This window comes from Dromaius novaehollandiae, chromosome 5 (assembly GCF_036370855.1).
Source record: "Dromaius novaehollandiae isolate bDroNov1 chromosome 5, bDroNov1.hap1, whole genome shotgun sequence".
Lineage (NCBI taxonomy): Eukaryota > Metazoa > Chordata > Aves > Casuariiformes > Dromaiidae > Dromaius > Dromaius novaehollandiae.
This window is the reverse complement of record NC_088102.1, coordinates 17,849,870-17,921,958: the sequence shown is the minus strand read 5'-3', so window position 1 is coordinate 17,921,958 and position 72,089 is coordinate 17,849,870. Positions and strand designations below refer to the sequence as shown.

Sequence of the window (72,089 nt, the reverse complement as noted above, 5' to 3'; positions counted from 1 at the left end):
CTGTGAATTCAAATGAAGTCTACCTGCTACCGTGTCCAATTCCAGGACACAAAGCTTCAAGCACAGGCGCAGCCCCAAACTGATGCATAAGGGAGTGCAGCATCCCTGCCAGGCCGTCCTCCGTGGCTCGTCTCAGATAAACAGGCTAGGGACACTGCCAGAGTCATAACCTCTCTGTCAGGGTTTTAAACATGGTAAGCCGCCTTCTGATTTATAAGGCTGTCCTACCTTACCATATTTCACAATTAGGTCCTTTGACACCATGTGTCAAAGGTGTTGGGTTTTATTTTAGGGGGCACAGATTGTATTTCATTGGTGAATGGTTTCCAGGTTTCTCTAGTGAATATCAGCAACCGAAAACGTGGCATTAGCACCATAAGGAGACAATTTCCAGCCAATACAGCTATTGACTCGTTACTGTGGGCCACCACCTGTGAGTAGGTATTTTCAGAGTTGGTGAAGTCTTCCTATAGCCGTGGGGGGAGGAAAGCCCAGCAAGACAGCAAAAGCTTAGGGAGAAGAAAAGTGTGGAAGGAAAAGGGACTTGGCAGAAAGTTCACTTCTGCCAGTGCTAGTCTGCAAAAGGCATGGGATAGCTGGATCTGTAACACCAGGAAATACTCTGGAACCTGGCCAGCAAATTGATACTAAATTATCTGGGCCAACAAACTGTGAATTTCATCCTGAAACACAGACATGTTTAAAGAAGCACTTGATGGATAAGAATGTACATACAGCAATACACACAGGACACCCTGTGGAGAACTACAGCTACTTAAGCCACATTCCTACAAGAACCTGTCGGAAATGAAATTCCAGATGAATTTGAGTAAGAACTCACGGTTTTAACTTATTAGGAGGAAGCTGTAAAGGAACTTAGAGGAACTTAGGAAGGGGGGGGGGGGGAAAACCCTTATTGAAATTGTAAAAAAACCCTTATTGAAATTGTAAAATATGTAGTAAAAGAGATCCAGGTGAACTGAGTAAGCCATCTCTTTGGGGAGAGGCTGGAACAGATTAACACATACCTTCTTTGGGTTGGTATTAATATAGGTTAAAATGTTAATACAGTTTTTAGCCCATCATGGGAATAAGCTAATTCTCAGTGCTAATGTTACAACACATGGTGGAGCTGATAATTATTTCTCATTTGTATCTGTGATGCTGCTGCAAGTCATTTGATCAATAATCTCAATCAGAATCAGCTTGGTGAATTTCAGCTTACCTCAAAAAATCACTCTTAAAATCTGAGACAAAAGTCTCAAATGATTTCTTATGTCCATTAGCACAACCTCATGTGCAACCTACAAGCAAAGAAATGTTAGGTTTTTGGAAAACCACAATGATCAACATCCAGGGACAAATATTCTTAAAGTAATATTCTTTAGATAGTAGATTGGTTACAAAAGAGCATAGCAAGAACAGGTATAGCAGAAAATGAATTACAGTGATTTTAATTCTGCACTCCCAAAACTCTAAAGAATTGGGACAGGAGTATTAACTGAAGCAACAGATTCAGATCCAGCAACATTATTGGACATAACTGGTTCCTTATGCATTCCTTACACATGCATTGAGGAAAGGCTGTAGGTTGATATATTCAGCACAGTGAAATAAGCAGACAAAAAGAAGGAAAGTGCCATAGGTATTATGCTGTATCTGGGGAACTCTCACAATAAAATGCTGTAGTATATCTTACCTTTGAAGAAAATAAGGGTAGCCATAACCTTTGCTGAGAATCAATGTTTTTTCTACTTTGCTCCTTATTCCTTGTTATTTCCTTCACCGTATAATGAAAGTTGTATTTATCAGCCTCAGAGATTCTAGAAGTTATATCTGTTTCAAGCTATCTTCTGATACTATCTAAAAATGGAGCAGGGAAAGAAGGTTTTTGTCATTGCAGTAGCAGAAAAACATTCAGTGCGATTTATAGCTCGGAGATCATCATGACTATCGACTGCGTCAGGGAATAAGAATTCAGTGATGCCATGATGCCTAGCAAGTAACTAATGCAGCCATTTTCCTGGTTCCACTATGCCAAAAAGCTAGATATATCAAAGATAATGCACATAATCCCTTCCTTAACTTCCAGGACAGCTGACACTTGTTCTTTTCTGGTTTCAGGACTTTTCCACTTTTATAGTGCCACATTTCACTTCATTTCATGTAAGTATTGACACGAAAGGGAGATATCAGAGGGCGAGACCTTTTTCCCCACTAGTTAAAAATTTCAGTGTTCTGTAAAACACAGAGCACATTTTCTCAGAGATGTTAAACTCTGGGTTATTAATACTGACAATCTCTTATACAGTTTCCTAGAATGGCACTAATTGGTCCTGTTCACAGTGAGTTCTCCTAAAGGACCAAGCTAAAAGCTGCTTCTCATTTTCCATTGAGTCTAGCCTGCATTTTAATGTGAATTTCTCCAACAGGGAACCCACATGTGCCCATTCCTTCCTGCAGGTTTTGCTTCCTCCGTCTCCAAGAAATTCATTCTTCATATTGATAATTGAATATAAAAATACAAAATTTCAGGAAAACGTAACACATATGGTATTAAAATGCAAAAGGATCTTGTCATGTGGATGTGGCCTGCTCATGTATTTGCTTAGTTAATTATTGCTAAACCGCCTGAGGAGAATGTCATCTTGCAGGTGTTCTTATCAAATAAAATACTTCAAAAGGAGTACAGTGTAAATAATGAAGATAATTATTCATTCTGGTGTATCTGTGAAGGATTTCACCATCTAATTGAGAGCATTAGCACAGAAGACAAGCTGTTTTTGGAGAGGGAACCGCTGCACCACGCAGAGGAAAGCAGCGGCAGGCCAGCGCAGAAGCCTGGGTCTCCCTGGGCTCCGGAGCACCCAGCTCCTGGAGTAGCTACATCCGGTGTCCAAACGCTGCATGTGAGGTGTCAGATGCCTCTCAATGGGAGGGAGCGTGCTGAAGGGGGAGCTGCCTGCACCGTCTGTAGGAAACACCAAAAAGGGGACTACTAGCCTAGTCACTGGAGCATTTGATGCAGATACGAGACTTACAGGTCTTGCACACTCCTCAACCTGGTAGAATCAGACCATCCAGAATCACCCAATTTGCAGGAGAATATCAACTCTTCAGGCTGCAAAAGGCTGATGAGAAAGGGAAGGAAACACATTTTCCCACCTTCCGTGGATGTTCTGCTTAAAAAAGAATTAAAAAAAATAAAAAAGAGATGTTTATATAAGTGTGTGCCTTTTTATCTACTTATGAAACACATGTACAATATTTGTGTATATAAACACACACATACCTATATATATTCATTGGACTGGAGAAAGATCAACTAGTAGGGAGCATGACATTTTAGCCTAATGATACAGACACAAGCCTGGGAGACAGGAAACTTAGCTTTCACTTCAAGAACCATTCAAGTATGTGGTTTAATGTATACAAGAAGAAACACAGGCCCTAGGAATTGTTTCTGATTGCACAAGACATGCAGGTGTTACTAATTCCAGACATACGAGTAGTGTATGAATAGTCCCACTAAAGATAAACAATATCTTTGCTAAATTGGAACCTGTGGCTATAAGTTATGAATTATGGTTTGAATAGAACAAAATATGAAGAAATGCTATCTCAAATTAACTGTGAGGTTTCATTAACATAATAGCTTCAAAATACTTTTCTTTTTCTTTGAGAGCATTGAAAAAGTCCTCCTGTACACCTTACAGGAGGAAATTCCCACCGTTTTTTAAATCAACTTTTGCTAAAAGCTAAAAAAAGAGATTTTTTCCCCCATCCTGATGTGAAGTAATGTAAAAATATTTTATTTTCCTAGATTTTGTTGAAAACCCTGAAAATCAATTTCAAGTGTAAATGGAAGAAAAAAAGCTAGTACATTAAAAGTAAGACCAGGAGACAGTTGCCTATACAGTAAGCACCCAGTCTGAGAGACTAACTCAGAACAGAATATACCATTAAATATCACTGTTTCAAGCTTAAGGTAAATGTAGACTCCTCCTAGCAGTGATGTGGTGATGTAGAAACTCCTGTCCTTACCTGCTCTGCAAGTACTGTGATGGTTTAGTATCCATCTCCTCATCTGAGACAAACTATTCTATTTTCATTGACTTCAGTAGAGTCTGCTAATAAACTGGCCCTAATAAATTCATGAGATGATTGAAAACCTGAATTTTTGCCTTTGTTCTGGTCTAACGCAGGTAAAGAGCGTAATGTCAGTGTGTGGCATTGATTCACATCATGTGAGATTTTCACAACACAAACATTCACATGCTTTTTTAACTGCACTCTTAGAAAAAAACTCAGAAGAAATGCACTACACTATGATAGAGACAACACAAATTAGCATATTTAAACTATTTTGCGAGTGGTGGAATTGATAAAGCCCGGTTTCCTAAGGATCCTTCCCCACCGCAATAGCCCCAGCTTTCCTCCACAGCCCCTCGGTGGCTCCCGAGGGGCAGGTGGGCGAGCAGAGCTGCAGCTGAGGCTGCCGCTCCCTGCCCCGTGCTCATTAGCCAGATGAGGCCAAGGCACTGGTTGCTTGCTGCTACCAAGCAGCATTTCAAACGGTGGAGTCCTCCTGCCTTTCCTTCAGCAGGGTACAAACTTGGATCTCTTGCCTGTACAGTCACTGATTTTCAAGTAGTAACGTAATGGTTTTCCAGTCTTCTACCTCTCTTAAACTGACTGAAATTTGCCAGCAAGCTCAAACGTTATGGAAGGAGGCTAAGAGAAGGCAGGAGGCTACAAACATGAAAACACAAGCCTGCTTCCTTTGGAAACCAAGCTGGTTGTTTTATTTTCTTTGCGTTTGAGGTTATGAGTCACACTTTCTCAGGTTTCACAATTCATGCGACTCCATTTCTCATTAGCTGTCATGAATGTTTTCATCATCTTTACATTTAGTTATGAAAAAAGCTCAGGATATATATTACCTTCCAACAATGATGTGTCTCCATTTTTAGCACCATTAGCTTTCCTTTTATGTCCTCTCTGGGAAGAGCTTGTAGACAGTGCAATGCTTGCTGGAGTGATTTAGCAATATAAAAAACAGTTAATGTGTTTTTATAACATTTTACAGACAGACTGAATGTTCCAGATCACCATTCATTTTAATTAAGTTCCTGTAACACTGATAGCTAGAATTGGAAGGAGACAATTTGAAAAAATCAATGTATAAAAGCCTGCACTCCTGAAACTCAGCTTTTCTCTAGTTACCTGATAAAACCTATTGAAGAACTGTGATAGAATTGCTTTGAGGGAATATTCAGCTAGCACATCCAGCAAGTCTAGGTAAAAGCATGGGACAGGAAAGAAATTTGCCCAGGTGAAGTGACTGGTAAATATTGTTATCTACAACCCATCTTGGTAAAACAGACATGGTATAGCTCCTGGAGCAGAGCTCCATGGTTTAGTCTGGAGCAGAGTGGACCAGTGGTCCTTCCAACCTAGGTTATTGTACGATTCGAAGTGAGAGTCTTTGAGTCTTAAATTAGACTTCTGCAGAAGCACTTTGGCAAGGTGTTTTTTCAGACATGGACAGTGAATTACAGAACCAGAAAATGATGAACTTATACACATTTAAACTGTTGTTCATTGTATGCTCTGGACTGAAAGTTGTTTGCCTACCAAAGAAAGGCAGCAGACCTAATTTTCTACTGTTTTATGCTTGGTATGAAAAGCTGCATTTATAATTAGATTTCACTAAGTATTCACTTTGGCCATGCAGAAATATGTTTCCAAGATGGAAGGCACCTGTTTATAGGTTAGATTTATCTAGGACCAGTACATATGTAACAGGTGAAGGACACCACATGTTGTTTTCTACAGCACGTAATAGGTAGTCTGTGCCTCATACCTGGGTAAACAGAGATCTATTCTGAATTTTCCTAGCCTATTTGATTAGTCCTTCTTCAATAATGAAAGCCTGAGGTTGGCAGTTCAAGAGACAATTTAAGAGCTTTGATCCAGTCACCCTGGGCTGGGGCTGAATGCCCTCCTCCAAAAGCACTCTCAGCACAGGTCTGTCATGCAGTGGAGCACAGCAAGGAGGCTCGTAAGATAGCACTAACCAGGCTGGTACGGCCTCATGGCTGCAGGGCCACTCCATCAGGGGCCACACCACATCTACTGTCCACGGTGTGCAGAACCATCGCTGTCTGCTGGTTTTGAGCCTGGCTCTTACATGCTTGATGTGATGGTAAACATTCAGTCTCTATCCACCTTCTCTGTGTCACAAATAATTTTGTAGGCACCTTTCATATCTACTCTGAGTTGTATCTTTTCCAGGCTGAAGACCTCTCGCCTCATACAGGAGCTATTCCAGACAGACACAGGGTGGTCATCCTTAATGCCCTTCTCTAAACATTTTCTAGTTCTCATACATCCCCCCCGCCTTTATATTAGGGACCAGAACTGCATGCTGTAATGAGGGTGTGGGTAAGCCACGGATTTACACAGTGGCACAATGTTCTTATCAGATTTGCTCTTTATTTTTTCTAATGATTTCTAACATTTCATTTGCCTCTTTCCCCACTACTGAGCTGATCTATATATTACCTACCATAACACCAAACCCTTACTCCTGAGTGGTGGTGGTCAGTTCAAATATATTATTTCATTAATCCTGCACCCGAAACTTAACAAGAAAACCAAAACACCTGCTGACACAGCAGCAGCAAATCAGAAAGCTACTCTTTCTGGCTTGCAAAATGAGACAGAATCCATCATGTCCATTCCTTGATTTTACCAGGAGATGGTGGCACAGGGCTCCTTTTCCTATAATGCCCAGAACTCAAAGCTCTATACTTACGGTTCTACCTGCAGGAAGCAGTGTAGCAGAATTACACTAAAATCTTGACCCTGTGCAGAGCTCTTACCACTCAGGACTGTTTCATTACACTGGTATACTAAAATGATAACTTTTTAACAGCAGAATTTGCCATATAGACCTTCTTGTCTTGGTTTATAGTAACCTTTCTTATTTAAATAACTTTCAGAGTGATAAATTGTCCAGGGAGAAAAGTTCTCCTACTGGAATGAAGTTGTCTGCACAGAGAAACATCTTGATATTATTATTTAAGTCTAAACTGACACTTTAGATTAGCTTTCTATTGCAGACTCGTCTTTAAACAAGCACTGACTAAATCCCTCATGTAGATATTTTGGAATTACACTTCAAGTTCGTTGCTCTCAAAGCTAGAAAGAAAATGTTTGGGCCAAACTTTGCAAAGTGTTATCATCTGCTATTATTTAAAGGATTAATATTGTTGGCCACAGTGAAGAAGACATCAGCTAGCTGAATAAATATATTCAATAATATAAAGTATTATTTATATGATGTGATTCCATTGCTCATACACATTTTCTTAAACAAGTCTTTCACACTGTAAGCATTTGGGATATTGAGGATTCTGAAAGAAGGTCACTGAGATGGTTTAATGTAATTATTGTCTTCTTTCCCTGTTTCAGTGTAGGCAGAAGAGAAGAATATGTGTTTGCCCTTTAGCCTCTGCAGTTCACATTCTGGCAGATTAGCACAGTCTCATTTCCATCAGTGGTTTACATTAACATGGCACTGCAAGACTCTGGCATCTAGGCTGTCCCTGCTTTCTTTCTGTCACCTTTGCTGTCACATCTTTCCCACCCTGCCTGGAGCAAATTTGCCTCTATTTGATGCCTCTTCTCAATCACCCCTGCTACAACTCTGAATATGTCAAGATTATGAAATGGTCCAGCACAATGGCAGGCATTGGCACAAGGCAGTAACCTCTGGCCAGGGCAGCTGGGGCTCGTGATATCTTACAACTTCTTCCATAAGATTTGCCAGAGAGAAAGAGCTCGGACCTGGAAAACATAAAGATATGGCTCTTCTCTCAAAAAGGAACAGAAAATAGATTCAAACTGTACATTCCATTATTTGTCCCTTGAATATGTGAGATAAGATAATGCTTTTTTGATGGTTGAAGAATCTCTTTGCATCTGTGTGAACAGTATAGCTAAATGAGGACTAGGCACCAAGACAGGTAATTATTATCCATAACTAGATGCTCCCTTTTACACTCATATGCATTTTAAGACCTTGTTTTCAATACGTATTTCATCTTCTCTCTGCACAGATGTTTTTTCTTGCTCTGAGATTCTTTCCTGGCTGCAACCAAAGTTATGGCTGCAACACTTAACAAATTAGCTTTTCCTAAATTGCTTTTTCCTTTCACACACTTTCCTTCTGCAAAGTATCTTCCACCTGGTTCATATTTCCTACATGAGACAGAATAAGCAATATAGAAACTTTTCCTTAGTAAGATATTTGCACAAGTCAGGCAAAACCCCTTGCTCAGCAAACTTTCCATAAGAGCATCATCTTGATGTTAACAGAAGTTTTCCAACCACAGAGAGTAACTTCTTGTTTAGTAAAGTAATTACTAATGAGTATTTTATTTCTAGATGGATTATGGAAAAGAAACTGAATGCAATCAAATGTGAGGGAAATAAATAAGGCTCATTTGTATAAATAGGGTTAATTCACTTGTGATAAATTCATCTGTTGTGGTAGGACTGAACTGAAAAGCTATTTTCATCACAGAAATTCTCTTTTGCAAGAAGCCACAGCTGTTTGCAACAACATCTGTGCTGAACTGAGTTTGTGTAATTAGGATATTAATCATGGTCAAAGACATCTACATGAAATAAATGAATTATATTGTTTTCTTTAAAACTGTTAGTCTGAGGAAAGCACAATTATCATGATATTTAAAAATAAATTCTCTGTTAAACTTGGAACTGGCAATGTACAAAGGGTATTTCCAGATAAGTCATTGATGGCTGACAGGAAATAGATGACTTCACCGTTCTCTATGTGTGATCAGTTTAAACCTAATCAAAGCAGTCTAGTGTGGGGTAATGGCAGAGGTGTGCTTCCCAACAAGGAACATTTGATGGATGAGTAGGATTTGGAGCCTCAGCGTCACAGGACACTGAGTTATACTGCTCATGTTGATCTTCTTGATCCCTTTTGAGAATTTGCGCACAGTCTAACTCCCACTATAGTGAATATTTAGAGTTTTCAGTGAAATATTCACATTAAAAAATGCTCATGTTTCTCTTGCAGGATTTTTATGGAGAAACTCTGAATTCTCTATGCTTTGGAGACAGGACTTGAATTGACTGGGGAGAGGGGGGCAGCAGAGAGAGGAAGTAACACAGGTGTGTCCTTTTTTATACTTCTAAAAGATACCTAGACTCCTGTCACAGGTGAGCTGTGCTGTGAGCCACTGAGACTGCTCTGGAGCTGGCATACAACTATACTTGGCTCTCAGACTCTGCAAGCAAAAGCACCCTGTGCAGGAACTATCATAAGTAACAGATTTTTAAGAGCTTAGTGATTCTCTGCTTGAAATGAGTGTGAGTATAGGGAAAAGCCTGCTGCTTTTGTTGTCCTGAATTTACTGAAACAATTAGAACGGGGTTGGCTCATGTCTGGGTGAATTCCCATTTCCTCAAAATAGTTACAGCAATCAAGGGCTGAACTGATGTCCTAGCTGCAGGGAGAGGCCTAGTCTGCCGAGAACAGGGTTGAGGCTCAAATAGCATAACTGGGAATAAGAAAGGAAAATCCAGAGTACTTGTAGCATCTGCACATCAGGGTTTACATAAGCAAATGGTGCTTCTGTGATGCCTGATTGCTGTGCCTTTCGGCTTTGTACTAGCTCTTCTCCTTACTGAAAGGTAGCATGCACTGGATACATATCACATTAGCTCTAAAACCACACTATTTCATGGTTTGTGACAACATACTAAAAGGACTCTGCCAGAGGGCAAAGCAAACAGAGATTTACTGACAGAAACTGCCCCATCAGCAAACAGAGTCACGGCTGACCATAAACAAGGTCAGACAGAACAAACTTACTCTCTCACACGTGGCTCAGAGGCTGCCAGGAAAAGTCCGGCACTCAGTTCTCCTTAGGCACTGCTAGACTTCCTTTCAGGGACCCAGTGCACTAGGTCCACCTTCTCTCACAGGCAACCATCAGCTGAGATACACTATCTTCAGTTAAGCCTTTTTCCTCAGAGTTTCTTGTCAGTACAGAACGTCAGGGTTAATGGACCCACTGCAGTTCAGTTAGCTTGGATGGTTACAGCAGAGGGTTATGTATTCCTCTGTAAGCTGTATCATCCCCATTTGCCAGCTGTCCCTGTAGCAAGTCCAGTAGACAGCACTTGACAGGGTATAAAGAAGCTCTAGGTTTCACTAAGAGCTTCATTTGGATCCGTCTATCCCAGAGACTGTGTATGTATGATTAAGCTGTCCTAATCAGGTCTGGTTTTGCTATAGTGGAAGACTGAAGGCTGTTAATACCTGCAGATGAATGAAAGACATAGAAATACATGTGCTTTACACATAAGATGAATACACAGTCCCTGACAGAAATTTCTATCTTATGTCCATCTGAATCACTCTTTTCCTCTCCTGCCATTAATGCGACTAGATAGCATGAAGTAGAAGGTTCTCTATCAAATATAAAGAAGGATGAGGGCAAATGATGCAGGACAGACCAATATGATTAGGTTTTGCTGGAATTAGGACCAAATAGCCTCTCTCTTCATAAAAATATACAGAATTGGGCCAGTTCTTAAAGAAAATCATCAGGAACATGCTGACAGTAGCACCAGCCATGTAGCTTTGGCACTCTGGCCCTATGGATTTCCATACCTCTCTTCCCACTCCATTTCCATTCTCCCTTCCTACTCCAAGATCCTGTCACATCTCAGGTTAACCTGCTGGGGCTGGAGTGGGAAGTTCCTGAACTAGAGGACAACTGTGGTGATGCCCCTCAGCCTGGTTTGTACCTCCTAACCACATCCAGCATTCAAAGGAGCCCTGTAGGAAGACATAGTGCCCTAGCCCTCATGACGTAGCACCACAGCCATGTATATGTGACACATGCCCACTGCCCTTGTCAGGTGATGTTATCCACTGGGTTCCATTTGTTGAAAGAGAAGGGAGAGGGGACTGCCCACAAGTGAGAACCCTACAGAAATGAGGGATTTTCTGAACACATCCATGTTTCTTCTTTGAGCTGGTCCACCTGAAGGCACTCCAGTATGAAAACTCCCAGTGCAGCTCTCCTCCTGCAGTTCCTTGCCTTCATTCTCCTTCCCACTCTCAAAAGCAATGGCTTGGGAGGTAGAGAAGGCAGGAAGTTGCTCTATTTGTTATTTCCCCAAACCTTTACTCTGTCCTAGCAGCCATGAGATTTTTCCTAGCCTCTTTAGCAGCAAGCCTAGAACCTGTTTTTTCTGCCACCCCACTCTGATAAACATCTCACCATCCTACCTTCTAATCAGTGCTGGTGCATTGGTTTATCAGGGTGGGATCTCACTCTAGCAGCTCCCAGCTCTTGTTGAGTTCGTACAGTCACCTCAGAGCAGACTACCTCACACCACAGCAAGTTATCACTGATCTCAACTCTGTAAGAGCTGCTGCTTTGCACAAAGGCATGGTATCTCCCAGTCCCGGTGATGGTATCTTGCCTCAGCACAAGCAATAGCTCAGGGCTTCCACTGCGTTCTTGTCACATAGGAGATGCTGTTTGGTGCAAAGTGACTCTTGTTTCTCAGCAAGGCAGCAGTCTCCAGTTCACCGAGTCAGAATCATAGGCCCACTAAACCCAAACTATAAGCATTCAATAAAGCACCTTTGTGCAGGACAGACCTAAGGTGGGAGAACAGGTCAGAGGGTCAGCGAGATGTCAGTCCAGAGGTGGAGTTTATTTGTTGATTTGGGGCACGCATTGGCTTCTCAGTGCTTACAGCCCACTGCCAGAACAACAGTAGAAATGAACAATGGATGTTCAGGAGCACTGTCTTCCCTGGAACAGGGACCAAGTTCCAGTTGTGGAAAAAAATCCATCCACTGTTAATATGCAATGGCATGAAACAAAGTGTGGAGAGCAACTGGCAAAGCAGGAGCCAGCCTTTACTTGAGACAGGGGCTGGGCAATAAAGGGTTTGCTATAGAGTTTAGCAAAGCTGAGCATTGAGCCCAGTGCTTATCTGTAGTAAAAGTGTGTGATCTCCAGACCTGCATGCAACAAGACTGTTAATGTATTTCTTGAAAAGAGGTTTTAGTCTAGTAGGCACACAAGGAGAGAGAGCAAAGAACCTCCACCTCCATCTGAGAACAGCTGGACTCACTTAACTGCCTTTTAGAACATATTTTATAGACATTCTGCTATGTTAATAAGTGATTGAAAGCTTTTGCTGATTTTAAAAGATTTATAGCATGATGGCAAGAAACTGGAGACACTGAGAATCAGTCCTTAAGTGATGGATTTAAATCATAATGCTTAGTTTATTCATTAGCCATAGAAATAATTCATGGATGACATTGTAGCAGGAGAATTCCTTGACAATTAATGTCACTGTCTTTTGTTTTTTGCTGACCTGTGAACTGCAAAGGGACATTTACAGTGCTACAGCAGAATAATCTCTCAGCTCAGAGCTTTTCTATTTTTTGTTGCTTTTTTCTTTTTTTTTTTTTTAATGTCCTAGGAAAAGTGTTGGTACCTGTGAGAAAGAAGACCAAACTGCCTGAGAGGAAATCACAACTGACTAAATAGCAAAGCGATATGTGAGGAAGAAGGGATTCTGTAGGGACTGGTTCAGGAGAATAGTAACCATCAGCAAGTGCTTGAGTAAACATAATACAATTATAATAGAATTGTTTCCTGTTGGGATAGAGCTTTTGGTGAGTAACTCAGAACTAAAAGGGGCCTGGAGAAAGCCACACAGCAGAGAGAATTCTCTTATAAAAATAACAGAAGAATTTGCAAGAAAATATTTTTCCTCCAAAACTTGGGAAGTGTATTAATAACTTGAATTACTCAGCTGGGGAAAACATTGCATATTTAAACTGTTGTGTTTTTTTTTGTTTTTTGTTTTTTACAATTTTTGTCTGTTCATTTGATACAGAAATTGATCATTTACTTGAGAATACCCCTCAGTCAGAGAGTAGTTAGTAGCACTAACTAGTTCAGATATGCAAACACTGTAGCCCATTATAACTCATGCCCAGCATGCCCAATAACTCATCAATTACTTCTCAGTAGGATTGACAACTTTCCCCATGAAAAGTGTGGTGCTGGTTGCTTTATCAGAAATCAGAATAATGAAAGGCCTGTTGAATTTGATGGTAATAGAAGGATGAAAAACTTTGCTAATGATTATGGCTGTGGCTCCTGCAGCCTCAGTTCCAGCCTCATTTACTTCCAGCAGGGCCTTGTGAATTGCCTGCAGGGAAAAGAAGCAAAAATTATGGTGTATATATGGGACAGCAAGCAGGAGGGAAAGATAAATTCTCTTCTTAAGGAATATTTAGTAGAAGAAATGAGCAATAAAATCCAGTGGACCCAATTGTATAGTAAATTTCCAACAGCCTGTAACAGGAGTGTCTTCCATGCCAGGACTGAACTGGGGAGCCCACAAATGGACACACTGCAGATGCAGCCTCACCAGCGTTGAGTAGAGGGGGACAAAAACAGTCCATGCACTAGCTAGTTTCTTTTCTTAGATGGCTTGCACTTCCACTTACAACGCTTTCTCTATTGTTCAAAGATTAACGGAACACTGCTATGTAAATGGTAATTTAGGGGCAGTATTTGGACATCTTTGCCATATTAAATAGTAGCTTTAGCTGACATTGTGAAATTCTGCCACTGAAAACTGGAAGTTTCCAGGAAACGTTGAGAATATTAAAAAATGAGGTACTAATCAACACAAGTATCGACATATCCTTCACTTATGGTTTACTTGACACAACTGCATGTAAACAATTGTATTCCAGTGCCAAGAAATCATAGAAATACTTGTCCCCTTTTCCCATGTACTTAATATCCAGCCTTTTAATAGTGATGTTAAAATAATTCAAAAGTGGAACAGTAGAACCTCTCTGTAGAAAAGCACAATTACTAAGCAAGCCCATAGATGTCAGTGAGTTTTGTTTATAACTTCAGTAGGACAAGGATGGAAAACAAGTCTTTAAAAGTCCCACATATAACTGATCACAAGTACCAACAAACCTCACTAGCATCATCTCTCTCTAGTAACTTACTTGTGAAACCTGGAGACCACGGTTGCCAGTAATTCCAGACAGATCAGCATTACTAGAGAATACATCAGTAATGCCCATTTCCTCAAACAGTGTTTTAACATCGTAAGACCCACTGATAGAAATCCTTGGTAAGTGCAGATTTACTCTTCTGTTGAACAGAGAAAACAAAACAGAAGTGAAGCACAGCAATCTTATTTCAGCCAGCAGGCTGAATAGTATGCAATGCAGTGACACTTGAAAGTATTCTTTTGATTTCTAATGTGTTTGATGGTGGCATTTGTATTCCCTGAGCAATTTGGGCATGCAGAGAGAGATGCATCATTTTCTTGTACCTAGATTCTCTCTTTGATTTTAGTTACTCTTGAAAAAGACCGATTTCTTCATTGTCACTGTTTTATTCCAGTGCCAGGACACACACACCTAGGAGATGTTTGTGGGAATAGCAGGATGCAGAGACTGTAAGCAGATGGACTGAGCACAGAGACTGGAGGTATAACAAAGAGTGGAAAGGCTAAAATGGAAAAGCAGGATAAAATCCAAGACACAGTGAAGAAAATCAGCTACATTAGCAGCATGAAAGAAGAGGCAGGATAACCAAAAGGCAGACAGGCAAGTCTTGAGGTAATTGTTGGACTGCTATGTCCACTTCTGTCAGGTCAGAGAGTCTGCAGTGGCAAATCAGTTATGCTCTAGTCTGACTAATCGGGAATCATTTAAAGCCCTGCTTCATAAAATCATTGTATTAAATCCAGGAGGAGATCTGAAATGAAGGCTTTCTCTCAAAAATAAGATTATTTCCTAAAGTACAATAATCAATCTACCAAGAGTTACCTGGTTGCAAGTTTGTTATCCCATTTACAAATAGTTTCTTTTGAGAGAGCATCTTCCACGTGTTTCATCTTTCCATCATCAGGCAGAATGAGCAATGCTCGTGCAGTGCCTTGGTAAGGCAGTTCTACCACCTCACAAGAGAGATCCTGGTCATAGTAACTGTTACAGCTAGTTTCACGGTGCATCATTTTGACACTAACAGATGCATTTACGTTCACAAAGAAATCATCCTCATAGGTATACTCAGGACCAAAAGGTTCTTCCCAGGCAGCTGATGGGGGAAAAGAGAAGATGTTGCACTTGAACATGCGAAGATCATAAAAATGGCTGATATAAATCAGACCAATTTGAATGTTAGGGTGTTGAAGAGCTGTGTATAGGAGAAGGGGATCACCAGATCACTTCAACCTTCTGCATAACACACAGCGAAGCATTTCAGCTGTGCAGTGAGCTCAGCAGTTTGAGTTTGACTCAGTCCTATCTTGCTGAAAAACAACTAAAGGTTGATGAAGAGCAATCAAGACTCCTGCTTCTATTGGAACTCTCTTGTGCCTTGTATCTCATTTAAATTCACAGGCTTAAGCACATGGCCACAGGATCTCATTATGGCTTTTCTGCCTTTCCATATCCCCCAGTTAGGCCATGACAGATACAAGCTGACTGCACTCAGTCTGGTTAGGAATTCACCAGTAGAATAAAGAACCCTAAAATTCAAGCGGGGCTTCAAAAGCACAGGGCCTCAAAATGCTAGGTCACAAATTTTCAGGCAGGGTACCTCATAGGTCTGACATAATACTGGGGACCCTGGAAATGCAAAGATGTCAGTCCCCTAAAGGTCTGACTGGCATGTATGCTCAGTATGGAGATCTTAGAAACATCCTTGGTTATGACACCCCGGACCAGAGAGACTGCTCGCAGCAGATCTGTGGCTGTGAGGCAGTCCACTGCAGTGGGGCTACACTGTCCACAGCCTTCAGGAAAACTGGAAAAAAATCAAGGAATCAATATTTCTCAATAATCAGACATACTGCTTTTGGCCAGGCCTAACCCTTACGTTGAATGTTTTACACAATTTAGCTCTTTCCCATATAGTCACTCTGTTAATAAATCACTAAGAGTTTCTTACAACTTCTCTTTTTTGCATCAAAATTATCCATTGGAATATTATGCTCAATTTCTTACCTTTAAAATAAATGTAGTTGACAATAACCATTATAGTATTACTACCAAGATGATCAATTAATTTAGGGATTTTCTCCTTGGTTTTCTCCTTTACGTAATAATTTATTTGCCTCTTGGCTTCTTCTTCCTTATGGAAATTGCTAGAAAAAAAATCTGCGTCATAGAATTGTTTGGTATTTTTTAAAAATGCTTCCTGTGGTTCATACCCAATAGCTGTAAAAAGGGCATTTCCTATATTTAATGTGATGTTAACATCTGTACAATTCAGTATTGCTAAAACTTTATGAAAACTTTCATGTATATCTTGTATGTGAGCCTCAGAAACATTGTCAAAGCCCAGTCCTTCAAAAATCTGAGACAGAGTGGTTGACTTAGCACCAAGAGCCAGCAGTGCAAAGGCAGTGGAGATGCTCATGGGAGAAAAGAAAACATTTTTGTCAGCTTCTTTTGATATAGCCTGCTTGTAAAATCTAAATACAAAATCTGCATAGTTAGAGCCTTGTTTGTGACAGTCATGCTTTAATAAATTTTCTGCTCCATCCTGCAGATTCGTATTATTGACTTCATGGCAAACGTCTCCTTGGTGGCAATGGGTTACAGCACAAAGACCAGCAAGGAACAAACACAGGCACAGCAGATGCTTCATCTTCTTTTCAGATTATTCTGTCACAAAATAAACAGTCATTAGATGAGCAGAAGGTAATGATCACCTTTGTAGTAAATAATAATGAATAGTCTGTTATCCTAAATATACAAAGCAACTATAAAGATCTAATATACATACAGTATTTGAAGCGGCTGTGTACACAATTTCAAGTGACATTAATAAATTCAACCAAATTACTAATTAAAATGTCAGCTGTAATAAAACCACAATTCTCCACTGTAACTACTTAGAAAAGACTGTTCTTTGTTGGCTGCAAAAGTATAGCACCAAAGAGCATAATAATCTCTATTAACAGTGATATTATCTTTGCTGTATCATTGTCTCCTATAGGATACAGCTAAACAAACAAGTTACCATGAGGTAAGACAGGGTGTGGGTTTCAGAGACATCAACTGCTCTGCGGTACCTGCCCATATGCACTGTGGTAAATGTGAGGTAACTCAAGGCAGCTCACTTTTCACTGAAAGTGGGCTAAACACCCACACTTTCATTGGGGTAGAAACACACAGGCAGACAACTATCAGGGGCTATCTAGTACACCTTAAATGCACATCCTTGTTTACTTCATGGTTACTTATTCATGTGGCCAGTCATTGGCCACAACTGATAATTTAGGGATGAAAGTCATTTACACAAACTTCAGGCAAAATTCAAGGCATAAGCCTGGAGCAGGTTGTAGCATGTCAGCAGTGTACTCAAAAGTGGGCATAAAGGCACGTGGGAAGTGGCAGGTTTACACCTGGTGATGAGGGGCATGTCTGGAACACAGGGACCCCTGTCCGGGGGCTGCAGCAGACGTTTGTGACTGGTTAAATGGGGCCATCCCCCTCACCACTGGTTAACCCGGTAACATGGCCACAGCCGCATGGGATGTGTGGGTCCCTCTAGGCTGGAGGAAGGACTGGTTCCAGCACAGGCCCCAGCTCATATGTCCGTATGCCATGTTCTGGCTGCCCAGGCAGAAAATGACGGACTCCTTATCTGCAGGGAATATGGTGTACATACATCAGAAATTCCACAAAATGGCATATCAATGCAACCTAGAGCTTCCCCAGGTTCCCAAATGTGTATTCTGTTATAAACAGCTTATGACAAATGGGAGAACAACCATGGAGACAACTGGGCCTTGCTGGCAATGCATGCAATGTGCCACATCATTAGCTGAGTCCGAGAAGAAAAAAGGAACACAGTTCCTGTTTGGACACTCTAGAGTACTTCTGTTGAAGATGACGGGTTTCTACACTATGCTCTTTCTCTTAATGCTGGTATGAGATGCTTCACACAAGCCTCCTGCGCGTCATAAGAGCTAGAACAAGTCTCTAGTTTATTGAACTCAGTTCCCTGCTATTTGGGGGAGGCACAGCATATAAAAGCTTTTTCAAAACTTAACAAGCTATCTATTAAAACAAGCTTTTTGCTGTCAAGTCTTCTACATGAAAACTTTTCTAGAACTTTTCTACTTTTATGCTTACTCCTTCTTCCAGTTTCCAGTTGGTGTGCATTTATAGCCTGTTTGAACTCATTCCTTCTCTTCCTGGAATGTATTTCCCCAGGCCGCTTAGAGCAAGCACAAGTATTATCCCACAACTTTTGTCTGGCTAAGGTGTTGTTCTTATTCATTCCCAGATGTGAGAGACCACTGTGTCTACTATAAACAAGATCTAGGTAGAGTTTCTGATGGCAGCCCAAGTTCTAGTATTCTTGGTGATTAACCAACTGCTTCTTTTCTTTAATGATATGGTGATCTTCCTTGTTTGTATAGCCAATATATATACTACCCGTGTACTCTCATATTTTCTGGGAACTGAGTATGCCTGCATGAGCCCAGGTAGTGATCACTGCACTGACCTGCAGTGAGAGGGGGTGATGCTAAATTTTAATCTTCTTAAACCAAAAGATGTAGGATGGCCCGGGATGGTAATATGAATCAACTACTTGCATCTATTTTAAGCAGAAGTCTCCCCCTTCTTCCCAGTAAAAAAATCCTTATGTAACACAGTAAATCAAGCAACCACATATACAAAGACTGCTTCACAAGTATTTTTATAGAGTATTTTTCTCTAGTTGAGATATCACATACTTGATTTTTATGTCTGAGACAAACCCTGATCCATGATCATTTCCTATGTCCAAACAGAGCTTAATCTAAATTTCAAAGAATTTCTGAAGTACAGAGTATGATTTGACTACAGCTTGTTCATATTAGGCATGGCTCAGAACTCCACTCTTAACTTCTGCCAGTAATAGATCAGTTCAAAAACTTCTCTTAGTACTACAGCCCTCTACTAGAAATACGAGAGAAGTACTTCTACCAGAAGCTGGAAAACACTGAAAAGTTATCAAGTTTCCCCCACATGCTTTTTTTTCTTTAGAGATATTAATTAAATTAATTTCAACATTTTGAAATTTGAAAATTCTAGACACCAAAATTTTATGATTACCCTGTCAAAGATGAAGACATTGGAAAGGCTTTATTAAATAGGGGATGTGGTTTTTTTTTTTAATAACCCAATAAGAAATTCAGAAATTACATCTCTGCCAAACCCACATATTGGACTGTCTATGAAAATAAAAGGGGTACTTACATTCAGAGATTGTGGCCTTCCATCCTTCCCCTGCACTCACCCCAATCCTAATTAAAGACCCTGGCCTTGGCAATGGTTCCATTGTTATTTTATATATTAAGTCACCAGGAGAGTTTATAAATTGGACCTTGTGGCCAGTCGCTAGGGGGATTATGCTAATTCTGAGTCACAGCAAAGGCTGTATCCAACCTAAAAGGTGATTTCATCAACATTCTGCTTTACTAACTGCTTAAAAAATCCCCACAACTTCAAAGGTTATTTTATTCTAATTTCAGGCTAAGAATACTTCCCCTAGAACAGCAAGTTCCATTGGTCCCTTGCATGTTTGTTTATGTACTATTTCATGGCAACAGCTGCACAGAACAAAGTCACAAATATGCAAATGATATAAAACGAACATGAGAATTCCTCAGCCCGCAGAAACCATCAGGTTCAAGTCTCTGTGGAAAATGAATGCACTACTTACAAAACCAGAAGTATCCCGCTGGGTTCAACTGACCAAGCTGTTCTCCGCACTGTTACTTATATTGCTAAATTGTCTTCTGCTTAGTTTCCACTGTTAAACATTAAACAGAAAAGATAAAAATTAGAGTCCTAAAAAAAAAGAATGAAAAAAGGATGAAACAGCAAATATTGATGAAACAGGGCTTCCAAGGTCACAGTTCAACCAATGGAGCTAACTACCATGTGCCATTTAAACAGTAGCTGTGACTTTCTGTTTGTTGCCCCTGACCATGTGGAGGATCTTAGCACAAACACTGTGCAATCAGGACCCTACTGGAAATTAGGAGTGTCTGGAACGACCGGAAACAGATGTTGACACTTGGTACCGAAAGTCAGACTTTCTATGCTGAGCTGAGCCAAACACACAGAGCTGATTGCCATACAACATGGAAGCTCGGCTCTCTTCCAAATTCCAGACCACAGCCAAGACCTCCTCCTGATCCTCGACCTGAATATGCACCCCAAGTTATTGCCTGTACCTTTTGAATCTGACAGTAATCCCGTGCCACTGAGAGGATATATGGTAGCTATGCTTCCTTGATGGATTTCCCACTGTATGCCTTAGTAAGGAGGCCGACGTGGGCCCCTCCTATGTCTGCTCCGTGTGTACCTGAGTTAGCCGCAGGCAAGTGGTGGGAACAGAAGTAGCAAGCTGTTCCCATTACTCCCACACATGCAGTCATACGCACACCTACTTCTCCTTCTCCTGGCTCCTCTCCCTAGAAACTGAAATTGTTAGAGTAAAAAAAAGTGCTGCTTGTTCCTATTAACTTTTCCCACTAGGAACAAAATGCTAGAGGATTATGCTGATCAAATTGATCCATTAGCAACTAAGAGCATAATTGAGTGACATGATATCTGTTTCCCCAGTTTTGACCACTGCTTTGTTCCTATATTTGTCTACCCATATGAGTAATTTTGTCATTACAAACATAAACAGAGAGAGAGAACATAGATAAACCTTGTCTTGACATCCCGACTTTTTGCCTTCCTCTTTCCGTCTTTTTCCCCTTTCCTTTGTAGTTGTTCCTTCCAATTCTAGCTGCAAAATGTCACAAAAACAGTATGAAGACTATTTTATGCATCAAATCTTAAGTGAGTGAAAGGTCATGGTGGTCAAGGACAAGCTGGTTATATGCCTCTTGTTTTCTTTTTCATTTGCCAGGCCACGTAATTACTGTTTTGTTTTTAACAACATCAAGCTACACTTTAACAAGGCATTTCCCTGACATTTCATTATAGTTGCAGCAATAAGGTGCTACACCAACTTTTATTTAAACTAAACCAAGGAACACCTACACACGTGCCAGGTATACCATGCACTGCCATGAGCCAGTGAGAGTCCCACTTTTTCACTGACCATAATTTTCAACCACACCATGACACTGCATTAACCAGATTCATACTGGTCATTCATTTAGTGACTAGATCTTGCTTCTCTATTAATTATTTTTAATAGGAATAAAAGTCCAGAATACCAAAATAACCAAACTCATGTGGTTTGTTACTTCTGATAATTAAGACCACACTCAACCAGTGACAAAGTCTACATTACTCGTCTAAGTTACTGCTGTGTTGCTGGCTTGAACTGTACAACATGGAGATCAGTATTTATTCCACTCCCCAACCTATATTTGACTTCTTTATAAGAAATAGATCCATAGAGTATTTCATGCATTTACCAACATCTTGCAAACAACTTCCTGCCAGTTTCTTTTGTTTTGAGCAAACCATTCCAAACAGTCAGCAGTTTTAAAGATATCCTAATTAACTGATGGCTCAAATCAACGCTTACTGGACAACAACAGAATCACTCATCTTGTCCAGTGTTTTTCTACACCTAAAGTCAGAAAATTATATTTTTGGTGCCAATTTAGCAACCATAATAACTATTCTGGGATTATGTCTCACAGACATACAAGCTACTTTAAATATCAAAAACTCTTTATCCCTATGGATTTATTATATCATATTATTAGACAATACAAAAATTTGGAAGTATGAAGTACCAAGACCACAAGTATATTGTCACAGCAGCAACATGAGGGAAATGAGTGCAGAGTCAGGAAGGGAAATGGACTACTTCTCTCCTTCTCAGGTAGTTTCTAGTTATATTAACAGATTTTGGGAAGGATCACACAGTAAGTGTGCAGGGAGAACTGTTAAGACTAAAGATGTATGTCTGTTTGGTGAACTATGCTTCTTCTAGCCTGGATGAGATGTATGAAGAAAAAAATGCCTTATTTGCAAGTGTCTAATCCATACTCTCAATACTTCCTTGAGACTCTCTCCGCTGTGCTGCCAGGAAGGCAAAATTCCTTGGTTTAGAAAGAAAATATGAAACAGGGATGAAATACTGTCTGTATATAGGGATGAGAACACTCACTGGGAAAGAGAAATTCTGCTCCCAGAGCTGCTCTTCATTTGAATTACTGTCACTAATAACATGCACAAACTATGTAGGGAGCAGGGACAAGAATTTATAAAACCATTTTATACCGATGGCAATGATGAACAATACTAATCATCAGTTTTCAGTTGCAAGAACAATTACAAGCTACCAGATAAATGTAGCATGTGCCTTACATGTATGGTGTAGCAACAAAAACAACTAAACCTCCTACTGCTGTTTCAGAAGAGTGCAGGTTGGCAGATATAGGACAGGACTTAGAGCAGACCTGAGCCCTTCTGAAGAAGCAGCAGAAGAGTACGCAGGATTGTCTAACATCAGAAAACTTTATTTAGCCCTTCAAGTGACTCCCAAAATCTTTCAAAGAGGACCTGTTTCTCACCATTTGTGTGTAAGTGTGCACCATGGAGCTTCATTTCAGGACTGAGTGTTTCTGTAACACAAATGTTACACGAATGTAATAAAACAGTCTTCTGAGATTTTTGTATGAGAATAACTTCCAAGAGACGGTTCTGTGTAAAAGTAGTAAACATATTGTTTCCTTTTGCTTTTATCAGTCAGAAATAGCTGATGAAATAACCATGTTGCAATCTTACTGAATAAAGATCTCCAGGAACCTTTTCCATTGACCAGATAATGTTCAGTATTGCGTGGCTTCAGGATGGGATGGACAACCTTATAATTGAACCAACGGGTGAAGAATTTGAGATCTATTGCCAGCTCTGTTGAGCAGCTCAGTTCTGACTTTAGGAACATTACTAACACTCTCTCTTGAGCTTCATTTTTCTCATCTGTAAGATAAAAATAACATGTTTACCTTGCTCTTTTATACAAGGTGAAATATATTGTGAAAATACAAAGTTACTTTCAATCGCCTTGAGCCATTTAACTTCTGTATTAAATTTAATGAAGACAGGATTGATTTTTATCAGGTTGATACCATGGCCCCTCCCTTGGTGTCTGTGATGCACACTTTGAAAAACTATGCTCTGCAGCATGCACCTATACACAGCTTCAAAGAGTGGAGTTGAAAATTTCCTCAGTTGCGAACTTCCATAAGAAGTCCTCTAAACTTTACAAAAAGGGCCTTCTTTCCTGAGATGCTTAATAAATGTATTCAAGAGGTGCTAGCTATCTATATATATGCCAGTGCGGCATGGGAGATCATTAATCACACATAAATTGCAAGTATTAACAATTTTCATGCATCACATGACACTGTCTGAACCAGCCCTTTTACCAGAACTTTTTCTTTCACAACTAAAAAACCACAAATATCTGTTGCCAGTACCTCTGGTGTAAGAATGCTTTCTGAGGAAACAGAAATAGGTATGATGGTTCTGCTCACTTTTTCACCTTGTAGTTTGACCCACAGACCCTGCCAGCTGGGATCATCTTATCTGGACCTATGCTTTTACTGCCAGTTCTGTGTAAGCATTGTGTTTTACTAGTTATCTATGGTTAGGCACCCGAATCCTGCTCTGGCTGTTTAAACAAAGAAAGGAAGGACTATCACCCTCATCTACAGCTATAAAGCAGAGAGAAAAGCTAAGTTAATCTGTGACTGAGCTGGGAAGGGAAGCAGAAACTCCCGAGCCCCAGCCCAGTGCTGTAACCACAGGCCCATCCTTCTTTTCTAATAATGTTTTTGCGTTAAAGAAATTAAGAAATTAAAGGAATTAATCAATTAATTATGGGTTTCAAACAGTAATATAGTACTTAAAACTGTAATAAACGTGTGTCTATACAACGTGAAAATATAGTTAACAAGAACCATCCCAATGAGTAATTCAAGACTTAAGCAACCTGCATAAATCTGAAAGCCTTCATTAAAAAGTTCTTTTTCACCTTCCCATTTGGTCCACAGTTGGTTGCTTTTTGGGACCATCTCATGTGAACTGCTTCCTTTACCTTCTTTGTACTGCTAAGTGATGAGACAGAGTGCCTACATTTAACTATGCAGCTGATCAAGTAAGGCTAATCAAAGTGGTTTCAAATAATAATGATGACATTATTCTGTGACTCAGAAGCTCAGCTGCCCAAGCATGCTATGGATTTTGCCTAAAGCCCAAAGAAAGGACCCAGAAAGCAGTCTCGTAACCCACAGAGGCAATTTCCATAATTACTCCCTGAATGCCTTTCCATTCATACAGAACAGCTTTGCTGAAAATGTGGGTGCAAACACAGGAGTCCACCAAGTAACACACACAGAAAGGAAGCAGGTTTCAATTTTATTTTGAATAGATACGATATGCATTAAGCTTTGTTCTGACCACTACTTGGGTCTATGTAGGGAGAATATTTAGGCCAACACTGAGTGGCTTTTAAAAACTCTGCTCTAAATCTATACATAAACAAGTAAAAAGACCAATTTTTCCATGTAATGAGCCATCATATAAGTATCTCAAATTGGTTAATTTTAATAGAAATCAGTATGAATTGTGACTATCTCAGTATAGATCAAAATTGCCCTACACTGAGCTAGCCAGTACCATGCCTGGTGTTGGCTCTTATATATTGATACTTCTTCTGATATTTCTTTTCTCTGCCTTTCCTCACATCCCCTCTCATGGGGATGGCCACTCTCATCCCCTCGGCACACCATGCCTCTACCCACCACCAACCTCTGTAAGCTTGGAGAGCAACAGCAATAGTCTGTTGAAGAATCATAGGGGAAGGCATTCTCCTTAGGAGTCAAAGAAAGGGAATAATGAATAAAGCCAGACTCTAGCAAAAGCCAACCTTAGGGAATCAAGAAAAGCCAAGCAAGTTTTTATTTTCTTTGAGCTGATTTTCACAGATTATCTAAGTGTCTTCCTCCACAGAGCAGAACAGCAATATATATGGCATGGGGTCAGCAAAAATGGGCCCCAGCCATGGAGATGCCTACCAAGCATGTGACTCTGCAGAAAGGTTAATCGGGTCACAAGAACTTCTAGGTGATGATGTCCTGCTCTTAGATTCATTGATCAACCAGTGAGAGTTTTTTTTTTTTTCCCGATGATGCAACACTTAAATTAATGCCTTTGGTAGAGCTTAGGTGGGTGGGGATTATGAAAACCAGTTTGAACTGGTCTCCAGCCTTTGTGAATGCTCCAGCTTTCCTACTAATGATGATCGAATTAATCTCTTAACAAACACGTTTGTTTTTCTAATTCACCTCCACACTCTTAATTACTATAACTTCAAACTCAACACCCAAATATTACAGCACAGATGACATTTAACATCCCTTACTCTTCTAACATCTCTGAAATATTTAGATACAGCGTTCCTGAGGTAATCTGTGAAGCACAATGACTAGGATCTCCTCACCAGAAACAGAATCCTACAAGCCAGAACAAAGTCTAACAGGATTCACTGTCCCATCTTTGACTTAGAGGTGGTAAAATTTTACAGGCATGGTCTGAACATGCTTCTCTTTATAGTTTGCTGTAAAACCAGTTATTTCTACTACTGCTCCATGGGCACTCAGTGCAGAGCCAAAGCTATCAGGTCCAGCAACACGTTGAGCTGAGGGTTCCACTCTTTGCTTCATCTTTAATATTGGAAGGCTTGTAAGTAAGTGAGCTGCAATTTCAGGGTCTCGAAATTACTCACTTAATACAAACTACTTGACAAACGCTTACAAACCTTTTCTGTACCTGAGAGACTTTCCAAGATTATGCAAGTATATGAATAGATTCTTAGGTGTCTCTGTAGTACCTTACAGTCCCCTTAACAATCTTTTCTTGGAAAAGCTTCTCAGAAGTTATCTGAGGGAGCACTTTCCATTTAAGAAAGGAGAGTCAGAGAAATCAAAACATTTTCAGGGATGTATTGGCTTTGTCAGTATTTTCAAAAGTAGAAATGATCAAAATATTTCACATTGACTTTTGTTTTACAAGTGATAAACTTGATTTTTCTACCACTTTTCAATAACATGGAAGAAGAAAATTTCAAAATAATTTTCAGGGAAATGATTAAGATTGCAACTTTTTGTCCCAACTTTGAATACGTCGGTATCTTGCAACTTCTTTCCTCATATGCTTTGATTTGCACTTATCACAGTGAATTTCCATTTTCTCTGTCATTTTATCAGCTAGTCACTCAGTGCAATCACACAGTTCACTTTTTAAAATCTATGAACAAGGTGGGATCATCAGCAAAATGTGTCACCTCACAATTCATTAAAGTTCCACATGATTTCTGAATCCTCTGAGTAACATATGTCTGAGCTTATAGCTCATGAATCATGCAAGTGCCTTCCCTCTTTTCTTAGCTTAATTTAAAAAAAAATCCTTGGTAGAGGAATCTTTTTTCCAAACTGTGTACCATGTATCAATCAAAGTCCTACAACACACTGACATATCAACTCTTTCAAAGAATTCTTCAACAAAGCCACATTAGCTTTTCCCTATTTTGTCATATTTATCCATGTGTCTACAAATCCTACAGTTGCCAAAATGCAAAAGTTGAACTAACTGATCTGCAATTCACTACATGCTCACTGGTATCCCTTTTTTAAAAAAAAGAAAAAAGAAAAAACTTGCTTCGTATTTGTCACTCCTCATTACTCTGGTACAGAGACCAGTCTAAGTGATATACATTACAGTGAAAAGTTTAACATTTTCCTTCTTAAGGTAAAAGCTTTTGCATGAACACTAAATGGTCTGGCAACTTGTTACTTGGTCTTTTATTTTTTTTCTAAAAACTTTTCTACAGTTACTTCAACTTGAAATAATTCCTTAGGCTTAACCATTGCAAAAGAAGTATATGTGCAATGGCCCGAGCTTTCCTGCTCTGGCTTTACCCGTCTTGAGCACTCTTTTAGACATTGAACACCTATTCATCCCTCAGGCTCTCTGCAGGCTTCTGATATCTTTGAGAAAGAATTTATTATTAGCTGCTATGACTTTCTGTAAGTTGTTTCTCAAAGTCAGCTTTGTCCTGTCTTACTACGGTTTTATACTTAACATTACGGTAGGGCTTTCCCCCTGATTTCATCAAAACCTCCATTTTCTGAAGTTCTTCTTCCTACTTCTAGTAACTTCCTTTACTCTGTGGTGTAAACTTGCTAGCTTTTTTTTTTTCCCTCCCATTCCATTTTAGGTCCATTTTTTGGGATTTTCCTTAGGAAAGCAATCTGCAAATAAATCTTCAGAGCCACAGTGGTAAGATGTGGTTATGTCAGCACACTTTTGTGACCTAGCAAGACCCTGCAGTTCCTCTAGATCAATTAAATTTACAAAGCCCTGTAAGAACCATTAAGAAAAGTACCCTCTGTCAAAGTTTGCTATGGCATGAACCAGTGATGTAGTCAAAGAGAAATGAAAGCAAATTGAGTGTATTGTCTATTTTAATTTGGGCAATAATAAGTTTATTCTCAGTCTTCTTGCCAAATTTGAATACCACGCAGATGAGTTTATCTACTTTTTTTCTCTGTTGTATCACGGTGATTTTCTTTGGAGATGGGTTCCACTACAAAAAGCCAATAACCTCTATGAACTTTTCTTGTTTTTCTGTCATAACCTATTAGAAAAAGTATTATCTAGATGGTGGGTTGAATACTACTTAATATAAATGTAAGTAGCAACCAAATTTTGTTTATGGAATTAGGCAGCTGAAGAAAGAGGAACCACAGCTCAAACCACAAGAGAAGGCTGTTAACATAGCTATTAGAGGCAGTCAATAGAGAAGAGGATTGATGAGACACATGGAATTATAGGTTTGATACAGTAGAAAACAGTAAAGTGCGTATAGCCTTTGAAATAAACATGACAGCATCAAAGAGATACCCAAACTTCCCAATAATTCCTCCTCCTAACAGAAGTAACCTACTATGCTCTGAACAGAGATTTACTGCTTAGGCCAAAGTGGGAGAGAGCAGAAAGCTATCTGAAGCTTATTACTGGCATTACCATGTTGATCTAGTAGATATGAGCAGTATATGGATAACTGTTTGTTGACACTGATGACACCTACTTGAATCACATATCTTAGTTATTAATTCCCAGTTACAGAAATAAAATAGCAAAATTAGAAACTTTTTAATGTCATGTTTATTAATTGTCAGTTTTGTACTGTAGTACATTTGTCTGCCAAGGCCAAACAAAGACTGGTGTTAATGCTTACCACCCATTAACAGACTAACCCATTTTAGTCAGTAATTTACCCCTCCTGCAACCAGAGATCAGATATATACCATGAACATGAGCACAGAAATAAAATACTGATAGATCTTGTGAAAGAAAGGGAGGCAAAAAAAATGACATGAAAGTAAACTTAAGAAAAAATAAATACGCATGTGCATTATGAATGTGACTTTTAGTACTGTGTATCCTAATAGTGAAGACAGATCCTATAATACTGTGACTATGCTAACCATGAAGCGGATGAGAAATAGAGTACCAATGTTGTGTTATGGAACAGTCTGGGAACAGAAGGGGTTATGGCAAGAGATACGGTAAATGTCAGAGATGGGGTATAAGGTGTTACAAGTAGGGTGCTTGATCCCACAAAAATACTGGATTGGTGCTTACTACTGCGAGTGATCTCCAAGGCCCAGGTGGTAATGTACAGGCACTGGCACAGAGGAGACGGTTGATGTTCCCTGCTGCTTGGGGGCTTCTAGAAGCTGGTTCAGGTGCAGGCATATGCTAAAAGTAACCCTCCAGCTGCTCTAAGCTATATATCTCATTCACAGAGGCCTGTTTCAGAGAGCGGAATTGCAGAGATCTGATCTACCTCTTCTTCTCTTAGACCCAATTCTGACATGTCTGCCCTGAAAAGCATTTGGACTGTAAGCTCTTGCAGAAACAGCGGAGAGGCCAGTAGATATCTATAGGGGAAAAAAATACACCTACTTTATGACCCCTTTGCAGCAGCCTAGATGGTGTCACAGCTGAAAGGCAAGGATGTATCAGACTGGCTGGACAACAATGGTACTAGGCAAGGCATTAAGCATTATGTATGGTAAGAACTATGCTAGATTTGAACTTCATGTTGGTAGGAAAATGGGCACAAGCAGCACAGTGCCATAACTTGTACCCATTTGTCAGTCAATGCAAAGACAGGTAAGAGGACAGCCATAAGGGAAGCAAAAGGCTTACAAAATCCTCTCTACCCACATGCTCCCCATCTTCCCTGGTAGAAGATGTATCTATGCTGTCAGTATCACATAAGCCTATTTTGTCCCAGTTTTAATGAAAATTTTGCCTGAATGCAACCTTCTTAAAAAAAAAAAAAAAAAATACAAGGCCCAAACGAACTTGCAACTATGACAACTTAAACTGATGAAGTGTCTCATCTGAAAAAAAAGCAATGAATAACATAGGTTAAGAGGTGGAGACCCCTCTGTAGCCATGCTATACTCTTTAGATCAAACATTGTGTTTAAAAGCGGTGATCACTGCATACCTAACATGTACATGAACTTAATCTTTTTTCAGAGGATCCACAATTTTTCCCATGAACATTATATTGTTATCCATACATATGATCATTAGGAAGGGCCTGTCGAATTTAATGGTAACAGGAACGGACATGGGAACTATTTCCATGCCTGTGGCAGCAGCGGCTTCGGTGCCAGTCTCATCCACCTTTACCACAGCCTTATGAATAGCCTGTGAAGAAACAGATGTGTTACAAATCAAGGAGGTACAAAACTAGTTGCCTAAATAAGAAGTTTAGCTAAAAGTGCCTGAAGAAGTTATTGGTAAGGAAAAAACAGCAGGGAGAGAGGTGCAAGTTCACTGCAAGCCGTTTTTCTTTGTGAACTTTGTGAGTTCACAAAGACAGAAAACTTGGAAAAACAAATTAGCAAGCTACATGAAGCATGGCTTCCTTAGCCCTCGAGAGGAAATGCTCATCCCTGGCATAGGGGCATCTCCTTGCTAGCAAAAACATTTGCTTTGTTTCTTTTCTTATTCCCTGTTCACACTACTGCAGATTGGTGGAGCTAGAATAAAACTTAAAAGAGACCAAGACCACATTTAGCTGTCTTTGACAAACTCATACAGCTGAAGAAGTAACATGTAGATTAGTACAGTGAATAGCACACTGAATTTTTGTCCATGTTCCTTAATGTCTTGAAACATATGGGAATAGAGGAGTACTGAAAATAGAGTGCTAGAGCAGAGTAGGATATAAGTTTTAGCTTGCAAAATCAAGACATTCACAGACCCTAATTCACTAAACTCCACCTGCTGTTATGGGGTGGTTGCTTTGCTCAGTATTAGACAATGAAATTTGTACTGCAGGGTGGCTGTGATTGTCACAGTTCTTGAAGTATGGTATCTTGAAGTATGACTGGGTATCTTGAAGTATGACTTCCTGTAGCTTTTGGCAAGGCCTGGCACTAATGGGACTCATTGCTCACAGGATGGAAGCCAAATGTTTTTAATAATTGCATTTTTCCTTTCTCCCAAACACCTTAAAAGCAAATATTGTTTCTCTCCCTCCCCAAGATACAAGCAGTGATACATCCTACTGCTCTCTACTTGCCCAAAGACAGGCAAAAGAAGCTGGACACAAATGGAAGCAAAGGATGACTGTAACAGCACATTGCAATAAGGCACCAGGGTGAAGAGATGCAATGATTTGGCCATGTCTGTTTTATAAGGTGGCCCCACATAGATCAAAGAGGCCTTTTAGATTAAAAAAATTAGACTTATAATCTGCTGCAGCTCAACTGTGCTGTCGGCCTAAGTAACTATGGTGAAATAGTCTGTATGCCAGAAGCTGCCTTCTCATGCATAGCAAAGCCTTTTCACATGAGATTTGCATCATGAACATTTGTAAAGAAAGTGATGTGAGTATCAGTTACCATAAACCCATAAAACAAAAACCAGTATGACTTACCTGGGAAATTCTGTGCTGGGGCTGTCCAGTGATCCCAGATAGGTCAGCCTTATCGGTGAATAGATCCACAATGCCCATTTTATATAACACATTTTTTAGGTTATACTTCCCATAAACAGTGAATTTTGGAAGATACACATTTGCTGAGCTGCCAGAAAAGAAGTGAAAGAATATGGTGAAATTTTTGATCAGGTATCACATTATAACACAGACGCCCAATGAGACAACTCAGTTTGCTTTCTCCCCCAAAGCACACTCTGCATGCAGGCTCTCTCTAGCCTACATGGGAGATATATAGTGGCATTAATTTGGTGAGAAGAAAAGGAGGTTATTACAATGTTGGAAGGCTGATTGAAAGGCTAGGGTTCTAGGCTGTCGGCTCACAGACTGGATTGAGCCAACATGTGAATAGTGAGATTGATCCAGGAATCATCGAGCACAACACCTCCTTAATGTACCTCCCCAAGGTTCTTCATCTGATTTTTTCAAAAGTCAGTAATGATTTTGTGCCTTTGACTGGAGACACCTTAAACATGCCCCATTGCTGAATGATGCAGATCATTCACCTTGTGACAAAACAATTCTCTTCTAAGCATCTCATCCTGGGCACACAAAAAATCCAAGGCATCCGAGTTCACTGGTCACTTTTGAAAAAAAAAGTTGACCTTCGAGTTCATCATACAAATCAAAAACAGAGAAGACAAAAAGATATACCAAAGGAGCAGGACAATATGTGGTGATGATTGTACTGATGACAAAATAAAAAAAAAAAGCACATTGATAGAATCTAGTCTATCTATCTCAATAGATAACTCTTTTTCTCTGTCCAATCTAATGTCTGATTTATTCAAATTTTGGGGGAAGGTGACTAGTCTGGTGCTTTCCATAAATTAAGCAAAACTCTGTATTTCTAACTCATTTCTTCCTTGCTCTCCCAGCAGGATCTAACAATTTCTTTTTTAAGGTTAGAACTAACATTTACAATCAGAAGCAGCATATCTTGAGTTTGAGGCTAGTGATAATGCTGATAATAGGTATGGTTTTCTGGTGAGAAACTGCAACAAATCATCGGGGTTCCAGTAAAGGCAGAGTGTGGAGCACTTAATGAAGCTGGTCAAAGAGCAAGTCATACAGTGTACAAGCAGGAAGGGAAGGGCACATACCTCCACCTTAGCACAGCATCTCCATGAATCTAATGCCAAGTCTGGCTGGTACCCAAAGATAAGAGTGCTAGTGGATTGGTAGCAGGTTACTGATCTCTCACATCTAACTAATTTCCGACAGTGCTGATTGCTGCCTCAAGTGAGGATGCAACTGTCATTGCATCATCTGTCTTGCTATTACATGAAGAGACTCGTTCCCAAGCCCCCACTTGCTGCCAACATGCAGGAAAGGGAAAGCAGTAGGCATATAGCAACAATGCCACCAGGCAGGAAGCACTAGGATACACTTTCCACAAGTGAACAGGCTGTTTTTTCCACAATTCAGCCATTAAACAGATCCCAGCTGTCTGTACTGGCAATACTTTGGCACTATCCCCCGTTCTACAGTCAATGGTAATGAATAACACTTCTCCCAATACTGCAACTTGTATCAACTTCAGGTTGCAGATAGAGAAACAAGGACAAAAATAGCTTGCCCAAGACCCTTTAATCAGTTCATATCCTACATCAAATCCATCTCCCGATCTCCCAATGGCAGAGAAAAGCAATCAGTTGTTTTGAAAGCTAGAGGAAAATGAGAAGTTTGTGTCATTAGTTTGCAGGAGAGAGAAACACCATGATGAAAAAGGGGGAGCTGCATGAGACAAGCTGAAGATCTCTGGCAGTGGTGCCTTTTTGTATTAGAAGTTTTACATCTCCCACTAATAGCTTCTAGGTAAGCTATTCCAGGTTTGGGGGGTAGGGGTGGGGGAGGAGGAAAAAAAACCTCAGCTGTATTTAGCTCCTTTCTTGCTGATTTTAAGGGCAGTTCATGTTTCTTCAACAAAAATACTACACAAGTATTTTAATTCAGCTTCTTATTCGTCCTATATTGATTTTAGTGACCAATCACATAGCTGCTCCCACAAGTTTCAAAATTGTGAAGCTGCACTGAAAACTACACATTTTTTCAGTCAAATTTTTGTGGAAAAAGTTTTAGATTGTTTTGAAAAGTTCTGACAGTGGTTCAAAGTAAAGAGCATTTAACTGTTTTCTGTATTAGGATGTCACTTTTGTCTTCAGTTGAGAATTAATCATGTAAAACACTTGTTAAACATGTATGTGTGAAGATATCTTATGTGGCACATTCATAAATCTAATAAACAAAAGGACTTGACTCTGTAAACGTCTTGTGCCTATGTTTTTCTCCTTCCCCTTCCCCATCAAAGGCTCCTAATACACATGGCACTAAATGGAAACAGGAGTCTAAAATTGTTTTTTGAAAACACATGGCCTTTCTGCCCTGTAGTCTCAAAATTAACTTGAAGCAAGTGTAGCTTCATGTAATGTTGTCTTCCTAAGTGTGCAGAAAGCATTAAAACAGTGGCTCTGCAATGTGTAAATTCCTCTATACCCTTACCATTGAGCTTGGTCCCCACAATTACCAAACGAAAGATGCTATTTCAGCATTACATGTGCCGTACTGATCGCCGTTATAGGTAGAAAGGAAGCAACACCTAAGAAAAAAGGGCTGAAGGAAAGTGGTAGGAATTTAGTTGTAAATAGGAGAAGGTAAGAAAAAAAGTGAGAAGAGGTCTTAAGACAGAGAACTGGGGGACTACAGAGAGATGAAGATAGGAAACAAAATGCAGATACAGCAATGGTTCTAGAGTTGTCAAGGTTTTTCCTTTGTGCAGTACTGTTTGTGAAAACACAGGGACACAAGAGAGCCAAATTCTAGCTTTGGTCAGTGGGAAATTTGCAGTAAATTAAAATAAAAATAGTATCCTGATTGTGAATCATGACCCAGGGATCACAGACTTAAACCAGTGAATCCCCTTGCCTATCATCTGAACAAGGAACTGCAGAATTTTACCTTTTTGAGACTAAGGTCCTCCACCTCAACATACGTTCACAAGACAACTTTTTTTCCAACTTCTTCATTCTTCCTCGATCAGGCAGAATAAAAAAGGCTGAAGCACCTCCTTTGTAATCCATTTGCAACACAGTGGAAGACAGCTGTTCATCATAGCCGTGCTTGAACAGGCCCATTCCAAACATCATCGGGACTTGAACAGCCTTGTTCCCATCCATAAAGAATTTGTCCATTTTAGTGTATTTTGGATCAAAGTGTTTTTCCCACTCAGCTTGAAACATAAGAGACAGAGTTACAGGATATTTTTAGGACAAGAAACAATAGGACACATTCATAGATGATAGAAACTGGTACAGCTGGATCAGCTGCAGAGATAAACCAGTTTGAAATGAGCACTTGATTTTACCGCAGAATCAGAATAATTCAATAGTAACACACAATAGGAAGAGTGTGATCTGCAAGAAAACCACTGGTTCTTACAGCAGGCCACAATATACTTTATTTAGATGAGACAATGTATATCAAGTGTTCTTATGTGCACAGAGGGGTATGCGTTTTTTCCTACAGGACAGTAGTTTTAAGGTGCCTATAAAGTCCCGATACAATTCAGCCTTTAAATGAGAGCCAAGAATAAGAAAGATTCTCTCCTTCACTTATTCCCACACCAAAACAGATTTGTGAAGAATGAGGTGAGGGATGAATCTTCTACAGAAATGAGGAAGGGATTCAGGTTACTTGCAGAGGGGAAGGATCTAATGTGCTGCTTTAGTTGATAGCCAATAAAATCACGAAGAGCTTAATTCTATCAGGCTGCTGGGTTAAAAAACAAAACAAAAAACAATAACCCTTTATACTGCCATACTCACAACATTAAATTTCCAAAGGCTCCTCACTTAGTCATACTGAAATAAACTGTCTACATTGAAATTCTGACAGATTCTTATGCTCAGCAGAGAGGAATTTCTAAGCCAAATTCCAACTATGCACCTCATCCATTTCAGAGACGGAGCTGATTAAAAAAAAAAGGAGGGGAGTTTTTTTAAATAAAGAGGTGTTACTCTGTAGTAAAATTTGCCTTGAAGAACAAAAATTATTTTTGATCAGCTTTACTGGGCAAAATAGCAAAACCACAATGCTAAGTAAAATAAGTTTCATTAAAAACTACGAAACAAGATGCAACCCCTTTTGACTTTTGACTTCTACTTGAACAATGATTATTAGGCAGCTTGGTACACATGAACTTATTGGTTGTTACAGCCATCTGTAAAATAGGCATAAACAGCACTTATGTAGTACTTGGAAAGAGTGGCATGAGACTTAATTTGTGCATGTATTGGGCCCTGAAGATATAAAATGATGCCTGATATTATTTTGACGATGAGAAAAGTTGCTATTTTCATGCTGTTTCATTGACACTGACCACAGTAACACAGTTCTGATATTGCAGATTGCTTTACTCTAAAACTTCCATAAAAAATGGGGATGACTTCTATCATCAGATATATATTAGGCAGCAGTTCTGCCTTGATATCTTTGGGGGTTAAGGAGGGTAGAATGAATGACAGAAACAGGAATGGCACAAGTCCTGGCACACTCAAACAGCCTTTACCTAGCATTCAACTAAGGGAAAACACCCACTGACTTCAAAAAGAGTTTTGCTTGATCAAAAACTGAGTAGGATGTCAGGATCAAGCACACAGATTAGACAGAGGCAATATTCACTAATCCTTTCTTCTTCTTTCAGAGAAACTCTGAAACTTTCTCTCTTAGGAGGCATCCTTCTGGGGATGGCACCTTTCTCACATACTTTGCAGCATTCAAGTGAGAAAATGAACCTCAGATATAATACTTTGTGGGCTAGGGAATGACAAGGGACAGGTGTATTGCAGTGGAAGAACATGCCCTCTGGCTGGCTAAGAGCCAGGCAAATATTGTCAGACTTTTGTCCTTAGGGAAGAACTTCTAAACTAAGCTACACCACCAAAAGGGGCAGGAGAGTCACCAGAACTGTGTAAGGAGAATTGTAAGGCAGAGGGAGTGGACAAGACTCTCGAAGCACAGGCCGATTATGGAGGCACCTGAACTTTACAGAGCCTCTCCAGATTAAGCTCAGCCTCTAGACCAATTAACATTAATCTATTCTCAATTTCAAGATAAAAAGCCACATTACTGCTATTAGTGCTATTCCTTAATCTTTCCATTTTCTTTAAAATTGAAAAGCTAATGCTGAATTTCCATCGGCTTTGGGGAAGCTCGGAAATCATTCCAGGTATCAGAATGAACATTTATCTTAAATACAACTCCATTTTTAGAATATGTGAAAATTATCTGTAATACAATACAATATGAAGTCTTTTCAGCTTTTGTTACTACTGTGCATCAAATTTTCCCTCTTACAGTGTATGATGTTCTACAAAATTTATTGTTCCTTCTCCTTAAAGCACCTTTTGGAGAAAGAAAAATCAGCAGCTTTTTCACCTATTTTTAAAGAAGTGCCTGATGCCTGCTAATTAAAAGTCTATCTTGAAAACATTATTTGAGACTAACAGTTATGTGTTCAAGAGAATTAAGAAACATCAATCAACTTGATTCCAAACAGCTCCACTTAGTTGTGGTCAAATCTTCAGAGTAACACAAGGAGGGGAGATGCAGTTGAAAAGCACAGCAAAACAAAAATCTGGTTTTGAATTGCTTTTGGAGGAAACCTGATATTTTGGAGGGGAGTGGAAGCATCCAGATTAACAGTTAAAGAAGAAAAGCATTTCTGATAAATGCTTTCTTTGTTTCAATTAAAAAGTTTAATATTATTAATGAGATAAATTATGTGCTATAACAGTGCAATTGCTTAGCTTTCAGAATACAATGAGTGAGAAGGTTTGGAAGAAGAGGCAGTATCTATTATTAGATTACTGATGAAGTCTTACAACCCTTGCTTCTCTTCTTCTCATTAGATCAGCAGTCTGAAAATCTCTAGGAAAATCTGCAGACTGTACCTAAGCTGACTGCATGAGTTAATTAAGAAAAAAAAAAGCATATTGTCAGTAGGCTTGTATTTGATACAGGGGTTCCATCTCTTCACTGGAAAATATTAGGATCTGCAAATCAAAAAAAAAAAGGTTGAAAACCTATGCCTTAGATACATCAGGACTACAACCACACTAGTATTAAAAACATAGTAAAAAAGAAGAGGACATCAGTGTGAAGCTAAAGCTATTGTTACATATTTATCTTTGGATACATAAACATACCCAGTAACAGCAAAACTACTGAGTAAGTACAAGACTTTTATTTTAGGAATGATGTTAAGTTGTACCTCAACAAGACTGTTTGAACTGAACTCTGACTCCACTGAAGTGGAGATTAAATTCATTTCAATTCATTAAAACATTTAAGGAAGTGCATAAATCCTACTAGACTGTATAGGTCTAGATGCTCTACTGCATAGAGACATCTTCCTGAAAGTATATTTCACTTATTACTCAGCAGGAAAGAAATAAGTATATTAAAAGATATCAGGAAAATTTTGTTGAGCAATTTTCAGCAGTTCTAAGCAGAAAATAATTTCCAATGGCTTTGTTTGTAATTAAGTATGAGTGAAGATCAAAAGGAAAACAAGTTATGATACCGTCTAAGAAACTGTATTGCAAAAAAAGGTAGTGAAGCCCAGGACTGACCTGGGGAAGTAATGTAAAAAGTAGGATAATATGATATGTATATCTTACCATTAAAATAAATATAGCTAATGAGGAGAATTTCAGTAAGTGGATCAAGGTTATTTATTAGGTCCTTGATTTTCCCATCAGTTCTTTCTGCTACATATTCATTGATCTTCACCTGGGCTTGATCAGCCTTCTTGAAGTTCATAGGATAAACTTCTCCTTCATAAAAGTTTCTGAGATTATATAAAAATTGATCTTGTGGTTTCAGCCCGTCGAGTACAAACAGGACATTTCCCATATTCAGCTGTAACTCTTGATTCTTTCTGTTCAGCATTTGCATGAGTTGACGAAAACCTTCGTGTATGTCATTTTCAGAAATCTCACGTGGATTAAAGTTAAGGACCCTAAGAATCTGTGTCAGCGTGTCTGATCTAGCACCCAGGGTCAGCATTGCAAAAGCAGTGGAGATGCTCAAAGGAGAGAAGAAAATATTCCCATTGTTTTCAAGAGAAGAAATCTCTTTGTAGAAACAACACGCAAACTGACAAACGCTCTTCCCTACAGTCTGCTGTAGCATATATTGGTTTTCTGGGCCTCTTTGATTTTGGTTTCTTACACCTTGTTGATAATGCTCATAGTAATAACTTTCAGAATGAATCCCAACAATTAAAAGACACAGGTAAAACAACAGCTTCATGTTTCTATAATCTGTAAAAGAAGAAAAGAAAAATGACATTTGGCTTACAAATCTTTTTACTTAGTGCTTACCAGTAAGTCAAACCCTTCACAGTATACAGGTGACTTGGTACCAGTGACTCCAAGCAATCTGAGTTCAGTACAGACAGAATGGGTTCAGACATACCAGCTTTCTATTTCAAGGAAGCAGACTTTGGAAAATTACTCAATCTCCTGAAGAAGTTGTGAAAGAAGAAAAATTAAAATCAAAGATGAATAAAGTAATACCAAAGACAACATCATTAAGGTTAGGCTACAATCCCTTTGAAACTGTTTGTTTTCAGTGTTCTAATTTTAATGCGGCTTGAAGTGATAAAAAACCGAAAGTCAAAAGTATATAGAACTGAGACACGGAAGCCAATAAAAGCTAGTCAGTTATATTTAGCAAGATGAAAAATCAAAGCAGAAGAAAGGCACAATGTTCCTTCACTGTGTATTAAAATATTCCACATATTTTTAAGTGGGCTAAAGGTAAACATACAGGCACCACAGAGAAAGTAAATGCACTAGTTAACGATTAAGAGATGAACAGTTACTATCATTCCATAGAGCTTGAACAATTGAGCACCATTTAAAAAAAATCCACATAATTAACAAAAGAGAGAAAACTACTTTGAGCAATTAGGAAGTTATCAAGCCCCTGGAAATACAATGTTGCTTATTAAGAAAGGAAAAATGCATACACATGCAGAACAGCAAATGGAAATAAACATGCCTTCTAACATAAAAATGACCAGGGCAGTGATTGTACCAAATCATCTCTAGTTCTTGAAATTTCAGAACAATCATAGTGTTTATCATCAGAAAGATAGCGAAGGAGGATTTTAGCAGAGAAGGCTGAAATGGCAAAATGTTAAGACAAATGAGTAAAACTCTACAGAGACAACACTAATAGATACCCATACAAGAAGAAAGCCTTTTCTAGAGTAGCATGAAAACCATCCATTCCATATCTGTAGCAACACTTTTAACCCTAGAAACTAATATTAAGTGTACCACATTTGCTTCAACAACTTTTATCAACAGACAGAAGAAAATAAAGATGTAGAATATCTGGAAACCCAAAACATCCCCTGTAGTACATCACCACTTTAACCACAGAATCTTTTCCAAAATAAAGTACTCTCTAAAGAAAAATATAGGGATTTGCAAAGGGGAAAAATTAGTTAGGTGTCTGACTTGCAATGAGAAACAGGATCCAAACTCTCATGCCTTTTTAAAATCATGGTGCCTCACTGAATCACCAGCTCTCACCATGACCCTGCGTCTGCATTCTCCATGTTCCAAAGGCTTGGTTCTCCAGATGTCCAACAGATCAGAATGCTTCTCTCTGCTTTAGCATTTGCTATAAATCTTCCTTATATTACATCTTTTGAAAACCATGGGCATAACAATACTACTATTGCTAAGAAGAATATCAGTTTTAGCCTGAGCCCCATCCCAAACCACCTTCGGACAGTTCACTTTCATGTCTAGAACACATAAAAATTGTGTTGATTTGTTTGTGGCCTGCTCCAGTCACTCGTACTCTAATTCTTTTAGCCTTTACCTCTGTTTACGGTTCCCTTTTCCTGAACTCTCTAGAAGGTTTTGAGAGTAACCCTTAACTCCCCTCTTCTACCTCATTTCATGTACTACATTTGGCATTACCATTCCTTTACTTCATTTAACTCTCTAAAATATTTCAAGGTGCAGTTTTCTTAAAGCGAGTTAAGCCGTACAAACATGCCCTATATCACAGAGGACTTATCTTTTCAATTTTAAAACACAATAAAACAAGCCAAAAAGCTCTAAAATGCAACTTGAATGAGAACACAGTAATTTCTCAATTGAATATTCAGAAACAATCATTCTGCATATAATAGATAATTTTTCACAGAAAAAAATGTATTACTTACGGTACAGTCAAAAGGGCCCTGCTGTGTTCACCAGGTCTGCACAGGTCCTTGCTCAGTTGTTTGTGCTGCAGAACAGAAAGCAGGGTATCCTCTAGTAAAGGTTAAGATCATCTAAGGGCCATGACTCACACATTATAATTTCAGAGATTAGGTAGAGCAAACAATGTTGAAACTAGTTTTACTGGACACCTAACTTTGCTGAATATATGTCTCACACGTGACTTTTTTTTATTCATGACTGATTATCCCGGTTAGACTCAAACTGATTTTCCTCAGACTGAACCTGGTGCTTGTTAATATCAAACATTTATCCACATCTCAGTTGCTAAAATCTATCATATTATGAACAACAGAATCATTAACAATAGTAATCACAGTCAAAGATCTTGAATATAATTTAAAATGACCAATGCATTGCTGCCACTAAGGCACCCCCTGCTCAAAGCAGTGTCAACTACAGCAGGTTGCTCAGGACTAGGCTGATGCACTGGGACAATCTGAATTTTTGTGAACTAGCCTGCATGTTTGTCTCCTGCATATCCATGTCTGCTTATGATCATCTCCAGGAGAAGTCAGTGATGATTCTAATAGGAACAGGGCTTAAAATACTGTATTTGCTAATGCACTACATTAGCAAATGCAGCCATAAATGTACCTATTATCCGCTCCTGCATGGAGAATCCGCTGGCAGCACAAGCTGCTATCATGACTTCTGGGCCACTCGTCTGACAGTGTGGCCAGGTAAAAGGAATGCGGCCAGGATGCCATTGTACACATGTTATCCCAGTGACAAGAATGGCCTGGGGACAGGGGGCGGAAGCCTAGGAACGTGGATGTAAAATAGAGCAGCCTTTATCCCAGCTTACTATCTTGTGATCTGGCATGTGGGGAGCAGGGCCCTCTGATCATGTGCCAAGTTTAGCTGGGTCAGACCGGAGTGCTTGGTGTCCTGAGCTCAGCTCTAGTCACTACAATAAACTCCTGTGACAGCTTTGGCAAGCTGGCAAGGACAGAAATACAGAATCGCTGAGGTTGGAAGAGACCTCTAGAGATCATCTAGTTCACCCCCTGCTCAAAGCAGTGTCAACTACAGCAGGTTGCTCAGGACAGCATCCACTTGGGTTTTGGCCAAGAATGGAAACTCTACAACCTCTTTGGGCAACCTGTTCCAGCACCTGGCCACCCTCACTGTAAAAAAGCTTTTTCTGATGGTTAAATCACATTTCTTGTATTTTCATTTGTGCCTTTTGCCTGCTGTCCTGTGACTAAATACCACTGCGAAGAGTTTGGCTCTGTCTATTCCCCTCCCACCTCATTCAGATATTTGCACACATTGACAAGATCCCCCCTGAGCCTTCTCTTCTCCTGGTTAAACAGTGCCAGCTCTCAGACTCTCTTCACATGTCAGATGCTCCAGTCCCTTAGTCGTCTTCTTCACGGACCTTCACTGATTCTCTCCAAGCAAGTCCACATCTTTCTTTTACTGGGGAGCCCAGCCTTGGACACAGCACTCTAGCTGTGGTCCCACCAGTTCTGAGCAGATGGGAATAATCACTTCCTTGACCTGCTAGCAATGCTCTTCCTAATGCAGTCCAGGATGCTGCTGGCCTCCTTTGCCACCAAAGGCACATGGCTGGCTCATGTTCAAATCCCCCAGCCCCAGTATCTCATGTCTTCATTTCTAAAGCTGGTATAACTTTTTTTCTCACCCTCCCCTTCAAAATGCAAGCATTTTACGGTAGGGACCGATCTTTAGTATACACAAAATAGATGGAGTGCTGATCTCAATGTTTTATCTAAGCAGCACCAAAATACTAACCACAACAATAACTCAGTAACATTTTCTGGTAGGTAAAGATGCAACTAGTGAAAGTTGTTTTTTTCCCCACCTATCAAGCTATTCAGTAGATTAAAAAAAAGAAAAGCCCTCTTAAACAAGCTGCTTATGAATTAAAGCTCAGGAAATAGAAGCTTTGTGGCAGCATATTGTACTTGCATACAATGTGCTCTTTAGGCATAGCATTCATCTGAAAGAGTACTCGAGATGTTATTTTCTCTGCTTCTCCTATATATAAGTGCCAGGAATCTCACTTAGAACTACTTTTTAATAATGGGCTGTAGTTTTCATAGTATATAAAAACTGATTTCTGATGAAGGAAGGTAGGAAGGAAGCCCAATTAAATACAGACGCCATGCTAATGACAAGGTGATGGATGAATGACTAACCTACATTTGAACACACCTAGACCACACCTCAGGACACTTGCAGGAGAAAGGCTGCAACTCAACATAGAAAAGCCTGCTTGCAATTGGAAAGAAAGCAAAGAAAACCAGTATAGGATCAATTTACATGAAGAATATGAATCTCCCTACATCAGTGTTACAGAATGTCCAAATTTGTCTTTCATATCTTCCTACTATCAAGCCATCAGAGGACTTGATATAAAAGAAGAGGTAATAGTTCCTAAACCAACTATATAATTGTTGTGTTTTATGAAAAAGCTACAACTATAAATGACAAATTTTATGAACTACAAACAGAATACTGATTTACAAAGAATTTAGCCTTGCTTCATTTTGAAAATCTGGATATTCCAGGATAATGTTGATGTTGCATGTGTTGTAGATGTGATATTGACAGTGAAACAAGAAATTCCCTCATCTATACCAGGAGCTTTTAGAAAAGTTTCCAAATCTTCTAACATAGCTAGCACTGACGGAATTGTTCCTGTGTGACTAATCCCTAGCAGGCAACATTTAGTGCTCCATTTACATCTGCTCTGAGCAAAGTTGTAAGGAAAGGTTTATTTATGCAAGGTTCTACTCACTGTTATACCTGATACCACTGGTAGCATGAGTAGGGAATTCTACTTCATAAACAAGGCTCCAAAGCCTCTCCTTAGCCAGTACTAAACCACAGATACTTTCAAAGAGGTGGAAGAATCTCTTAATTTGTTGTCCCATTGAAACTGAAGCATTTCCCCATAACCATAATTAAAAAGGAAGGCAACAGGGACTAACGAATACATTTATATTAAGTTGCACATTTCTGGAGCGGTCCATACTTTCTCCTGAAAATGTAATAGGAGAGTGTTTAGTATGTGTAGCCTGTAAGGTGCGTTCCCATTTGACTTTGGACCCCTGGTTCCCTGCTATAACCAAAATATGGCCTTTTAAAAATGATTCAGAGCTTGAGGAATTTGTCAAAAAATATTGCATAGTAGATACATAAGTGTTAGAGATGGCCTGCGGAGATGGAAATTACTCCTCTGTTTACTGATGGCATTTTTAACAATTCCTTCAGTCCCAGGATCTCCTACTAAGAAATCTATTATGCTACACAACAAACAGAGTGAAGAATTCACCAAGCTAGCAGTGTCCGAGATAGCTTGGAGTGGGTTGGTGTCTCAGAAAGCATACAACTATACTATTTCTGGTTCCAAAACTTTCTGAAGCATTTCTGCACCTGGAAGAAAATGTTTCATCTTAAATATGTCAGAAAGCCATAGCAGCCATGCAGCCCTGACAGCACCCATTTGAGCGATTGTTTCACCAGTATGCAGTGTTTGAGTCTAGTAAAATAGATTTGCATACATTAAGCTCTCTTAAAAACAAACAAACAAAAAAACAAACAACAAATTAAAAAAACCCTTGGAAGCTGAAGTATTCTCTTTTCACAACATCTGTTATGTTTCTGAAGAGCTTTCTCAATCTTAACCTTTCTGTCATCACTTCATGGACCAGACAGCAGACCACATATCTCATGTCCCCCAGATTCCTGTCAATCATTCTCTTAACTTTCAATCTCTTTCTTCTCCAGAGCCCCCAAATTCATAGTCGCACTCTAATTACATTCACTCTTCACAAACATACGCTATTCACAGGTAAATGGACACACTTGACTCTTCAACATTTCCTACATACAGTTGAAGTATTATCTTACCTAAAACTGAAAATGCATACATGTACGTAAAGAAATGTAACACTGCAGAGCATTTCTTGAATTAGGTCACTATCCTCAAGCGTAGTAGTGTTTTGTCCACCACTGTCTCCCAGTGGTGAGAGGAGAACAGCTTTCAGGTAAAGGGCAGAAATGTCTGTGGCTTGGCAGGTCTTCTCCCTCCTGCCCAGTTCCCCACCTCTCCCTCCTTCCTGGTGAGGAGATAGGGAAGTCTCCCATCCAGCCTACTCTGACATCCCTTCTTCTGCAGAGAATCCATATTGTATCTCTGAGTCCTCTCTACCCTTTTGGCTGTTCTTGCTTCCTAGCCAAAAGGGATTCAGGAAAGGAGGCAGAAAGAGTGAGGAAGAAATGTTACATAGGACACTCACTCTCTCACACATGTCCCTCCCCTGAAATTCAGTGTCATTCTAGCCCTCTCTTCTCATGTCCTTTCAAATCCGTCAGCCAGTATCACAAGCCCTCCAAGCATCAATACTGTTCCTATCACCACCTCCTAAAATGACTGTCACAGCCAAGTCCCCTTCAGTTCTACTAAAACCTTTTGCCCCCACCTCCAGCATCTCCGTTGAGCCTCAGTGTGATGCAAAGGATCCTGGGAAGAGGGCAAGCTGAGGACAAGAAGTAGGTAGCAGTTTGCCTCAGGAAAGCTGAAGAACCATTGCTTTGAAGAGCTCTGGTCTTTGTTTACTTCTCAAGGCTTCTCTTCAAAGCCAGCGCCTCTCTTCTTCCATGAAACTAGTTCCCTTCCTCCTCAGCAGGTCACTCAGTTAAATAGGACTTTCCTGCTACAAGAGCAAACTCCTCTTTCCTTTTATTTTCTGCCCAGGCTGTCCGTGAATCACTGTCCTGCACTACATAGCTTCTGCAGTTTTAATGGCTTGCACTTGCAAACTTTCTTTGATCTGTCTTTGGTGAAATTTAACTGATTTTAAGTTCCTGCCTGCTGAGAAAATTTGCATAATACTGTTTTCTTAGCCTCAGCTATCGCATTGTCCCAAAACACCCTTGTCCCTTGATAGCAGCCACCAAGGTTAGTGGCTTTCTACTTTCAGTCCTTATCACCAGCTCTTGAACTTTTAATCAAATGAGGAGGCAAAATGCTACAGAGAAGGCAAACCCCTCTCTATTCAAAACAGGATTCATAGCTCAGGGTAAACAGAAAAACTTCAATATTAAATTAATAAACTATACATAGACAATCACCCCAGAATATCTGAGAATATTTTGATTTCATATTTTTCCTCATTCATTACCTCCCTCCAGGTTTGACCTCCCTTCTGAAAGGCATCACATCTCAAAATATACAAAACTAGAGACCCGCACAGAGAGGTGCACTAGTGTCAATCCCAAACTATACTATTTTTCCACGACTGCAGAAACAGGTAACTGGGGGGGAAGGGGAGAAATGTTTCTTCATGCAGCAGAAGCTAATACATTTTTCATCAGTAAATCTCAAGGTGTTTCATATCATCAAGGGAGCATCAACACTTTTTTGTTGAGAAAGTAACAACTTACTCTGTCAATGCAAACAACAGAAACCAGTGAAGACGACGACAGTTGTCAGAAGAGATCCTTTTTTCTGACAAGATCAAGTTCTGCAGCATTTGGTTAAATGCTGAATTATCTGAATACTATCAAGTACTAATAATCCAAATACTCTAGAATTAGATGTAACAGTTTAGTTATGTTTGCTTCTCATTTAGTGTATTTGAAGTTGTGTGAATGGGGTGTGGGGGAGTAACAGGACACATTAATCTCAGCTACAGCATCATACTCTTTCAAACCACTCCAGCTAGGCATGCAATAAAACCTCAGAGATTACAGGCTGCAGAGGTTAAGAAAGAAGCTGTGTCACAAAAAGTAAGTACTGCTTTCCACACATAAATGAAATATGAAAGGGAGATTTTTTTACTGTGGGATCAAAAGGAAACTGAAACTTTAAAAAGAGACATAAAGAAACTAGGACTGAAAAGTAAGCTTCTCCATTTTGGGAGCTAACCCTAGAGATTGCTATGCCATGCAACAGTTCACTCTGCAGCCTCAAAACTGGCAGTGTAGGTGAAGCACTGACATGATGCTGAAGCTGTACAGGCCTGCTTAGAAGTCAGGCTAATTGTGTCGATGTGGCTGTACTACTGCTGAGATGTGACAATTCAGCTCTGCACGGCATGGTGCTGTGCCACATACTCACACAGGGTATCTAGCACAACGTCACACTGCACAATCTGAACACAAACACCAACTGTCTTGTCAGAATATCCTTCTGAACAGAGTTAAATGCAAAAAAGCTCAGAGGGAGACTTCTGAATGAACTGAGAATTAATCCTAGGTAACAGTTCCAACAGTGCCCTAAGGGAAGTAGTACAGTCCAGAAGGAAGCTTGCAGACCACAGACAGTACTTTGCATGCTCTGTCTCAAACATGCATGACAATCCAGAAAAAGGGAACCTGAATCAGAAAGACACGTCCCGTGAAGCAACCTGTGCCACACAACATGACTCCACTGCTTCTGACACCTGACCTAGCTCATTAGGGGTCCCTTGGATACCTCTGCACACAGACAGTCTGCACAGCATAGACATACCCTGGGAAGAAAGCACGAATAGCTCCTGAGACATCCTATGACAACCAGCTCAAAGTAACATAGAAATTACAAAATGAAAAAAAGATGCAAAAATTTTAACTGATTACACCACTTCGGAAGAATTTACAAGCCACAGCAGTCAGTATATAGCACAGTAAGGTCCTTGTACTTTCAGAAATAGCCTTCAGGTGAAATACTAGAGTCCTACATGTGGTTGTATTAAATATGGATGACTGACATAGTGGTCCATTTCACTGGCCAGCAGGTTCAGCAGGTGTGAACTTAAACTAGTTGCAGCTGAATTCAAAAGGTTAAACTCCATTATCTCCATTCCAATAGAGGCAAAAGTTCAATCTATACTTTGTACTGTTTAGCAACAAGCAAACAAATGAACAAAACCTGATTTGTCATGTCTAGATATTTATTTAATTTAGCAGAAGACAGAAAATTAGAATGCCTTTAAATTATTTAAGCAACTGCAAAAGAACTGTAAGTCTGCACAATTATAAAGAAACAAAACTGTTTAGTTAGGATCTCAGGTGTGTCCATTACTTCATGAACATGATGAAAAACACTCTTACAAAAGAAGTCAATGATCATAATGAGCACGTTTGGTGGTCTAAGGAGATAATCATCCAAGGAAGGATGTTTATCTTGATGATTAAACAACACCTCCAAATTCTGAAAGGAAGATAGACAGAGGACCTAAGATTTGCTGCTTTTCCAGAAAGGGCTCCTATTAGGTGACAATAGCCCAAGAGAAATGAACTCTAAGACAATAAATGACTAGAACCAATAGTACTAATACTGGAAGAAAAAGCTACAGGTCAAGTGCAGAATGAAAAACACCCAAGGAATTTACAGAAGTTAGCTAGTCAGTTTAATTAGCAAACTGGTTCTGGATCACTGGGATTTTGTGCAACACTACTGCATTACTAATGTGTTTAAGGTAGGGAGAAAAGGTCTGCTACTGAAAATTGTACCCATAATGGTTTAGCTTGGTTGATACAGAAAATGTGTGGTGTATCTCTGAAGAAGCAGTGCAAGTTAGAACAGTAGCACTAGAAAAAAAGGAAATTCCTTTCATCATAATTGCCATGTAATGCACACTAGATGATATATGCCCCAAATGACTCAGTTCAATTGTTACCCAAATGATTTTTTGGTAGCAATCTATGAAAATCTTCAAAAAGCTAAATATGCCTTTAAACCTATTTGGAAGCAGAGATTGTAATCACCTCAGCACTGGGCATGAGAAAGCTAGTTGGCTTAAGACATTCTGTGGAAGCATGATGGCACATCCCTGGCACAGTAAAGCTGTTGTGTTTTCCACTTCACTCTTGGCAGGAGGCTTCAGTACCCTTATGCTGGGCACACATGAATTTGGTAGTAAAATTCCAAAGCATTGTAAGGAGAGAGACATATGTTCTAGAGAAAGAAAATAAAACATCAAGTAACTTTGTTTTCCTCAGGCCATAACAAGACTGAAACCTCCCACAGACATGTGTCCTTTCTAGTTCTTCAATCAATGTACCAGCCAGCCATTGGAGAAATGTATTTATTGTGTGTGTGTGTATATATACATATACATGTATGTATTTTAGAAGTTGCTTAATAATGGGCTGTGGCATGAAAGAAAAGAAAAAAGTAACAGTTGCTCAAGAGCTGTTAAGTGAAGAGACTCTTTTTAACAGCTCCTAAAGCAGGTGGAGCTTTGGCAACCTCGGATAGAAAAAATATAAAGCAACTCACATTTTGGACCAGCCTAGTGGTGGCTGCTGCTTCCTGGAAAGGGTCTCATTCAAGCAGACTAATGACAACAGGAGCCTTTCTCCATGATTTCAACAGGCTCTGGATCAGTTCCCTGCAGCAGCGGGCACAGCGGGTTCCCGACAGTCTCCAGCACAAACAGTGGATTCACAAACAGTTCACGCAATGGCAAAACGATGCCGCGAGTGCTCTGACTTCACATTTTGTTCCAGTTATTCACAGCCTGTTGCAGACATTATCTCTGAATTCCTGCAAGATTGTGGCAGCCTACTTCTCCTGCTGAAGGACAAAAGATGGGGTCTAATCCAAACCCAATTGAAGTCAGCAGAGAAATGCCATTTGTTGTTTATTTTTCAAGGCTTTTCAAGGTAATCAAATTTCAGGCTCCTGCAGTTTCCTTTACATATCACAGGCTTTGTTTGCAGTTTTGTCCATTGCAATGGTTTCCTGAACCTGTGGGAATGAGAATACATTACTGCAAGATAAGCAAATACGTGAATTTGTAGCTGCTAGATACTCTGTGCTAAATGCCTATGTGCATGCTCAAATCCTACACTAAAAATACATTAATTTACCTGTCCCTCATGGAGGAGCATGTTACCTTTTATTTACTACAGAAGAAGAATGGGCACTCAGGCAAATATATATTGGATGATGTCCAACAAGGCAGCTTTCATACTCCAGTGCAAACAATACAACACAGAGAAAGATCAGACAGCAGCTCCCTGCTTTTGTTTTGAGATCAGTTCTAGGACTACTGGTGTAGCTTTTATTGGTTCCTTAAGAAAAGAGGCTGCACATTACACATAATAAGGTATGGCAGTACCATTTTTCACCTCAAGTCATGATTAATTCACATTTCTAAATTCCTCTGAGCTTTAAAAGACATATTTTGTTCTTTGTTCCTGCCAGTTTTACAGTACTTATCTGATAGGTTTGGAAGTTTTATGGGATCCCCTTCATAGCTATTCTAAAAATGCCATTCTAATTTTTGCACTTTTCTAAAACAAAACCTGTGTTTGCAGAGTACACATTTTTTTCCAGATACAGCTACCATTTTCCACAGTCCCTTCAATTTAATTTGCTTCAACTTGGCTCAACATAGTAAACTTTGATAGGAAGGCATAAGGCAGTATTTTCAGAAGTGCCAGAATATTTCCAGAGCATATGTCCCATTTTCAGAAGTCAACAGAGTTCTAAGGAGCCAGATTTTCAAAGATATTTAGACTGCAAATGCCACAAAGGCACTGAGTAGAGTTTTCAAGAGAATCTTAAGCAAGCTAATAACCTATTTAAGCGCTTTAGAAATTTCCAGAGGGTGGTTATTCTTAATTGCATGAACACTTTCAAAAATCTGTTTGGAAAACTGCAGATCCAGTGCTGTAAAGAATTTGATTCTGGAATACCAAAATTTTTTTATTAAGATTTAACTGCCTTATTCACAAGTAAAAGAGAATACAGAAATAAAAGGGAAAGGAAATCTGAAGTCACAAATATGAAAGGGAAAATATAGTTCTAGCAATTCGATATCTACAATCTGTAGGGTTTAATAATTAAAAAGTCATACATACAAATATTTCAACACTACTAATTATAGGCATGGTTTTAATCGGATTTCTTTTACTATCTCATATGATTTTAGTTCTCCTGCTTGATGAACCAAATAGCATTAGGCAAGTGGTATACATGCATTTCAAATGAAAACAAAGTGGAACCACTGAAAAGTAGGGTGACAGCAAGGCAGAGGGGAGAATGGAAAAATAAGGAACAAGTTGAAAGGAATGGAGACAAAGAAAGGATAACGCACTTTTGAAAATGAGGTTAAACTCATTTCATACAGACAATTTCCTAATTATACAAAATAACACCAAACTATTCATAGTCATGTTATCTTCTTACCAAAAAAAAAAAAAAAAAAAAAAAAATCCAGTATAGAACTCCATTTGCAAGGGTAAAGAAACACGAAACAGATGATCACCCTCTGTTTTAGAGGCAGAACTCCTTTAAAACATCTCAGTAATGCATAAAGTGTAACATTAACTACTCTCTCTGTCTTCCTATAATATCTGAATAAATCAAAGTCTCTTAACTTAGGAGTAGAAAAATATCTCAGTAAAAAGTGAACTCAAAATACTATCTGACTAAAAACCTTTCCCCAAATACTATTGGTGGACATTTTATCCCACAAAGGAGTTTCACAACAACAAATACACTTTAATTTGCCTCTTATTAAGATAATACTGAGTACTGGGTAGTAAGTAATGCCTTCTAAGCTCCCTTTCTGTTTATGTACAATCTTTTGCTATGGTAAATGTATGCTACACAAACAAGTTGCTAAGAGATAAGACAGATTGGGAAATTACAGTACATTAGCAGTGACTGCCTGGATGCACATATAATCTTTCCCCTACGGAGTGTGCACCTCAATGGATGTGTGCAAAGACCACGAATGTACCATAAAGTACACAGAGAAGCCATTGGGTGGAGTAGGTAACATGCTGTAAATCCACACCCCAGTTTGCCTCATGGTAATTTATCCATGTAGGTATCCCTCAGGTTTTCTGGAGGTGGAGAGTCTTCTTTCTTTATTTAAAGAAAACAGGAAAACTCTATGTAATTAAAGACAAAATGAAATGTTTATAGAAGGACCACAGTATTGACCCCAAAGAAGGTGGAATAAAGCCTTGCCGTGAATGACTTATAACAACTCTTTATAATTCTGGGCCTCTCTTAATTTAACTAGCCAAACTGCAACATTTTTCAGTTCTCTTATAATTTATTTTCTATATTATATAATTTATTATATATGTTATATAATATATATGATATATATGATATATATTATTTATATATATTTACATATTGAACATATATTTATATATCCAATTCTCTTATAATATTTTATCACATAAATAAGACAAAGACAAAGAACTGGCAGGGTATTTTTGTTTTGTTTTGTTTTTGTTTTTAAACTAAACTTGATGAATCTGAAAAAAGGCTCTATTTTTCAATCATAGTTTTATTTGTAAGAGTGAATCATTACTAAATCAACGTTGGCCTGCATAAAATGGGTGTGTTTAGCAGTAGATAAGTTAATTTGTCTGTATATTAAGTCCACTTTGTATATAAATATTCCTTTTGCAGTTGAAATTACCTGTGGACATGTTTTATTGACACATTTAACTCAGCTTTTATTCAGCCAAAATTTAGCTCTATAAATATCACTCTCTTTCCCATCGAAGACCAAAGTTCTGTGGCCAGTCTTTTAATAGTCATTCAGATTTGTAGTTCCTGTTTAGATAGGTTTTACTCTTGAGATAATAACTACCTCAGTTAAGTAAAAGTTGCAAGAATTGTCCTAAATTTTAAAGAATATTTTTAGGTAGAAAACAGAGTAAAATCACAGAAAGAAAAGGTTTTGGAATGGTGTCTTACTGTGTTTAATCTAGTCTCTCTACTCAATATCTAAGATCAAAGTCATACCCTGTACAGTATTACACCAATTAGTAACTAATAGAAGAAGGGAGCCAGAGAAAAAAAAAATTAAGAGGGAGCAGAGAGGGATTAGCAGAAAAGCAAAAGAGTGTTTGAATGCATGAATCTTGCAGCCCACACTCTTAACCTGGCTGACTAACTACATTACTGTATTCACTTGCTAACTTGACTTTTCTCCATGCAGATTATTTTTGTATAGTCTAAGAACTCTCTCTTTTTGAATTGAAATTCGGTGGCTTGAAAAGCAAATGAATTTATGGTCATCTAGAAAACTTCATGGTTTCACAATGGTAACCACATTAACCGCTTTGAACTACATGGAGGTCTGTAGCACAGAAGGCCAAAGAGAACAAAACCTGCCACAATCTCAACAAAGCTACAATCATGTGCTTTGCATCCATACAAGGACATAAAGCAGCAAACACAGAGCCAAGGTCAAGCTCTACTGTTAGGCAGGCAATCCCTACATATAGATGTAGGGCTTAGCTATAATTCCCTCCTGATGGAGGAGGGACAGAGACACACCCACATCAATGACTGGAGAGAGAGGTACTTAAGTGAGGCATGCAGGGCCAGTACAGCAGGATAAGTGCAACAGTACAGTATGCATCCTGCCAGACTAAACTCCATAGCTATTTCAAGACATTCCTATTAAACTCTTGCTTCATCCTCAGTACCACCCTGAAGGAGGAATGTGTTTATGGCACAAGTTAACAGGTCTGCCCACACCCTTGTCACAGTGGAAGGCACAGCCCAAGGAGAATGAAAAGAGGTCAAGCCACAAGATAAAGTCTGCAAAAGGAACAAATGGCAGAAATACAAGCCAGTATCAAATTCAAAGAAGATAAAGCAACATAAGGCCCTAGTAACGTCAGGCCCATAGATATCATCTGATGCAACAAAGTGGTAACAGCACAAATATGCTCGCTAACACACAGAGGAACACAGGACTGTAGGTTCCTCATGGGTGATAACTCCAGATCAACAGGACATAGGTGAAGATCCATGTACATCTGGAGAGACAGGGTGCTGCTCTGAAAGGAGAGAAAGCAAGACTATTCACATTATTTTGCAACAAGTAAACAGCTGGGGACATCAGTGCTCCCTCTTCCTTTATGTTCCCATCTCCACCTGGTTTTATGACGTAGTCTTTCAAGCTCCAGATCTCCATCACATCCTTCCTCACCACTTCCCTTTTACTATGCTAAAGTTCCCACTCTCCTTAAGGTTATTGCCTCACATGAGCTTGCTTTGATCACTCCCATAATAAGAACATCTCACCTTGAGCCAACTTGTTTGATCAATATCACTCCATCATCTTTTCATTTGGAAGCTCTTTGCACATAACATAGGTTTTATCTGGGGTTCCTCTCTTTGTGTTCCTCTCCTTTGCAACTGAAGATGCAATCAGAATATTTAATAATATCTCTGTAGCCAAGAGGTACATCAGGTAACATGTGATTTGTGCGTGTGCATGGGGGGGAAGGAGGTTGGGGAATCTGTGTACAACTTACACATTCTAGTTGATGTTATAAATTTGTTGTTATGAAACTCTTGAATCATGGAAGACCTCATTATATGGGGAATCCATCATTTGTTGACAACGGCTGTGTCACATCCCTCCCAGACAAAGCACAATGACAGGTTGTTATAACTTTAATGATTACCTACTCAAAGAGCCCTGGGACAATTACTTGGATGAAGTGTAAAGAAACCAGCTGAATAACTATTGTGCATGAGATGCACAGTTGAAAATCCCCAATAGGAGAAAAAAGGAAAACAGGCCTTCAAGGAAGGAAATCAGACTCTGAGGCTGGGTAGACTGACAGTAATGCAGGAAACTTGGACAGGAGAGAGGGGTTCTGTGTAGCTGTGGGAATTTAGCTAAGTCAGAAGTAACTAAGCAAAATGTGAGAGACGGAGTATCCAGAAGGCTAAGGGCAAAAGATAGGCTTGTTCTCTTCAGATTTCTATGACTTCCTCTGGATGTCTTCCTACCCTCCCTAATCATTCCTTCAATATGTCCCTCAAAGACAAGAACCTGCAACAAAGTCTAGCTGAACATGTGCTTCTGGCTACTCACCAAAGTGATAGCTGGAGTCACAAACACTAGATCTTTGGGTGAACAAAGCCTTGAGGAATCTAGTCAATATATCACCCTTCAGTCTTGGGTCTTCAGTCAAACTTGTGTAATGCAGGTCCTCCGAACAGTTCATTAGTCTGTCCCAAAGGTGCATGCACCTTTAAAATTCTGCTGTAGCTTAAGGACCCTGTTTTCCAGAATCCTCCTGATTCTACAAGCATTTTTTTAAATAGTTTAACTCAAAAGAAGGCACAAGATAAACAAGACAAGCGTTTTTATGAAATTTTTACATGTCATTGTTTTGTTTAGTTCTGCTTAATAGGAAAAACCCAGAGGTTACAAATGCTAAGAAAACTTCTTAAATATAATGCTTCTTTTGTTAATCAGCCCTTTCTTTGGGAAACCCAGAATGTTCACTTGTGCTCAGCAAAGCTGTTTCCTTCTTCTGCACTGAGCAGTTGAACGGTACCTACGCCAGTCAGAACTTGTAAAAAAACACCAAAGAAAGCAAACAACTCAATTTTTTTTCCCACAAAAGTCTTTTTTTCTTCATATCATCCTTGAATTGGCCTGCTCTTAAGAATGTGACTGGCATATTTTATAAGATCAAAGGTAACTCACTACCATATCTCTAACAATCATTGGCACTGCTTCTATAGAGATACAACATAAGAATGAGGTCAACTAAAGGCTGACACTTTTTGCTTTACCCTCTCAATTTGTGGCAATCAGTATTTTAGGGATTTTCTGAGCCAGAGGTTGTCTCCAGAGTTAAGTAGACCTTGACAGAAGAAAAGTATATGATTTTTTTCAAACACTTTCTGAGCCAATTAATACTTTTGGCTTCCTGTCACAAGGAGTTTCACAATTTAATTTCATACTGTATGAGAAATGATTTGCTTCTGTTTGTTGTAAACCGGGCACCCAGTAACTTAATGGGGTTCCGCTCTGTTCTTGCAGTAGGGAAGATATAATGGAAAAGAGATTCTGAGAGATGTGAGTTGAGTGGAGAGAATGGACATGGCTCTCAAACTATACTCATGCCTGCCTTGCCTTCGTCTCCCTCTCCCATCTACTCAGACTTCCCCTTTCTCCCTCCAAAAGATTCTGCAGCCACCATTAAACTGAATTTTATTTGCACAGACAAGATGATGTGAGTTCATTCTGCAGCTGACATTGTCAGAAAAATATCTTGAATTACTCAATTATTTCTTCCTTGTATGATAACAGTTAGGGCTGTTTTTCTGCATGTAGATTATCTTGTTTCTAACATTGCTTTTCACTACCATTTTATCATCTTGTTACTAACATTGCTTTTCACTACCATTTTATCATCTTGTTACTTGATATCCAGAGTAAAAGTCCTTTCCAGTCCTTTGCAGCCATTTTTTTAACTTAGCCTACAGTGAATAATATTGTCAAGCTTTTTTCACCTTCAAAAAGCTTGTGCTTTTTAATCTATTTATTTTCAGGAATAGATTAAAAAGCACAAGCCAAAGCATAAATCCTGTGGCAGTCTAGTGGTCCAACTTCCCTCCATTGGGAAAACTGACCCTTTATTCTTTCATTCCCTCATTTTTGGCCATTTATTAATCCATGAAAGAACTTACCCATACCTCTTAACTCTTCATAGCTTAAATAAATTATATGTCTTTACTGAGAGATTCTGTCACAGAATTTTTAGAAGTTCAAGTATGGTACATCAACCATTACTATTAATTTGTGAAACATGATTCACTTCTAAATAAAGTGTGCTAGTTCTTCCAAAATACATCATAATTATTCCTATATCCACTAATTTTACCCTTCATTATAGTTTCTAATAACTTGTTTGGTATAAAATTTGTACTTGGTGGTAGGCACTTCCTTGGATCATCCCCAACCCAATACCCTTTCAAAAAGACTAGCATCACATTTGCCACCTTTCATTACTCTGGTGTCAAGGCCAAGTCTCATGACAGATTATATAGATTATATATAAAAGCAATTCTCTTCATAGCATATATTTCCCTGCATAGAATAGGGGTGTTAAAATCCCTGTGCAACAATCTGCTGTTACTGTCTTTGTGCCCCACAAGAAATCAGGAAAGTAACAGAAAGATGATCATCACTAAGCTAAAAATGAAGCTTGGAATCTCAGATATAAATATGTAAAGTTCATGACACAAAGAAAATACAATATCTTTAGGAACCTGTCTGTGACCTCATGTTATCAACCTTTCAACTTCTCATGAGGATTTCATAGAAGAATATTTCATATATTCTCCCCTCTCGCCAGTAATGTTTCAGAAGAGTTCCTATAACTATTTGCTCAGTCATTTAGATGTTCTCTTTTAAATCCTCCTCATACTCTCCTTTGTTATGGTGCTTCAAAGACAGAGAAGAGTGATTATGCTGTTCATATGGTTATGAAGTTCATTCACTGAGAACACTGCATAACATACTAGTCAGTACGGTCTCACTGCTGAAACTGCTACTCATCAGCCAGTCTACACTCACCTTTCCTCTCTTGCCTAATTAAACTGAAAGTTCTTAGGCACACAGTCTTTTGTGTACCTGTATTTGTGATTAGCACAGTCGAAACCACAACAGTGATGAGATATTACTTACAGTTTAAGATGTAAAGTACTAGGAGCAACTAATTTGTGCAGGTATGTTAAACACATATGGCACAAGAACCATGCCTGATTTCACTGAAGATAGAAAGCGAAATTACTGATACCAATATTGCAAGATGGCATCCTCAAACACTCGAAAGCAGCAAGAACATCCAGATGAGCAAGCATCTTCATGATTCATTCCTACCTGTCTGTTGATATATGAAGAATATTGCAGGTAGCTATTGAGATTATCACCTTCTCCACCAAATGTCTGTAAGAATTCCACCCTCACCAAGACATGACAACAAGTGCCAGACACACAAAGGAAATATGAACATGACAAGTTCTTATATGGCTGCAGGGGACCACCAAGACGACCCTTACTCCTGTGCAGTTTTTCCTCCTCTGTGGTTTGCTAATTACTTTGTTATTTCCTACATTGCATTTTTACTGTTTTCCACACTGTGCATCTATATGGGATATGATCATAACCCTTGTCCAACACAGTGCTATCCACTCAATTAGACCCTCCCCATAGGCTCATGTTTCCCATGTTATTAAAGAAAGTAAGCTCAACTGGGAGAAGGAGCAAGTATACATGCAAAAGACTGTTTAATACATATTCTTATTCAGCTTCATCTTTGTATTCCTTCCAGCTCTTGTTTTTTTCTGATTCAGTGTGGCACCTACCTAAAATTAGATTGCAAATTCACTAGGTCAGGTATTTTGCACTCATTTTGCCAAGTGCTTTGTGCGCTTTGAGATGCTGTGCAGATGGTAAACATCAATCATCATCATAATACGAATAAATACATATTAAATGCTGCTCCAGGAGCTATGCACTAATAGTAACAGTCAGCATTTATGCAGGACTCCCCCCCACTCAACTGCAAATACCTTAGTTAATTAAGACTGAATGATGGTGCCATAATTAGCCAAGCCCAAGTTGCTGTTAATAGTGATGGGGCTACTACCATGAAGGCATCCGTGTTTCCAGGAAAGTACTCATTGTCATTTCACTGTATAGAATGAAAATATTTTGTATGCACAAAGCAATAAGAGTCTTATGACAACACCAAGTCTACACAGAATGGTATGAAACATAGCAAATGAACAGGAGGAGCTTGCAGATTCACTCAACCTGGTAACCAGCTGGCAACCACTATATACGAGCCATAGAAACAGTGTCTGAAAAACATTTGAAGGTTCACTTGCTTTAGCCTTTCACAAACTCAAGGAGGGGTCCACGGACCAACATACAGGGTCTGCAGACCAGCTACTCTACGTGGTATGTGATTCATAGTTACATATATCATATGTATACCATATCAGAGGAGCCATATATCATTCAGGATACACACTGACCCTATCCTGTGCTTGGAAACTTATGGAAAACAGATGAGTTGTTCCCTTTGTGTTAGTTATAGTCTACTGATGACCACATATGCCAGGGAAACCCTTTGTTTTTCATGTACCTTTCCTCTTAGGCAGATAGAAGTTAAACAATCACAAGCTGATGAGTCTAATCACTTTCAAGAAACCAGGCTCTTTACTTACAAAGCTGATTGCATCAAAGCATCCACTTGGGCTACATCAATTAGAAATTAATCAACTACTGAAAGCATCACAAACTCCTAAAGCAATATGCTCCATAACAAGAATGTGTATTGTCTACTGGCAAGCTATGCTACATCCCAAAGTGAGTCCATGCCAACCACATCTGGGGCATAACATCTACAAAATGAGGAATACTGCAAAAGTAAGGGAGAACAGGAATAATTCAGTTGCTAATTTCTCACCAACCTAAATGATGCAGCCTGCATTAGGGAATAACAACCTATCTTCTGTCACACTGTCATCCTTTTATATGCTAGCATCATGTTCAGCATATGCATGATTACACAGGTGACACGAACGGTCATGAAAAGACAGACTGTGCTAATGCAAAAAAAAAGTTTACTCTCCAGAGTTTTTTGTTTAGTGTCACAGAAAAATGAACTCAGAACTGCCCATGCAGCTGGGCAAACCTTCCAGTTATATCAGCTTTGCTCAAACACCCTGATGTGGCAGGAACAGGAGCTATATGTCTGCCCAGTGAAGGTATTCGTGTGCACAAGTAGCTGACATGCCTTATTTCCTAACTCATCCACCACAGGTGTACACATGCAAACCTGCTGAATCCCAGGAGATACCATCATGGCCATACACACTGGGCTAAATTCTGTGCTGTGCCTTTTAGAATGTAGAGTTAAGGGGAAAAAATGACTTGAAGATATCATAGCATCTCTTGGCTTCTGAGCATCTGTTGTGGCTAGAATGATCCTCTAATGAAATGATTTGGAGTCCTGAGTCTGTCCTAAATTTCTGTGGTCTCACTAAAGCTGTTAACCAAGTACTTCAGCTTAGCTGCTACCTGACACTGTTCTCACATCCCAGAGAATGCCAAGGTTGGAAGCTGCAAGCAGCATTGTGTGCCATCTCCAGGCTGCTCCTAACATGAAGAAATTCCCCTGCAGATGCAATTTTTTAGGATCCCTATATATCGCCTGTAGTTCTGCAATTTGGTCTTTCTGGGCTTTCAAATGGCAAACTGATATTCAGAGATTTAAGAAGTAAAATCCATGCTGCCACTGGCTTCCAAAAATTTAACCTATTCTGCTTAGTGCTCTACAGATTGGCTCCAGTATATGTCATGATATGGTAAAGACAATAAGGCAAGGATATATTTTCCTGTCGGTTGCAATCTTGAATCAAATGCGTCAGGTAACACCACTTGGAAAGGTTTGCAATTCTGAGCATCCCCATTGCTGATATTATCATCAAAAAGCCATGAAACAAGCCTAGTCTGGTGATAGGAGCTATGCTCGTCACTAGTCAAGCACCCTAGAGTTATCAAAACACCAAATCACTGCCATCACCAGCTGATGTTTATCCTGGGCACACCAAAGCTACTTAAGCAACCAGACCTTCTGAGCAAACCACCTTGCACAAAATTGTTATGTATTTTGCATGCACCTACTGAAAAAGCTTATCTATTCAATAGCTTGTGTCTACCAAAGAAAATGAACTGATCAAAGATCAAATCCAAGCACCAGAGGCTTATTTGTGCATGAAAACTATCAAAGATTAACTTGTTTGTAGTTAGCGATGTGTTCTCCCCTCCCTGTGCTGGTTCTCTGTTTATCACACTGCTTCAACACTTCCCTGGCTGCAGGGATAGGAGAGACATACCTTGGTGGCCATCATTTTCCATAGACTGCTGGGTGAAAGAGCTGTGCTGGGAGACAGCAGGCAGAAAGATGGTCTGCAGCACAGTTGAAATGGAAGCATCTGCCTTTTTTTCTTGTTCTCAGCTGTTTCGTTCAGCAAAAGAAGGGATTTGGCCACTTGCATAATGACTTACGTACTGAAGGTGCCTTTTGCTTTGCACAGGATGAAATGACATGAAACTACATCAAGCTACTATCAGGTAAAAGGATGTTATTCAGTTACAGCATTGGCAGCTAGAGACTACTACAATAAGAAGAATAGAGCTACATCAGAGTCTTTATTAGTGTTAAAGAAGCTTCCTATAATCATTTGATTCATGAACATCAAACAATAAGTAGTGAAGAAGTACTGCAGCAGTCTAATAATAAGCTGGCCTTAAACAGACGTTCAGCAAGCAACCCCACCAAAAAGTAGACCTTGAAAAGGACACCACAGGACAAGAAATAGGCACCTCTCTCACAAATCATTCCATGTGTGATAGGTAGTTCTTTGTGAAATTTGTATCTGATTGGCATGAGAGTTTAGACCACAGCACAAATGCAGAGACAACACTGAATATGATGATCACACACATGTAGTCTGACTGCCATTTCGATAACCACAGCATCACAGTATGAATGAGCTAATCGGAGCTGGACTGTACATGAGGAATCTGCTGTGTTACTAAGAGGTCCCTTCAGGCTGTCCCTAAGAGCCTATTCATGAGTAACGTGATACCATTGCCAGGCAGCTGCAAATCTACTGTTTTGAAGTTCACAGGCGAGAAGAGATACACAGAGCACTGTAGAACATCTATGCACCTCTTATCACTGTAATATCTTGCCATATGGTACCCACAGTAAACATTATGCTCTGGATACTCTCCTGCATCTTGCCAAAACTCCAGCACACAGGCACATCTGTATATATATATACACACACACACACACACACACATATATGTACATATATTTATACTTCATACTGCACTTCCTATGAGCTCTGCTGAGTATTTGTGTGATGCTCCCCTACTTATTCCCTTCTGCAAGCCCTTCTATTGTATACAGCATAGAAGAGACTTGCACATATCCTGTTCAACTGGAACCTTTGGGTGGAGCAATACTGTTGGCAGTATTACCTCCTGTTTTCTCTCCTCCTTTAGGCGTAGTCCCATCTCTGGTTATCTACAAGGCTTTATCACTATTCCTAAACTCTGGCATTGCTCATGTACAACTTACATATGTGCAACTGCTGGCTCCTCAGTGTGCTGCAGCACAACCCTTCTAACCAGAAAGTTGAGCACTGTTTGACCTTACCTCACCACTTCAGAGGCACCAGGAACGAATGTAATGCTCCCTTGCTCTCTGGATATGTGAGCTGGGTAAAGAATAATGCCAGGGATGGGCCAGCAGTGAAGACACAGAAACCCTCAATCTGACAGGCAAATCACAGTCATGCTTGTTGCAGGTACCAAGGGACCGAGGTGGTCACAAAACCCCCAAGAGCACTTTCTGCACTTCTTATATTGCATGTTTTCTCTCTTCAGGACTGCCTGTTAGCTTGCTTCAACTCCCTGCCTGATGTTCTCCATATCTCAGCTGCCCTCAGTAAGCCCTCCTTCCATCCTCATTCTTCTCCTCCACTCTTTTCTCTCCTTCGCTGTTCCACTCACTCCCTTCTATGGTCTGTCTCTCTGCCATTGTCTTTGCGCCTATCTGATCCTTTCTTAAAGACACATTTCTGCAACCAGTATCTAATGCAAGAACTGTCATCCTTCTTGAAGGACTTCATAGACCATCTTGCCCATCAGACACAAGGATTTCAAATGCAACAACTGACCTGATTTCAAATAACCAATTTTTCTTGATGCCAGGCAAAAAAAGAATTAATATGGTGTTACTATGAACCTCCATCACAATTGTTAGTAAGAAAAATCAGAAATGAAATCAGACTCCCAGACCTTTTCACATGAACAACTTCCTCCTCTTTACATATGTTTGAAGTTCTTTGTTGGCTTTACCAAGCAAAGAAGTAGATAAAAATGATGACAGAAGCTAAAAGCTGTAACAAATAAAGCTGAATTTTTTCTCAAAGTAAGAGTACAGTGTCCTCTCCAGAACAGTGAGTTATGTCACATTACAAATGTCTACCTCCACAAATGATAACTGGAATTGGAAGCACATAACTGACTAGTTTTTAATGAATGCTGGCAAGTAATACTGATACTATTTCCAAAAAATTGTACACTTTACTTATTATCGTACTACCATTGCAATAGCACCTAGGAGGGTTGCTATGGTAAACAGAGGAAACAAAATCTAGTACCCTGTACCAAAAGGGTTAAAAATGAGCACACGGCAGATGACAGGTGCAGAAGAGAAAAAAAATACAGGAGAAGACAAATAAACAAGCAGCAATATAGCATGTCAGTGCAGTGATTGTACTGCTGTTAGTACCAGGCAGGGTACCTCAACTGTTTAGTCTTAACACCTGTTTTTGTACTAGTATACTATTTTAAAAAGGATAATATATTACGTTTGTTACATGAAAAATATGTAATAACTGTATTAGTTAAAACTTTTTGCACATTGAAAAAGAGATATTATTTAACAGCATCAGTTGATTAAATGTAATGACATTTGAGCACCAGCCCATAGCATTTCTAACCACAATCACTACAATATGCATAGAAATTTTCTACCCTATTTAATCTGCAGGTCATGCAAAGAAAGATTGTGATATAAAAAACATAAAAAAAGATGTTTTAAAAAGTAAAATACAATTTAAGATTAGATAGATTAAGATTAGATTGTAATTAGGCAGACAAAATTGTTTATGTAGATTAGACATCAATAACAGACCAGGCGTGTACCTAACAGCTAAGGTCTGCAGAAGGATTTTGTGTCCTCACTCTACGGAAAGAGTTAGAGCATGTCTAACACAAGATTTGTTTCACAACATAAACTTGTGCAGTTTTAACCATACCAGTAAAGCCCTTCAAAGCACTTAGACTGGGCACAATTGTGTAAGCACCTGTACAGATAAAGTACATATTTGCACTACTGAAGCAAATTCTGACTTGGAATTCTACCAGCACAAATTCTATCATTATAATCATCATTATTATCTATTTAAAATTATACCTATAACTAGCATAGCCCTAAAAATATTATCTACAGATTAGGCCTTATGTCTGTTTTGGAGTGGTAGAGACCATACAAATAAACAAAGCAAATAAATGTTTTTTCCAAAAAATTTCTTTCCAACAAAACATTGCATTTTATGAAACCAATTAATTTTCACAAGTCTTTGAATTTTTTCACAGTGTTGTGTTGTCTTTTCATTCTTTCTTCATCCCACCATTTTTTCCTTTGCTCACTGGATGCAATGAATGAGTTTTGGGGATTAATCCTTCCTTTTTTCTTTTTCTGGTCCTACAGATTTTGAACACTTTCTCAGTTTCAGGAATATTTAAAAAAAGGTTAAGGAAAAGAGAAATTAATTCTACTTTTCTTGAGGTTTAAAAAGTTATAAGAATCATAAAAAGTTACAGAATGAGTGTTACAAAACTCCTTCTTCCTCTGATTATTTTGTAGCTTTTCTTACATCAGAAAAGCTTTTAAAAAGTTCTTAAACAATTTTTAAACGTTCCAGAAGAACAAGAAAAAGAGGAAGGGAAGGGGGAGAAGGGAGAGCAGGAGGGAGAAGGAACCCACAAACTTTTGTCAACACTCACCTTGTTACAGTATGTGACAAAAAGGAAAATGTGGAGAAATTAAGATATCAAAATATAGAAAATTCAAAGTATTTGGAAAAATATTTGGCAAAACAAACTTACAAAGGTTATCAACCATCTTAAAAAAGAAACATCTTCTAAATTTGTATTTGATTTTCCTGTCCAAAGTTTTGATCACTTTTTTTAATGTATAAATAAATACCTCCTGCCAATATCTCAAACCTCTCTGTGTCCTATGTTCTCTGTCTCTTCATACAAGGTGAATGGAGATAACTCCTTGCTAACAATGGACTGACTCTTTATAAATCTCTCGTTTTGACAAGAGATGTGAGGGAGATAAAGCATGTGTAGAAAAGAATACTTCAGTGTAACAGGCCCTGGTGCAGCTTGGGTTTAAACAAATGAAGATGGCCTAATATGCTGCTATCAGGAGATCCTGGCAAGTGGCAGCTCTGCCTGTCCCTTCCCAGGAAGGGTTCTGGTGGAGTTCCTCTGCTCTGTGTTAGCTGGCTGACTACTCAGGGACAGAGAATTTCAGACCAGATATTCCACCCTGGATGAAGAAAATGGTATGCATTCTGTGTAGTACATTAAAAAAAAACAGCAACAAAACTAGATCACTGAAAAAATCCCAGACTAGTTCTCTGTTAAAAACAGCCAGTCTGTAAAAGCACAGAAATCCATCCTATCATGATCAGATAACCAGCACCCTGATCCATAAAGTATCTTTACCAAGGCTGTCATTTACAACTCGCATAGACCTGACCCAAAAGCATGCAGACAGCCCTGAGTTATAAGTCTAGCATTACTGTAAGTTATCCTGCTTTAGATGTACCCTGTGGCAGAAACCTGGAGAGCAAGTATTCAGAGGTGTTAAAGTACAGCTGAGACAGTATTACCTTGAGAAGCAATCTCTTTGGTTACTCCTAAGAGTTTTCTAAATGTTGCTTGGATTCTTAGGGAGTTCCACATCCAAACCTTTCTTTTGACTGTAGTGTCAAATGTGAAACCTCCCGAAAAAGTATCTTAGAACACATCTCTTACCAGCCCCTGAAACTGGTAGCCATATCAGTATCTGCAAAAGATCAGGATTAAGTTCATCATCAGTGTGATTCCATCCACTTCCTTAAACATATACCTTGTGATATGTGAGACTGTTAACATCTGGATTTACCCCATAACACAATGCTGCTGAAAAGATTCTGTGAGCCTAACATCAGAGCCAAGGGTGCCATGTGTACCGTGGGTTCCCCTTTCATGTGTGTGTGTGCACATGGTGCATGCAAAAATGACCTGACCGCTCAGCACGAGATTGAAAAGCATCTAGTCTGGGTAAATTGGTCTGGATTTTCAGTAATGTGGAATGAGAACGAAGGCAGTACGTTTAGACAGAGACAGAAATTTTAAAAGAAGTGATGTTCACGCTACCTAGCAAAGATTAGATGAGTATGCATTTGCTTGGAAAACAGTAGAGGCTAGAGGGAATCTTCCAGACCCTGCACAAGTCCATCCTTGCCTACACCCCCGCTCTTAATTCCTCCTATTCTTCATTTCCATTATCATGCTAGTGCCGCTGGCATCACTGCTTCCTTGGTAACTCCCTTTGCCTCCACTTTACAGCTGTTCCTTGTACGTGAAACTCCTTCTAGCTCATGGACAGAGAAAGGCAGACACCCTCTTTTCATTCTAATCCCTCCTAAAACACACAACGCCTTTTACTGAGCCTGCCAATGCAATCAGAAATGGTGCTACATAACTAATAAAAATAGTTACCAAGCTTTGATGATCATCCAGGACAGTTTTTGTGTGTTTTCTCTCTCCATTTACATAGTAAGTCTCAGAAGATTGAGTATCATTTTCTCTGCTTGCTATCAGTTTTAAAAATATAGTCTCCTCAATAAAAATATGCGAAGATGAGCACAGAAGGGCTGTTCTCTTGCTTAAACCCAGGCTCACCTAGGCAGGTTTTTATGCATGGCATATGTAGACTGTATACAGTGTCACCATAGGGTCTGAAATTTACACAACATCCTTTACCCCAAAGAATCACAAAGTGCTTTACAAGTTTAAACATATTGTAACACATGCTCCGGATTTCATGGAGGGAACATCATTTTCGCATCCTTAAAAGCCAATCACAGCAATATTGATGAAGAGGAGGGCTGTTATGTTATTTATGTAACCACTGTTTCATTGCACTTTCACAGCAAGCCAGAAAGGAGTCCCAAAAGACATCTGCCTGCACTGACTCGCAATACTTCTGTGACACAAGTGTGTTTTAGTGCCATCTAGCAGCCACCCAAGACATCCACATCACCGAAAACAAGCTTTTTTGCCTCAGTGCTTTGGCAGCTCCTAGAATACATTTTACTTTCTTCTTTTATTTCAAATCTCTTTTTAATTTAATGCCCAGTCCTTGATATCTAAGCCAAGTCTGAGGGATCTTCCAAGAGCTGTGGAGCACCCATGCTGCTGCAGGCTGTTGTCACTAGTAGCATTCTCACATCTGTGTTTGCTCTTTGGGGGACTTCTGAGTCAGTCCAGGACAAACACAGCCCCTGAGCACCCTTCCTTTGGAGCCTGTGCTCCTTGTCCTGGACTGCTCCCCTGACTGCTCCCTCCTCCTCTGCACACAGCCGGAAGAGATCCGCACACAGCTCCCTCTAGTACTCACGAATAAGGGAGCGCTCAAGTTAGAATGTATCTTAAACCCTACTTTCACATGCTGTGGGCCAAATCCTGCTTTCCCCTTTGGCTTTCTGAGTCAATGAGTCTGAGTCAGTTTCTGACTGGCTGAGGTACAATACATTCATTACATACAAAGAAATTAAAGGAAATGGGAGAAAGGCGGTTCTTTCGCATTTTTTCTATTGTACAGCATCATGTGCCATTTCCCCCGGTAAGGAAACCTCCTCACTTAACAGCTCATAACTGGGTAAATGTTTGTCCAAGTAATATTGACTCACTACAGTTCAAAGAGTTCTTTCTGCAATTTTATTTATGAGGAAAGTGATTGCTTTTTTTTTAATCCCAACAATAATTAGGTATTGGTCAGTTCTTCATTTAATAAAATATAAAATTGTTTCAAGATCCCGTGTTATTGTTTCAAGTCCTACCACCAAAACAGGTTTTTTCCCCATCAAATTATTGATGATCTTTTACAGAATAGCTCGGTTGAGTTGGAATTTCTTTTGTGCTGAATAACAGAGTCAAATAAATGACAAAACAGACTTTCAAACGAGGCCAGTTGACACACCAACTACATTTTTTTCTTGTCTTTTCTTGCACTCCCTCCTGTTGCAAGAAACTCTTGCAACCAAGTCATAAAAAGTCTGTGCTCTTGCAGGGAAAAAGTCTACCATCCTTATAGACCCTGAAGCAAAAGTGTTGTGATGCAGCCTGCAAGAAACGTACACTGAAGAGACTGGATACAAAAAAAGGAGAGAGAGACAGAGTGAAATCAGGCCATGATTCCACTGAGTGCCAGCAGGGTGGAGATAATGTCTGAGAAAGGACAGGGAGGTGGTTGACAGATCTGTGACTGCCTTGTTCCTCCATTGCGTGGCTGTGTTTTACGGAGTAAGGAGCCAATCCATCCAGTCACCAGGGCTGGGATTCCCCATGAAAAACCTGTCCACATGGGTGGCAAGGGAGGGGTGGAGGATGAGGCAAGAGTTTTGTCAGAATCACTCCTCCACATCTCAGAGTGTGCGATGAGCCTTCCAAGATTCAGAGCCGTCCTCCAAAATAGCAAATGCCCTGAGCTAAAATCAGCCCAATTAAGAGCGTAAAATTTGATGGATGAAATTCTTCAACAACTGGTATTTAAACAGCTAGAATGAAACATTTCGTGTGAGTGTGTATTCTCTCTCAGAAGAAAAAACAAACTATTCTACCAATAAAATAAATAAACCCCCCTCAAATCTGCATTCCCTCTTTGTACAGGCAAAGCATCTAGAGAAATGAAGAGGGCTTGCACTCATCAAACCAAGACCAGATCCAAACCCATTGACTGCCTTGGCATTTCTGCTTAGGTCTGAATCAGGCCAAAAATCAAGTCAAAACTCCCTGAAGAAGCAGAATTCAGTGCACTGACAGAAAAAACATTTTGATCAAAAAATGTACTAGGGCAAAATAATGCAAAGTATGAATATTATTTTCCTGTTTATAATTTTTGCCTGTCATCCAGTACTCATAAATAGAAGAACTTCAATGCAATTTCAATTCATTATTTACACAGTGCTTTCTTTACACATTTTTCTGAAACCAAATCAAGCTGATTTGTGCCACCTACTGGTAAAGCAAGGCTTTCCAAATCCTAAGTACTTTGAATTTACTACAGAGCTACAGTTTATTTTAAATCTGTCTCAGTTTATTATTCACCATACACAAAATAAATTAGTTCATTGCAAGCAGTGTCATAATATGCCCTGAGGAAGAAGACTGTGTTCACATTGTCTGAGGATGATCAACAACATCATATAGGATAAATTCTGTTTCTTTGCTAGTATTATCTTTCTGTTTATGAACTAGAAAGTTCATATTGCGACAAATGCAGACATGTTCTTTCGCATCTGAGATACCAGCTTAATATGGAACCACTATTCTGGACTGAGGTGTTGACAGCAAAATTAAGGGTGTGCTGATCCCTTCATACAAGGCATTGGTGAGATCTCACACTGGAACACTGTGGTCAACACTGGCTATCCATATTCAAAAAGACAACTCAAACTGTGACACGCTTGCTCAGAAAAGGGCACCTCTGAAGAATGGAAAGTCTGTCTTACAAGAGAAAATCTCAAAGGACCTAGCTTGTATAGAGTAGCTACGAGCAGAAGGCACGTGCTATCTCCTGCACCAAGGGTTTGAAGTGAGGGAAAGAGAAGAATATTTTCAACTTCAGGATAGTGTTGGCACAAGAACAATGGGCGTCAGCTGTCCGTGAATATATTTAGGTTAGAAATTAGATGGTTTCTAACCATCAGAAGAAAGAGGTTCTGTGACAGCCAGCCAAGGGGCGCAGTGGGGCAAGCTAACTACTTTTAAGATGGAGCTTGGTAACTTAATGAAAGGGACTATGAAACATGGATGTCTACAGCAGTAGGAAACTGGACTTGATGACCCAGGCAATCCCTTCTAGCCCTCTGTTCCCACATTTCCCAAAATGTTCCACTGCTTTGACTTCAACATGGTGCCCATTTTCTGACAGCAGTGGATTTAGCTGCCTGCCAGGAGGCTACGCACAATCAAAGTTTTGTTGATCTCAAACCCTCTCATTAGCTGGGATATGATTTGGTAGGAGTGGCCAATTGCCTTTTGTCTCTAAATCCTATATTGCATTTGTCAGATCTGCCTTCTAAAGCTTTTAAACACAGTTTGCATTTGTTTTTATTGTAGGCTGCAGGCAACTGGTGAATTAAAGGTGAATTAAGCAAAACCAACCATTTTTAAGTACAATAGCCAAGGGATCAACTACGATATAATTATTTGTCATGCTTAACAAAATCACCATAACATAAAAAATGGGGCTGGGGAAGTCACCATAATTATGATTTGAAATGTCAGTAACTTAGTAAAAGAAAATAATTTATTTCTAAATGACCTTATGCTGTCTTTAATTTGGTGTATGCTTTAACACATATGAGACATTAAAAAGGCTAATGGACCAGACACATGACCCTGTATCTGCAGAGACTGGTAGCTGCCGTTAAGCAGCAACGGCATGCTCTTTAAAAATGCAGCGCCCCCAAACCTCCAGCTGTAATTCACAGAAACAGCAAACATTGAATGACCTCCAAATAATACAAAAAAGCCCTAAGTGTCTCAAAGTGAGTACTCAAAATTGTAAATCTCTATTGAAAATTCAGTTCTAAAGTAAACATACAATTAAGGCTATCAGCTGATACTGTTAAGAACAGTCCTCTGCATTTCTCTCTCTGGTTGCCATTTCACCTTCTCCAGCTGCTGCTGAGACAGTATGAGTATAATAAAGTAGCAGTGCAGTGCTCAGGAAGTGATATGAAAATGTGTGTGCCTGTGAGTCAGTGTATAAAGAGCAGAGAAAACACGACATGTGCAACTCCCCAGGCACCCTGCTGGAATTCTGCACCTCCTCCTGCCTATGATTAAGCACATTGCAAAGGGTTTTTACGAGGAACCTCTGAGAACCGTTCCATTTTGCTTTCCTGACACAGGAAAATGTCAAAGTTCTAGAACTACTTTATTCAGATGTCTAAGTGAACCATATTTAATTCTGAAAACATAGAAATACAAAAAAGCCGAGACCTAATATAATTTGAAATTATATTTAGCTGATCTTCCCCTTTTTGGAAAGATTTGCCGTTTGGAAACACTTAGCCTGGCTGGACTCTATTTGACAGCCAGAAAATATTTAAAGAACAATCAATCAGGCATCTCAAAAACACATTCCTCTGGAGTGTCTAGCTGTACTTTCCATACAGAGAGGAATAATTTGGGAAAGAAAAGGGGCTATATAAAATGGGCTCTAGAAGAGGTCCTCTGCCAATAATTCTCTGTCATATGGGTAGGTGGCCTTACTGCTTATCTGAGTAAACTGAGTTGGGTCACAGAAGTCTCACTGAGCTCAGTGGGAAAACTATTACAGAATTCGGATCGTAACATGCTCCTTTTGCCCAGAGGTGAATGCTCTCCCCACAGCTGCCACAATTCCCACAATAAAAGGAAAGCAACTCATTAATGCCAACCTGGTCTTAGCTTTTGGGAAACACTTCTGAGAAACAACGTAGATGTATCTTTCTCCTTCAGATCAGTTAATTCCTCCCTCCATGCCAGGAACTGCAGAAAACTTCAAAATGTCAGCGTTCCTTCCTGTTTCTACTTCCAGCCCTTAAGACTCAGCAAAGGAGGTGCCCTTGGGAAGCAGAACGTCAGCAACAACCAGGTTGTAAGAGTGCTCCCAAATGGGCTTTCAAAAAGGTTCTGTAACTCTGCCTGTTTTTCCCCATAATGCAGATGTACAACAGGCCATTACATATAGCTGTTGAATATACACAGTATGTTCTGAAACAGGCTCTAAACTTACCACATTAGGCTATAGCTTTATCTACATGTCATTACAGGTAAAAAAATTCTACTGAAGCACTGCTTCTTCAGATACCTCCTCAGAAAATCATAATAAATAATAAAAAATAAAAATAATCTGGATTGCTGACTGCTATTTTAGATGGTACCAGCCTGGATCGCAGATTGCCTTTTTTTTTTTTTTTTTCTTTTTAAGACAGTATCATAGACCTGCTTCTACCAAGGGTCTACAGAATCTTAAAACAAAACAAAAACAAAAAGAACCCCACCTTCATCTAGGAAGTAATAAAAGCTTTTCCCTACCTTGCTTCCTATCTTCATCCCCTCAACCAAAACAGAAATGCAGGAGGAAACCAGGGCACACTGCAGCATGGGCAAAGTCAAATACACATATACACGTGAACCTGTCTACAAGACTGAGCCTAGTAAGCCATGTGGTTAAGATTCTGGCCTTTCTCATAGCAATAGGAGTTACAACACTTCCTTAAACATGTTCAGAATTTCAAGCCTAAGATGTCTGATTTCCATCATTAAATTCTGCATCTTTTCTCACTTGCCTGATCACCAATTCTCATCTTTTGCATCCATCAGAAATTCTTTCTTTCTTTCTCTAGTAAACCTTTTATAGCATCATTTTTTAGTAAACATACATTTTGGAATGAGATTCTGAAAAATACTTCTTACATTTCCTTATACTTTTCATATTGGATTTTGTAACAATAACATGCAACACGTCATGATATTACTCTCAGTTTCACTTGATTTTTCTTCAGCAGCTTAGATTTTGCTGATACTGGGTCATTTTCTTGGTCTTTACTAGTACAGTAATATAGAAGACTGTGCCATTTCCAAAAGGGGTCGTGCCAGGGATGCTTGCATATGTGTAGATTCTGTTAGTAGATCAATAAAAGAAACATACAGCTGTGACTTCACTATATTTTGAAGGCAATAATTTTAATTTAAGCCAAGATAGTTACTAGTTAATACATATTTAAACCATTAGCTGCATTCCCACACTGTGATCACAGTAACAGCAGATTCCCACTTTTTAGCTTGCTTACTTTTTTTTTACTTCTATGGAATTGCAAAAACTGGCAG

General features: G+C 39.3%; 1 protein-coding gene across 1 annotated transcript; it reads right to left on the bottom strand.

Annotated features, from left to right (window-relative positions):
• Nucleotides 1–12,341: 12,341 nt before the first annotated feature.
• Nucleotides 12,342–40,513, bottom strand: LOC112993590 (uncharacterized). The gene is made up of 9 exons (XM_064511797.1): nucleotides 40,449–40,513; nucleotides 37,879–38,523; nucleotides 34,157–34,427; nucleotides 31,139–31,286; nucleotides 29,715–29,901; nucleotides 16,133–16,789; nucleotides 14,951–15,221; nucleotides 14,120–14,267; nucleotides 12,342–13,299 (listed from the first exon to the last, which is right to left on the bottom strand). The coding sequence occupies exons 2-9, from the start codon at nucleotides 38,510–38,512 to the stop codon at nucleotides 13,105–13,107; spliced, it is 2,511 nt and encodes an 836-aa protein (XP_064367867.1). The 5' UTR covers nucleotides 38,513–38,523; nucleotides 40,449–40,513; the 3' UTR covers nucleotides 12,342–13,104.
• Nucleotides 40,514–72,089: the final 31,576 nt, after the last annotated feature.

What these genes read in the sequence shown, in the direction of transcription:
- LOC112993590 (XM_064511797.1), bottom strand. Translation starts at nt 38,512, where the DNA reads ATGAAGCTGTTGTTTTACCTGTGTCTTTTAATTGTTGGGATTCATTCT. An exon ending in AGGACCTTAGTCTCAAAAAG is followed by an intron (nt 31,287 to 34,156) that starts GTAAAATTCTGC and finishes CTTTTCTGGCAG; the next exon opens with CTCAGCAAATGTGTATCTTC. An exon ending in CCCAGCACAGAATTTCCCAG is followed by an intron (nt 29,902 to 31,138) that starts GTAAGTCATACT and finishes GTTTCTTCACAG; the next exon opens with GCTATTCATAAGGCTGTGGT.